Raw genomic sequence first — 71,435 nt, 5'->3', positions numbered from 1 at the left:
GTGAGGACACAATGAGAAGGTGGCTGTCTGCAAGCCAGGAAGAAGGTTCTCATCAGGAATTAAATCAGTCAGCGCCTTGATCTTGGACTTCCCAGCCTCCAGAACTGAGACATAAATGTCTGTGGTTTAAGCCACCCAGTCTATAGTATTTTGTTATAGCAGTCTAAGCTAACTAAAACAACCACCTAGTCCAAATAACTATTCTCTTTTTAAAACTCTAGTTGTAGAGATTTGTTGGTTGCAGAGTGGAACACTTCCTAGAGTTGACTTCATGTCTATAATTGCATTCTTATAATGTGACAAAGATAAAAATTACATCTCTACCTTCCATTGCAGCTTCTTTCTTGACTGGATGGCACCTGATAAGTATTCAAATAACTGAAAGAAAAAAGCTAAATACTGCTGTAGAAGCAGTCATCTTTCTCATTATCATTTAATACATAAATTATTAAGACTAAAGCAATATACTTGTTTCTTTTTTCCCACTAAACTCCCATTTTCCAAGTCCTTGTCAATTTTGCATATGAGAAGGGGAAAAAAGCAGATCTTAAGGAAACAAGCTTAAACTAAAGTTAGCTATACCCTTTATATATCCCATGCTACCCACTAGAACAGAGATAAAAGATTATTTTCTCTGCAGAGTCTGACATTTAAATGCAGGAATTTAATTCCTAAGGGAATTACCTCTATAAATGAAATAAAATAAAGGATAAATCCCCAAAGATTAATTTTGTGACAGGATTTGGTATGAGTGTAGGGAATATTTTGCCACAAATGAACTATCACCTTGGATTTGAAACTTGCTTTTGTTACAGTATCATTGTGATGATGAATTTTCAATGTGATGTTAATATAACAAGTATTGTGTTTGTTCATGAGTAAGAGGAGGATAAAACTATAAATCTGAAGACCAAAAAATTGATGGAAAACCCTTACCTATAAAATAAAAAGCTCAATGTTTGTGTGCTTTAAAGTATGAGTGAATATGCAAAGGTATTCATTCATATGTGTCTTAACAGATACCAAAGCCTCCTGGTTACATGTGGCAGGCAGGAGTAAATGTGTACAGTGGCATTCATGGGCAGCTAACTAATGTCTCTGTGCGTCCCACCGACATTATGCATAATTAATGAGATAATTGTCCAGCATATTCTCTTCACTTGTTATTCTAATTCCCTAAAGTCATTGCAAATCCCTTGTGAAAGAAAATGGAAAACTAATCAGAAAGCATTTAAATTGTTCTCTGTTCCTCTTATTTTGTTCCCAGAAAGCTTGTTATTTAGTGTTTTTGTTTGGTTGCTTGGTTGGTTTGGTTTTCTCTGAGCTAGAGCTTGATCTGATACGTAGATGCTAAAGAAAAAGACCATAACTTGTTCCAGTGATCATTTCCTGAGTGATCATTTGCCACAAGCCTCCTTCGTGTATTAATGCTTTGAGATAATCTGCCATTTCGTCTGGCAGTGGCCATTACACAGAACATATTTTCAAATTCAGTGAACTTGATTTGACCCCTCTCCTCCCTCTGTAAACTTCTCACCTGCGGAAGAATAGAAGCTCAAAAAAAGGGCAGTGATGTGTGTTATTTCACAGTAATTTCGTGGTAGGACGTGTACTAGAACCCAAGGCTGAAAACATGTCTGGAGGTTAAATAAAAACACACTGAGCTAGGGTGGCCGGATGGCTCAGTTGGTTAGAGCGCGAGCTCTGAACAACAGGGTTGCCCATTGGATTCCCACATGGACCAGTGAGCTGCACCCTCCACAACTAGATTGAAGACAAGGAGCGGCAGCTGAGCTTCCAGAGGGGGCAGCCGGATGGCTCAGTTGGTTAGAGTGCAAGCTCTCAACAACAAGGTTGCAGGTTCAATTCCCATGGGATGGTGGGCTGCGCCCCCTCAGCTAAAAATTGAAAACAGTGACTGGACTTGGAGCTGAGCTGCGCTCTCCACAACTAGATTGAAAGACAATGACTTGGAGCTGATGGGCCCTGGAGAAACACACTGCTCCCCAATATTCCCCAGTAAATTTTTTTTTAATTAATTTTAAAAAACATACGCTGAGCACATTACTTGAAAATGTAACATGATATTTAAAAATAAGTTTTTCCTATTTCCAGACTTTTCAGCTATCCTTTAGCAAGTAAACATGCAGATGCATTAAGAGATTGCAAAAGAAAATTTGACAGGCTAAAATTACTAGTTTCTTTCATATTGATAAGAATTTTCCTTATAATTTTGTGTGTGTGCACAATATTAAAAATAAATAAGCCTTGCTCTATAAACCAGAGCACTCTTGCAAAAAGATAGTGAAAAACTGTTCATCAACAGATAAATGGATAAACAAAATGTTATATATCCATATAACGGAATATTATTCAGCCACAAAAAGGAATGAAATTCTGATACATGCTATAGCACTAATGAACTTTGAAGACATGCTAAGTGAAGTAAGCCAGATACAAAAGGATATAATAGGCAAACTCAGAGAGACAAAATGTAGAATACTTGTCACCAGGGATTGGGGAAGGAGGAAATGGGGAGCTATTGTTCAGTGGGTACAGAGTTACTGTTTAGAATGATAAAAATATTTTGGAGATAAATAGTGGTGACGGTTGGACAACAAAGTGAACATACTTAATGCCACTTAATTGTACACTTGAAAATGACTAAATGCTAAATTTTATGTTATGCATATTTTACCACATTTTTTTTAAGTTAAAAAAAAAGATAGTGAGAGATATCCTAACCTACCTACCACACCTACGCTTGGTGTGAAGTTCATACCCGTTGCTTGATCTATTTATGAAGAAAAGGGTGACAAAAGACACACACATTACCAGACTATGAATACCTCCAAAGTAAAACATTTCTCCCACCATCTGCCCTGTGTTTCTAGCCATTTCTTTCAATCTTCTGACATATTTCAGATTTCCTCATAAGGGAAATGTTCAATTCAACAAGTCATAATTTACTTTGTAATACGTACTTTACTGAAATTTCATGTATTGGGATACAGGAGAAAAAAATCAAAAGTTCTTTTGACTCTAGGCTTTATTTTGAGAGACAAGGAAAATTAGTCAAAGTGGAAAAGAAGAAAAATTAAAATTAAGTGATTCCCACTATGTTAAAGAAGTTTTCACATAGATTTTCTCACTTAATATTCATAACAATTCTGGAATCTTTTTTTCTCCACTGGTACATTCCCATGGGATGTTGAAATTGAGAGTCAGAGAGGTTCAGAAAATTGCTGAAGGTCACATAGTAAGTAATGCAGTAAAAACAAACTCAAAACTGTCTGAAAGAAACTAAGCTCTTTCCATTACCTGATTCTACTTTAAAATATGGAGCAAAGTGACCAAATTGTGTTTGTATTGTGACCATAGTGTTTGTATTGCAGTCTCCAAAGAAGGAAACTTTGCATATAGTGATGTAAACCCTAAATACAAGAAAAGCCAATATTGAAAGTTCAGGGAGAAGAAAGGGAAAATCCCAAAGTCATAAATTCTATTAAGGAAGATGGTTAAATGAGAGGTTGAATGGGAGGTTGTTAAAACAATAAAGTCTGATGATATAATCTCCAGTTATGATAATGAGGAAGGAAGATATTATGAGGTGAGGAGCATCAGGATAAATTTAAAGAAACCAAAATACTTCCACAGGAAACTCTCTAGCAAGTGTGTACTTTAAAATAATACAGCAACAACTCTAAGAAACAAATGCTAATATTCTAAATGAACTGAGCCTTGTGTGGGGAAAAAATGACAACAAAAATTAAGAATTTGAATATATCTAAAGTTCTAAATTCAAAGAGCAAAACAACAAAAGCCAGATACCATTATGTAAACAAAACACTGAGGAAATAGCAGAGGAATTTCACTTCAATTTTGGTTTTTTCCTCAAAAACGAAAAATAATCTTGAAGTCCAAGATAGAAAAAATAGATGAGCATCTCACTATTCTAAATATATTTCAAATATATTTAAATACCAATGTACATTTCAGGCTTCAAATTCAAATAATTTTTTAAACATGTATAGGAAAGAAAAAGCACCAAAAGATAAATAATGGGAAAAGTTCTCTTGTTTCTAAGCACACAAGATAGATTATGGAAGCTGTCAAATACTATATCTCTATAAGTGACTTTAAAAGGTAGGTTAATATGGAGTTTAAACTCTGTCTCTGCAAAAATTAAAAGAGAGTGGGGGAGAGTGAGGGGGAAGAAGGAGAAGAAGGAAAAGGAGAAGGAGGGGGAGGAGGAGAAGAAGGAAGAGAAGAAAAAACTGGCTCTGCCAGATTTGCAGTTTTGGACTTGTTAATGAACTCTTCCAAATATTATTCACATATCAATGAAATGGAGGTGTTGAATTGTGCTATGTCTGCTATGCTGTGAAGATTAATATACATAAAATAATAGTGCTACTATTATTCACTCTGCTATAACTGGTTTAAGATAAGATGGACTATATACAGAGGGTGCCAAAAAATGCATACACATTTTAAGAAAGAAAAACTGTATTAAAATTGTAATCCTCAATATATACTGATAACAAAAGATAAATACAAGTCATGTTTGACTTCTGCAATTACAAGAGGTGCTCAAAGTGGTTACCATCAGCATCCAGACACTTCTGATTACGGCAAACTACGGCTTGAGCAACGTTGACTAAAGTGTCCACTTGTATACATTTTTTGGGACCTCCGGTATATGTACATTACTGAAAGATGACTAACAACATGAGATGGAGGTAGCCTCTAGCATATAGCAACCTAATTCCCTAGCACTATTCTTTTGCTGTTCAGGTAGGAGTTCCGACCTAAATATGATACTAGGAATACCAAGTATACCTTAACATAGTATGTAAATCTTGCCCTGATGAGCAAAGGCTCATCAGGTCAAATATAAGTCAAGTTGGTTGTACAGAACCTGACAAAATCCGAGGACAAGGAAAAGAACTAGGCCAGAGAACCACAGGAATATCAGAAGCAAAACTTATCTGTGGTTGTGATTAAATCTATCAGGGATATTCTACCCTCTCTAGTACTGACTTGAACCAAGGGGCCTTAAAAGAAAATAAACCAGTTTTAGAAATGCAGCCAATCTAACTCTGTTGAGCTTACACAATCACAGAGGCAAGATTCAGGGAAAGTGAAGAAAGAAAGGAAAGACAAAATTCCTGAAATAACTATTGTGTTCCTCTGGGGGACCTCAGAGACATAGAAATAGCCCCAATTCCCAGAGACTGTGCCTTAGCCCTTTTCTTCCTCCTATTATCACACTGTATAATCTATAGTAGCTGCTACCCCACAATTCTCTGTGGCAGTGTCTTGCATTATGACTCACTAGTCTCTTTATCAGTATTTGCCCAGCAATGTTTCAAGTTCTTTGCTCATTTCTGCTATTGACTTCAGTTAGCTCAAGTCCTCAGGAGCAGCTATATCAGAGTGAGAATAGGAGTGGCTGCAAAAAGGTCCCGAAAGTCAGGTTATTATTACTGGGTGCCATAAAATAAAGATTTCATGTGTCTAATGAATAGACCCCAAAGCACTTGGCAACCTAGTTTAGGAAAGGCATAAAGAAGAAGTAAGTCACAGAGACGCACTAATTTGGAGTTGGATTCTATGCAAACTTTCAAAGGAATGAGTATTTCTTTGACAGAAAACAGGAATCTAGATGCTTTAATCTTTTCTTAAATTGGAAATTATAACATTTAGGAACTATATGTTCTCCCCAGTTGCTTTAGAGTAATTATCTCTCTGAATTTCCCCAGAGGATGTTAATATACTTGAATTTTTAATAAACTATTCTCTGTGACTTGATTCTACCCAGAAAGCAATATCAATACACACAATCAGCATGAAATTAGCACTAAAAACCTAACTAGGGTTTCTTATTTTCTTTATATATGTTATTTACATTGATAAGTTAGAATCTGATTGATTTTTGTACCAGGTTACATCAGGATGCCCACTCCTTGAGTAAACTTGAGATGCTCCAGGATTAATAAAGAGCTCTCTCTCCTCCAGGAGATTGCTGGGTGGACAGAAAGGATCTGAGAGCCCTGGAGGAAGTGGAGCCCACCAGCTTAACTCTGAGAGGAGCTTAAGATCTCACACACACACACACACACACACACACACACACACACACGCCTATGAGAAAATCTTAGTTTCTATAACAGAGGGTTGTTTGGTCAGGCGTGGAAAGGGGAAGAGTGAGGAAGAAGAGGGAAGAAGGCAGGCGTAGAGGAGGAGGAAAGAAGGGAGGAAGTAGCAGAGAAAAGGAGAGGGAAAAAGAAAGATGTTCCTTTTTTCCTCCTAAGAGGATACATGATACCTTTGAACAGCATTCACCAACAAAACAACCTACATTTGCTAAATGTTTGCATTTACCATTTCCTGGTTGCCTGTAAGCACAAGGAGATGTGAGTCTTTGGCTAAGCAGAATTCCAGACTAGAATTCCAGTCCTTTTTCTCCATTGAGAAGTAATAACAATGGTCACCAGAGCCCATCCAGAGGTCTGGGCAGTTAGGACAGCTGGTACCTAGAAAAGAAGAGGACCTGGTTCACATCTTTATGGACCATTCTGTCTTGGAAACGAAATGGGAGATAAAATGGAATATGGCACTCCCGATGTCTTCCTGCCCCTCCACCCCTCACAGTAATGTTTAGAGAAATGCACAATAATGCATGGCCTCAAATTAAATATCTCACAATATCCAGCTCCATTACTACTACAGTACATGCCACTAAGCAAGGGTGTGACTACAGCTGTAGGAGCAGGAAAGGAAATGGGAACAATCTGGCTGAGGACTGGGGAGAGAGTACATTACTTGTGCTAGAGATCTTTATGCACATGTGATAAATGCACACCAGATAACATAACTGCATTTGCATGATATGTGTCAGTGTACTGCCTATATAGGCTCAATGTGTACATTGTGTAACTATATAACGCACATTGTTTAAATCAGGCAGAATCTTTCAGAATGCCCAACCTCAACTTGACACCCCATAATAGTACGTAAGAAAAGGACAGAATTTGAGGGTATCTACCAAAAAAAAATCTAAAAACATTTATCTGTAAAGATGCATGTACCCCTACCCTATGTTCATTGCAGCATTGGTCATGGTGGCTAAGCAAGAAATGTCCTTCAATAGATGATCGGATAAAGAAAATGTGTTATATAAATATAACGGAATATTACTCTGCCATAAGAAAAGATGAAAGACTGCCATTTGTGACAACATGGATGGATCTTGAGATTATCATGCTAAGCAAAAGAAGTCAGAAAGTTAAGAACCATATGATTTCTCTCATATGGGGAATATAAAACTGACAGCAACAAATGAACAAGACAAACAAAAACTCATAGACACAGACAACAGTTTAGTGGTTACCAGAGGTAAGCAGGGGAGAGGAGAGGTAGAAGAGGGTAAATGTGGTTAAATATATGGTGATGGTAGGAGAATTGATTTTAGGTGGTGAACACACAATGCAATATATAGATGATGTATTATAGAATTGTACACTTGAAAGCTATATAATTTTATTAACTAATGTCACCCCAACAAACTTAACAGAAATTTTTTAAGTAATGAAAAAAAGCCACAAAAAAAGAGAGAAAAAAGAACAGAAACTAGAAAGAGCAAACTTAACTATAATGAAATGTTGTTGTTGTTTTAAATCACAAACGCAATTGTCTGTCGTCATTGGAAATTAGATAAAAGACTTATATTTCAGCAAAAAGAATTTACTTTAGATATTTTTTAAAAATTTCTGACAGAGAAGGGTATCAGACACTAAAATGAAAAGTGAGACAATTCTCCTCATTGAGCCCTTTAAAATACAGAATAGTCTCATTCCTTTAAAGTGGTTGGATTATAGTTCTGTGAAAATGAAAGGGAACTGAATAAACTTTCAAGGTAATGTTAACCAAGATTCCATAATTTTTTTATTTTCTACTTCCATGAAACATTTGTATAAACTCACCATAAGCGTAATTCCACAGTGAGCAAGTATAAACTATTATATCACGTGAGTACATGTATAGATATATAATTGGAAACTTGATTATGTATTGTGGACAAAAAAGGGGTTCTACAGAAAGTAACCTCACAGGGTGATTTAATCATAAATTCTTAACTGGGCAGGTCATAGTGGGTAGTCACACTCCAGGCCTACACCTTCTTTAGTGAGAGGTTTTATGGCAGCCCTGTCCATTGTTCTTGCGTATATAGGTTAACACATCTTTGAAATGCTAAAAACAGTATCACTCAAAGGTGTAACTACCCTCAAGAGAGCACATAATCTTAACTACCCTATAATCCCATCCCTTCCTTGCTTTCTCCCACCTTCAAGTATTCTTCCTTACACTCCCTCCTTAATATCAAATGCATAAAATAAATTGCTAATTGTCACTCTGTGGAGCATTTGAAATTTTGCTTCCTGGCAATTGTCATCAATTTTATCAAATAAACTCATAAAAATTATCTACAGATTTGGATGTTTCTTATGTCAACAGTATCTATTTCAGATCTGGGAATTTAAAATCTGGGGGAAGTAGTCCTTTTTAATGTAAAGATTAGACAACTTTTCTATGGGAAGCCCTGCCATAGGACAAATACAGGGTTCTAGAGAACGAGCTTAAAGTTAGCACTTTATAGATTTGTGTTTTTTTCCATACGACTGTAACATTACCCAGCCTGAATGAGAAATCTCCAACTTCCCTAGGAGTCTCTTTTTATCAAAAGTAGTACTTGGGTCTGAGGTAGAAGTACTAGGGCTGAAACCTTAGAATCCTAGTGAATACTCTCTATAACCTGTCACTGACAATCATCCCCAGATAACATAAATCTAAATTAGGACCCTAGATTGTGAAACAATAAACCAAGGGCCCTCCAGATTATCATATTTAAGGACCTAGAAGAATTAAATCTAGAAAAGTTCATTTTAAAAAATATAAAAGCTCTATAATTGGAAAACTAATCAAAATATGCTTAATTAAATTATGATATATCTTATTATGTGAAAAGTTAAACACAATATTATAATTTGATTGCCATGATAAATATAATAGGTAGGAAAATGTTTATGACACAATATAGAATTAAAAAGCAATATACAAAATTATAAGCATACTATGATTAGAACTACACCCACTCTTACTTTAAAAAAACAAAGGTGGGGAGATTTTAGAGGACTAGATTGAAATTCTGTTAAGAGAATAAATACTTACACAAATGCATATAGTCAAAGACTTGGAGGTTATACCCAGGAAATGTTGTGTACAAGTGGTGATTTATACTGTTGGGATTATTATTTTTTCAAATTTTCTGTTATATTGCGTTCATAGCACAAAATGGATATGAATTGTGATTGAAAGATACGGTGAATGTTTAAATAAAAAAAATTATTACAGTAAAAGACATATTGCCATTAATCCCCATTAAAGTATTCCCCTTCACTTCAAATACACTTATCCCATCGTTCTTGCCATTTTCTGAACCAGTTTTAGAAGTCCTCTTTTGTGAGTGTCTTTATTTCACCGTCTATCATGACAACGTTGCATATCACACATCATTTCTGATATACGGCAATTTCTGTCAAATAAAAACATTACAGTGTGTCCTCATCCACCTTATTCACTGGATCTGGCACCATATGACTTCTGGGCTCTTCCCCAAAGTCAAAATGATTCAGGACATCGAGGCAGCCACCTGAGCACAACTGAAGACACTCACAAAAGAGGACTTCTAGAACTGCTTCAGAAAGTGGCAAAAACAATGGGATAGTGTGTTTGAAGTGAGGAGGGGGTACTTTGAGGGGGATTAATGGCTATGTGTCTTTTACTGTAATACATTTTTTTAATTTAAACACTCACGGTATTTTTTGATCACACCTCATACATGAAAGATTATTTTTGGTTTAAGTTAGCACTTACCCTGGCACAGAATCCATTTGAATAGCAGCAAACTCACAAGAACGGCACTCACAAGGCCCAAAACTATTGCCACACGGCAAGAGAGCGACCACCTGGAAGAAGAAGCTACAAAAACAGAATCCAAAGCAAGATCCTGAGTCAGAATAAAAGTTGAAGGAAAAGAAAAGGGAAGGAAAGGATTTCTGGGATCTTGAAGTGATGTGGGCTAGTGGGAACTGAGACCGAGGCCTTAAAGATTCCTTTCCTAGATCTGTCAGGGACTTGCTCTAAAGTCTAGAGAAACCACCCACATCTTTAGCAAGGAATGTACTATATTTATCAACTAATAATACTTTTTTTCCTTTGAAATTGTGGCTTACACAATCTCATGTGTTAGTGGTGATATATAAATTGGTACAACCTCTATGGAGGACAATTTGGCAATGTCTACCCAAATTCCAAAGGCAATTACTCTTTGACTCAGCAATCTCTCTTTGAGAAAAATGTTATAATTTGCTCAATCAATCTAGTATACATGGACATTTAGATTTCTTTCCATTACCATAAATTATACAGCACTGGACATTTCTAAGAACATTAAAAGTGTAATAATAAGAATATACAGTAAGAAAGGGGAAAGCTTATGGAATTACCCTTAAAAAACAGACCTATGGGAGTTTACTGCCTAAGATATAAAATCAAATATTAACTTTGGTGCTTACACTATTATCTGCCTGTCTCGGAAAGTGTTTTCTCAGGGCTCAGTGTAAAGGTGGTTTATTTCATCCTCAAATCTCCAAAGAGTCACAGGGACTAGTTATCTATGGTGTTCTTGATACCCCGTCACCATTCAGGTACAACACTGTTGGGGGAAAAAACCCAGGAATGTGAATCAATTTCTCTTCTGATAAACCCTCACTATTACCTATTAGTAAAATTACCGGTGTCTCTCTTCTCATTTCTTAGTTGTAAAAACAGATACCTAGAATTTAAACAGCTGGTTTACAACAAACTTTACTAAAGAGATAAAGTTCTCCCAAGAAAGTTCTTGCTTTCGTATAGGAGCAATAAAGAATAACAGAATTGCCCTAGCTGGGGTTTTGTAGATAAGATCATAGATGTGAATGGTTAGAAAAGAATTTACCTGAGACCTAAGATCAGACCTGGACCATATACCAAATTTCCATATCCAACTCTGGACTTCAAACTGAAACTAAAGTATTTCCTCAAATGACCCTCAATTTTTCTGCATCCTCTACTCCAAACTTAATTCTGCCTCCCTTTCATCCCTTAGTCTATGGTAACTAAGCAGAATTTTCCATACTAACTTGGTTAACTCACCTTTTTGCTGCAGTCTGTCATCATTCTGGGCTTGGGGTAAAGCAGACAATTCTAATGCAGAATAAATGGCATTGTCAATCATCTCCATCTCTTTCAGTTTCAGCTGAGAGAGTAAAATTATAGAAGTGTGAGGAGATACGTGCCAGTAAGGAAACAGCCCAATCTATAAACTGCTAACAGGAAACTTGAAAGCTTTTTTTTTTTTTAATGGCCCAGCATGACAAAAACAAGTAATTTATCAGAAAATGATCAAATTCTAGGGCTGCCTATAGAAATTAATTAGAATATAAACTGCCTCACCATACTGTCTAAATGCTCATTAAATATGTCTAAATTGACACCCCATTTCATCTAATTCTATTGAGCAAGGAAAAGTTGCTCTTCAATCAGTAAATTCGATTATGGAAACTGGAATAAAAATGAGAGTAGTTCCTAGGTATGAATTTATCTCAGATTTTGTTTTTACTTTGTCTCCTTTTGAGAAAATAGATGCATGCAAAATGGGATGAGTTTCACTGTTTCTTGGACCTTTGGGGTAGTGCTACATGGTAGAGAAATGGTCTGTTGGCTACATCTGCCTGGAACCATGAGAGAAATAGACTATTGCCCAGTCTACGTTTTGTGAATATTCTGTGCCCCTGTGTTCCCTAAAACATGCTCCCAATTGTGCTCTAATCTTTACCCTTCACCGTGTCAGGAATTCCATTAAATTTCTCTCCTGTTCTCTTATTTTTATATGCAAAGACAACTATGAAAGGGAACACATTAAATAAATACATACCAAAGTGTAATTTATTTCTAACGGATGAATGGTTAATAAAAAAGTTAAAGAAAAACAGAAATGAAATTGAAACTCTAAGAACAGATAAAATCACCAAGACAGAATGTATAAGACAGAAAAGAGGAGAAATAGGAAGGGCATATTAATAAAAACTAATACAGTTCTGTTTCCAGCCCTAACAGAGCATTACTGAACGTGATCTCTAGCCAAAAAACTATACATGATGAAATATGCGCGTATGAGGCAACTGTTTCCAGGTTCAGAACACAGGAAGCTCTGTGCTCCTTGAGAAAACAGAACACACAAAGGTGAGCCCTATGATCACCCTGTCATTCTACCAAGGCCACTTTCTGGCACAAAGCAGGAAAATGAATCCTAAACAGAGCAGCAGTCTCACTAAGCTGGAGACAGAGATCCAAGTTTTGAGCTGTTTATGTGGCTGGAATTTGAAGGGCAGAGTAACTGACAACATGGAGCTGCATGGACAGAGATGTCCCGAAGACTGCATGGGAATTCACTGTAGGCCCTTGGCTAAGAGCGAGACTACACAGACAGAGGACGTGATTCTGCAAGTCCTAGCTGAGATGGCCTCCTGCAGAGCCAACCGCTGAATAAGTGAGACAAAGTGGTACAGTGCTAACCAGAATGAGCAAAACAAAGCCTGACAGAATCCAAAAGATCTACCCGTAATTTAGCTTCCCGTGAGAACAAATTTTGATGCCCTTAAAAGGAAGACAACATAAACAAAATGTGGTCTATGCATACAATGGAATATTTATTATTCAGCCTTAAAAAGGAAGGAAATCCTGTCACATCCTACAAAAATGGATGAACCTTGAAGATATGCTAAATGAAATATGCCAATCACAAAAAAGCAAATGTTCTCTGAGTCCACCTATATGAGGTATCTAAAGCAGTCAAATTCATAGAAACAGAAAATAGAATGGTGGCTGCCAGGGGCTGGAGAGGAGAAATGGGGAGTTGTTTAATGGCTATAGAGTTTCAGTTTTGCAAGATGGAAAAACTTCTGGAAATCCGGTGTACAACAATGTGAATATACTTGTATTAGTCTGCTTCGGCTGCCATAACAAAACACCATAGCCTGGATGGCTTAAACAATATTTATTTTCTCACAGTCTGGGCCTGGAAATTCAAGATTAAGGTGCCTGCAGCAGCCACCTTCTGGTGTCTGGTGAGAACTCCTTCCTGCAGCAGCCACCTTCTCACTGTGGTCTCACATGCTTTTCCTCAGTGCCTGTGTACAGGAAGAGAGAGACGGAGCTCTCTGGTGTCTCCTTTTAAAAGGACACCAATCCTATCAGACCAGGATCCATCATGATGAGCTCACTGAATTACATCCTTAGAGGCCCCGTCTCTAAACACAGCCACACTGGAGGTTAGGGCTTCAACATACAAATTTGGGGGTTGAAGGTGACACAAATTCCATAGCAATACTTAACACTACTGAACCTACACTTAAAACCAGTTAAGATGTTTTTAAAAGGAAGGCAACACAGGAACCAGAGCTCCTTGAAGAAATGACTAAGTCTAGCCCCAGGAGGAAAAATACAAAATGAGCCCAGAGCATCTTTTAGTCTTTTAAGGCTACAAAATAAAGAGGTACTCAAAAGCAAAAAAAAAAAAAAAAAATGAGGGCATGTCAGAAGGACATGGAACTAACTGAAAAAGCTCTCAATGGCCAAATATGAAACAATTAGAGAAACAAAATAAACAACAGTATTGGATTATAAACCAGGAATAAAAATATCTGATTCCATACTGACTTATATTTATTTATTTTTGAGGCATAAAACTGTACAGATGGTCCCTAACTTATGATGGTTCAACTTACAATTTTTCAACTTTACAATGGTGCAAAAGCAATAAGTTCTGACAATTAAGTTCTAGAACCTGTTGCAATGATGTTTGCTAAACTTCTTTTGCTATCAGAGGGATTGTTGACTATGAATTTGTACCAACTGGACAAACAGTTAACCAGGTTTACTATTTGGAAGTGCTGAAAAGGCTGCGTGAAAAAGACCTGAACTTTTCACCAACAATTCATGGCTCTTGCATCACGACAATGCACCAGCTCACACGGCACTGTCTGTGAGGGAGTTTTTAGCCAGTAAACAAATAACTATATTGGAACACCCTCCCTACCTGATCTGGCCCCCAATGACTTCTTTATTTACCCGAAGATAAACAAAATATTGAAAGGAAGACATTTTGATGACATTAAGGACATCAAGGGTAATACGACGACAGCTCTGATGGCCATTCCAGAAAGAGCTCCAAAATTGCTTTGAAGGGTGGACTAGGCACTGGTGTTGGTGCATAGCTTCCCAAGGGGAGTACCATAGTGATATTCAGCAATGAGGTATGTAGCACTTTTTCTAGCACGAGTTCGTGAACTTAATTGTCAGAATTTCGTACATTGCAAAATGATTACCACATTCAGACTATAATCATGTCCATTACCTCCAATAGTTACTATTTTTGTTTGTGTGTGGTGTGGTGAGAACAGTTGAAATCTACTTTTAGCAAATTTCAAGTATACAATACATTATTATTAACTATAGACACCATGCTGTACATTAGGTCTCCAGAACTTATTCATGTCATAACTGAAAGTTTATACCCTTTGATCACTATTTCCTCTTTCCCCCAACCCTTAGCCTCTGGTAACAACCTTTCTATGTTTTTGTTTTATGGGTTTTTTTTACATTTCACATGGTAAGACAAAGCAAAATTTGTTCTTGTGTTTGGCTTATTTCACTTAGATAATGTCCTCCAGTTTCATCTATGTTGTTGCAAATGGCAGGATTTCCCTTTTTTAAGGCTGAATAATTTTCTCTTCTCTATATATGTACATATATATGTCATTTTCTTGAACCATTCATCTGGCAACAGACATTAAGGTTATTTCCATATCATGGTTACTATGAATAAAGCTGCAAAGAACACGGCAGTGTAGATATCTCCTTAAAATAGTGATTTTATTTCCTTTGGATATATACCCACAAATGAGATTGCTGGATCATGGTAGCTCTATTTTTAATATTTTGAGGAACATCCATACTGTTTTCTATAGTGGCTGCAAGCAATTTACATTGACATTCATTTTATTGATTGTTTCCTTCGCTGCGCAGAAACAATTTATTGTAGCCCCACAGCTTTATTTTTGCTTTGGTTGCCCATGCTTTTGGTGTACATTCCAAAAACTGATTGCCAAAACCAATGTCAAGTTTTCCTGCCATATTTTCTACTAGGACTTTTATGCTTTTAGGTCTTGCTTTTAAGTCTTTAATTTATTTTGAGCTATTTTTCTGCATGGTTCATGAAAAGGGTGCAATTTCATTATTTTGCATGTGGATACATTGTTTTCCCAATATCATTTATTTAAGAGATTATCCTTTCTCTATTGTATATTCTTGATGCCTCTGTCAGAAATTCATTGACTGTACATACATGGGAAGTGGGATGGTGCCAGCAAAAATGAAACTGTTCGTCCTACCTTTATGTGGTTAGTCTCAAGTTTTTTGTTCCACTGTGTTGCTGATGTGTCTTAAGTGGACTGCTGAGAGACCTCCCAGAGCTATTTTCATTAGTGGATAGCTGTCTAATCATTGTTCTTTGTGGGGGAACAGAGGCTTCAGTCTCTTACTCCGCCAACATGGTGATGTCACTCCTCTGAATCCATTCTGATTTAAATAAATGATTAAATAAATAAATAAGTGGGAGAGAAGTTATAAATCTTCCTTACAGAGACTCCAAATAATATATTCAGATACTCACCAGTCATAGTGTGCAAATTAATTCTCTTCCCCTTTAATGCCAGCAAAACTTAGCAACTCACTTTCAAAGAATAATGTATGGATAGGAAAAACAGCAACTTCACAGCAGAGAAACCTGGCAAACACAACCTCAACCACATAAACAGGGTTAACCATGTGAAACCACCAATGATAAGTCTTGCTGATATCATGTACCTCCAATATTATGCCATGAGAAAGGCAACTGACCACTATGGTATATTTTGCCAAACCCTCAGTCTAAACGTGAAAAAAATAAAATCAGATAACTTCAAATTGAGAAGTATTCTACTAATATCTGACCAGTATCCTTCAAATACATCAAGGTCATGAAAAATAAGGAAATACTGAGAAATTATTATAGACCAGAGAAGACTAATATGAAAACTAAAATGCAAAGTGATATCCTGGATTACATCCTGGAACAGAAAAAAAGACAAGTGGAAAACTGGTGAAATCAGAGAAAACCTGGAGTTAGTTAATAATAATGTAGCAGTGTTTATTTCTTAGTTCTGACTAATGTATCATGATTATTTAAGATGTTAATATAGGGGAAATGGGGCAAAGGTTATAAAGGAATGCTCCAACCTATCTTTAAAACTTGTCTGTAAATCTAAAATTATTCCAAAATAAAAATTTTACTTAAAAAAGAGAGACAACATAATGCAGACTCCCTATAATGTAACATATTTAATGTCCAGCATAAAATTAAAAATTATTACAATGCTAAGAAATAAGAAAATGTGGACCATACTCCAGAGAAAAATCAGTAACTGAAAAAGAAATTTAAGATGACACAGATGTTGGAATTAGGAAACAAGGACTTTAATAGCTGTATAAATATGTCCGAAGACAGAGGAAAATATGATCACAATGAAATAAAAAGTGAAGAATTTCAGCAGAAAAACAAAAACTTTGAAAAAAAAAAAAAAACCTGAATATTCTAAAACAGAAATGAACAATATTCATAATGTTTAAAAACATTATGAATTAACAGCAAACTGAATGGAATTAACAGCAAATTGGAGCAGAAAGAAGAAAAGGTAGGTGAATGTGAGGATAGATTGCTAGAAATTATCCAATATGAAGAACAGAAAAAAAATGAAAATGAACAGAGCCTCAGTGACCTATACAACAACATCAAGAAATATAACGTAAGTGTTATTGAAGTACCAGAAATACAGGAGAAATACAATGAAGCAGAAAAATAATTTGAAGAATTAATAGTCAAATATTTCCCAAATTTTGTGTAAAATTTACAGATATAAAAATAAACAAATTGGACTACATCAAGCTAAAAAGCTTTTGCATAGCAAATGAAACCATCAACACAATAAACAGGCAACCTACCTAATGGGAGAAGATATTTGTAAATGATATATATGATAAGGGGCTAAGCTCCAGAATACATAAAGAAGCCAATCAACTCAACACACACACACAAAAAAAAAAAAAATTCAATTTTTTAAAAAAGGCAGAGGTTCTTCCTCCGTGCTGCCTGTGGAGGTGGCACCGATATCCTACTCGGTTTCATGGCTGCCCTCAGACCACTTGTGAAGCCCAACACCATCAAAAAGAGGACCATGAAAAAGAATATATATTCTATATTCTACATAGTCTTTCCATTTGCAACAGCATGGATGGATTTTATGCTAAGTGCAAATCAAAGATAAATGCCATACGATTTCACTTATATGAATCTTTTAAAAATGTGAGTAAACATATTTTGTATGCCAGTATATATTTCCTCTGGCTGCTTTTTTGTTTTTTAATTTTTTTATTGGGGAATATTGGGGAACAGTGTGTTTCTCCAGGGCCCATCAGCTCTAAGTCGTTATCCTTCAATTTAGTTGTGGAGGGCACAGCTCAGCTCCAAGTCCAGTCGCTGTTTTCAGTCTTTAGTTGCAGGAGACGCAGCCACCATCCCATGCAGGAATTGAACTGGCAACCTTGTTGTTGAGAGCCCGTGCTCTAACCAACTGAGCCATCTGGCCACCCCACTTTAGGTGCTTTTAAGATGTTCTCTTTATCACTTCTTTTCAGGAGCTTGATGATAATGTATTTTGGTGTACTTTTCTTCATGTTTCTCCTGGTTAATATTCATTGAGCAGGGGCCAACCTGGTGGGTCAGGTGGTTAGCGCTCCATGCTCCTAACTCCAAAGGCTGCCGGTTCGATTCCCACATGAGCCAGTGGGCTCTCAACCACAAGGTTGCCTGTTGGATTCCTGCAAGGGATGGTGGGCTGCACCCCCTGCAACTAGCAACGGCAACTAGACCTGGAGCAGAGCTGAGCCCTCCACAACTAAGACTGAAAGGACAACAACTTGAAGCTGAACAGAACCCTTCCACAACTAAGATTGAAAGGACAACAACTTGACTTGGGAAAAAACATTCCTGGAAGTACACACTGTTCCCCAATAAAGTGCTTTTCCCCTTCCCCAATAAAATCTTTTTAAAAAAATTCATTGAGCATCTTTGATCTGTGATTTATATTTTATCAAATTTTTTTAAATTTTGGCCAATATATTTCCTGTCCTCTTTCTGCAACTTTAATTATAAATATGTTAGATTGCTTGGTGCTCTGGGGTTTTGAGGGGGACAAAGAGGGTTTTCTTTCTCCATGTGTTAATTTTGGATATTTTCTAATGAAATGTCTTCAAGTTAACTAATGTAGCTTAGTTTCTCATCTACTGTAAGTCCATCCAGTATATTTTCACTGTATTATTTCAGATATTGTATTTCTTATACCTAGAAGCAGGATTTCAGTTATATTTTAAAAACGTGCATTTCTCTCTTCATTATGTTCAATTTCCCTCTATCTTCTGAATATATGAAGTGTATTTATAATAGCTGTTTTAACATCCTTTCTGTGAATTTTCTCATCTTTGTTATTTCTGGGTCATTTGTAAAATACATTTTTCACAATAATTTCATTTATAAAAGCATTAAAAATATATAAGTACTTGTGAATAAATGCAACAAATAATATGTAAGACCTCTACACTGAAAACTAAAACATTGCTGAAATAAATTAGATAAGATCTAAATAGAGGGTTATATTCAATCCATGGACTATAGAAATCAACATTGTTAAAAACATCAATTTTTCATAAATTTATCTTTAGATTCACATTAATCCCAATTATAATTGCAGCGAGATTTTTTAATAGAAATTGACAGGTTGATTCTAAAATATATACGGAAATGCAAAGGACCTAGAATAGCCAAAACAATCTTGAAAAAGACAAGAAAGACTTATACTACCTTAGATCAAGACTTACTATAAAACTAGAGGAATCAAGACAGTGTGTTGTTGGCATAACAATTAACAGGGAGTTCAATGAACAGAATTAAGTCCAGAAATAGAACCACATTTATACAGTCAATTAATTGTCAACAAAGCTCCAAACAATTTAAAGGAGGAAGAAGTCAACAAATGTTATTGGGAGAACTACATATCCATGTGGGGGGGAAAAATGACCTCTACCATACCTCAATCATATACAAAAATCAATTCAATATTGACTACAGATATAAACACAAAAGCTGAGACTAGAAATCTTCTTAGAAGAAAGCAGAAATACAATTTAAATGCCCATCAAAAGATGCACAGATAAACAAATTGTAAACTATTCATATGATATAATACTATTCAGCCAAAAAGAAACCTGCTATTGATATAAGCAACAGAATCTCAGACATTACGTTGAGTGAAACAAACCAAGCATAGTATATGATTCAATTTTATATAAAATTTCAGAATAGGCAAAACTAATTTATGGTGAAATTTTTCAGAGCAATAGTTGCCTCTAGGATTAGGAGAAATGACTGGAAAGAGGCATGAGGAAATTTTCTTGGGTGATAAAATCTACTAAATCTTGATTGTAGGGTAGTTACAATTATTAGGCATTTGTCAAGATTAATTTAATTGAATACTTAAGAGTTGTGCATTTCATGATTTATAAATTTTACCTCAATAAAATAAATGAAACTTTAAACAAATATTAAACTCTAATTAGTAGGCTTTCTTTACATAATGATATGGTTTATCAATTATAAAACTACTTCTTTTGTTTTCTTATGTGTGAGCAAATGTATAAATATTTTGGGTATAATGAGAGCTTAGTTTCTCACTCTTAGATATATAGATTTCCTGACTCTGCAGATAGGGACTAAAGCAATGACACAGAAGTAGCAATAAACACAACTTGTAATCAGATCTTGGTTTCTCAATACCATTCTTCACTAGAAGGAACCAGACCCCGTTGGAGAAATGACTAATTCTCGGGTAAGAAAAGTACAAGATAAACATGAAACATCCATGTTCCCAAAAGTAAAGAATTATCAAAAAAAAAAAATGATGGGGACATGTCTAAAAGGACAAAGGAGCCATCACTGTCAGTTCAACAGTGACCCACACCCTCCAGCAATTTTTCTGTTACTTCATCAGTGGGCTGCATGTTCCTGTAGCAGGAACCACACCCTTTCTTCAGAGGTTTGAATCTTTACCTTGTGGTTGAGAAAGTAAATTTTTAAGTTATTTTCTTGTTAAGCTTCTTCAACCATAGTGGTACTAGCTGCGTTTTGTGGTTGCTACTTCTATATAACTTCTGTAGGACTTAGAGTTCTCTTATACCCCTTTCAGTAATTGATTATTTTTTACTAGAACACAATTCTTTATGTAAAATTTTCCTTAAAATCACTGGTGTGGTATCTATTTTCTGATTGGATTCTGACTGATACAGGATGCATCACTTTTCTCTTTGTCCTATCAAAAAATGCATACCTATATATACACAGTGGAATACTATTCGGCGGTAAGAAAAGATGAAATAGGACCATTTGTGACAATATGGATGGAGCTTGAGATTATAATGCTAAGAAAAATAAGTCAGACAGAAAGAAGCAGAGAACCATAAGATTTCACTGATATGTGTTATATAAACCAAAAACAACAAAAGAACAAGACAAACAAATGAGAAACAAAAACTCATAGACACAGACAATAGTTTAGTGGTTACCAGAGGGTAAGGGTGGGGGTGGATGAGGGTAAAGGGGATCCAATATATGGTGACGGATGGAGAATTGACTTTGGGTGGTGAACACACAATGTGATTTATAGATGATGTAATACAGAATTGTACACCTGAAATCTATGTAACTTTACTAACAATTGTCACCCCAATAAATTTTAATTTAAAAAATGCATACCTAAATATAATCATGATGAAACATCAGACAAACCCCAAATAAAAGACATTCTACAAAATAAGTGACCTGCAATTTTCAAAATTTCAAGGTCAAATAAGAAAAAGAAAAATGACAACAAATTGTAATGTGTGACTCTGGCTTAGCTTCTGTGGTTGGGGAAATAGGAAATAATTATAAAAATTATTTACTGGGAGAGTAAACACTGTGCCTGCTTCCTTCCATGAACACTTTAAAATTACAACTAAATCATAGAACAATCAACCTAGAAAACCATCTGAAGTCTGGCTGAACAGAAGTTTTATAACTAAGGAGATAAAGAAGAAGCCACATTGAGACTGGTAGAGGGTTAGAGATGAGAAATGGTCTGGCTGCAAACCTCCATGTGGCGGTTGAGACCCAGGAGGGATATGTCGGCCACAAAAGTTACTCCCAGAGGAGCCAGAGACCCCAGCCCTGCACCAGCCTCCCCAGCACAGAGTACTAGTGCCAGGAAAGGAGCCCCACAACATCTGGTTGTGAAAAACAATGGGGATTCCTACTATACCGGTAAAACCAAGGGCTGCGGGGAAACCCAGACATCCTCTTAAACACAAAGAATCTCTCGCTCGTAGGCACTGACTTTGGGCTCCGGCAGAGGGACACTAACTCGGGGGGCATCGTAGGCATATAGGGGACAAACTGATGTATGCGGCTTCGAAGCAAAGGCTGGAGGACAGTCGCCATTTTCTTTCCTCCCATGCAACCTGCAGGCAGGCACCATCTTTCCTGTGTTGAGCCCTCCCCCACAGGTCAAATCTAAATCTAATTGGACTGCTCCACCCTGCTGACTCACTGAGACCCTGCCCCACCCAATTTACCCAATACCACAGGCACTTTCTCCGAGAGCAGCCGGTCCTGCCCATATTACACTCTTTCTTGAAAAACTATTGCAGTCCGCAGGACCCAGGTGGGCAGCAGCTGGCCTCGGTGTGCTCTGAGACTATGGCTGGGTAGCTCCAGGCTTAGCACCGGCATCAAACCAGAGTCTACATTAACCTGTTGACCACAGCTCTTCCTACTCTAGTGACTCCCTAAGACCCTGCCACATCCAACTCGTGTACCCCACAAGGCTTTATCAGGGATTAAAACTTAAGGAAGCCAGCAGGTGGCAGCAGACCTCGGAGTGTCCTGCCTTTTGTGGAGCTACCCCAGGCCCATCCTCAGTGCACAGCAGGGCTTCTCCCACACGCCTCCAGGGCTAGCACAGGCAGCAAACAACTGCAGATCACGTCTTTCTTACCTAAAGACAAAGGAAATATTGAAAGGAAGACATTTTGATGACATTCAGGACATCAAGCATAATACGACGCTAGCTCTAATAGCCATTCCAGAAAAAGAATTCCAAAATTGCTTTGAAGGGTGGACTAGGCGCTGGCGTCGGTGCATAGCTACCCAAGGGGAGTACTTCGTGACCATAGTGATATTTAGCAATGAGTTATTGTGGGGACAGAGCGAGGAGTGTAGTTTCCAGGCTCTCAGCCTCATATGGAAAGGTGCTAGCTCAGGTAGTAAATGGCCATCAACTGTGATCAAATGACCATCAGCTGTGGCTAGTTGGCCGTCAGCTATAACCAGTGAGCCATTGGCCACTAATATAACTGCCGTGGCCATGCTAGCAGAAGATGGGGGCTACCAAGAAGATGGTGGCTGAGTTACATGGTGCAGTTAGCACGGCGGATTGCAGCTAGCAAGTGAGGTTGGTTGGCAGAGAGAAGTGGACGGCAGGTTGTGGATAGTGTGGCTCCTGCTTCCTGTGTCTCCAACCCAGCCACCAGTGAGAATATAGTGACTCCCCTATCTATGGCTCTGTTGTTGTTCCTTTTTGGCCTCACCATATCCTGTGTTCTTATGCGGGGAGCGGGACTAGAGACCCCGCATGCCACCCTGCATGACACAAGGCACAGCGAGCAGGGTACAGTGCCAGCCAAAGCTCTCCGAAGGGCAGTGGAGCAGTTTGTGCATATGAAAACTCAGTCTCAGGAAGACCCGGAGGAGCAGCTGCCGGAGAGCTGGACCCCTGTGGAAGGGTGGGAAGACGTGGACAGTTTCCCAACCAGCATAGGGCAGAGAAAGTGCCGGTGGTTGCCATCCTGTGGGCTGGGAAGTTCTTGCTGAGGCAGCCCGGATGCAGGACTTGTAGTCCCAGGAGGAAACGCTTGCTGAGTCCTCCATGGGAGATGAGGGTGAGGTCAAGATCATCCCTCACCCCCAGGACAGTCCTGGCGAATGACTATGGACTATGGAGAATTGCCTTCCATCCCTAATTTAATGGACCGCTTGACTGTTTGCTTATGAACGTGCCACCATGTAGTGGAACTGGCAGATGTTTGCTTTTGTGTCTTGACCAACCGCCATCAAGAATACGTAAGCACCTTGACTATGAGCCGCTATTGTTCTAGCATGGTACCCTGAGAGGCCCAGAGAGAGTGGCAGTGCCCTGAGACCCCTGGCTGAGTCCAGGAAGTCTGGCTGTGCCCAGAGAGGGACAGTGGCAGTGCCCTGAGAGGCCCTGGCTGAGTCCAGGAAGTCTTGCTGAGCCCAGAGAGAGTCTTGCTGAGCCCAGAGAACTTGCTGGCAGTTCCCTGAGAGGCCCTGGCTGTGCCCAGTGAGACTGGTGGTACCCTAAGAAGCCCAGGAAGTCTGGCTGTGCCCAGAAGGTCTGGTGGTGCCCTGAGAAACCCTAGCTGTGTCCAGAGAGACTGGCTGTGTCCAGGATATTGCATTCACCTCCAGGCTCCTCGCACAGGGCCCCTCACAGAAGACGTTTGTCACGTAGATTGTGAGGCAAGACGCTGTAGGGGTGGAGTGTGGGGACAGAGCCAGGAGTGCAGTTTCCAGGCTCTCAGCCTCATATGGAAAGGTGCTGGTTCAGGTAGTAAATGGCCATCAACTGTGATCGAATGGCCATCAGCTGTGGCTAGTTGGCCGTCAGCTATAACCAGTGAGCCATTGGCCACTAATATAACTGCCGTGGCCATGCTAGCAGAAGATGGGGGCTACCAAGAAGATGGTGGCTGAGTTATCAAGAGCGGATTGCAGATAGCATGGCGGATTGCAGCTAGTAAGTGAGGTTGGTTGGCAGAGAGGTGGATGGTAGGTTGTGGATAGTGTGGCTCCTGCTTCCTGTGTCTCCATCGCAGCCACCAGTGAGAATATAGTGACTGCCCTATCTATGGCTCCGTGGGTGTTCCTTTTTAGCCTCACCATATCCTGCGTTCTTATGTGGGGAGTGGGACTAGAGACCCCGCATGCCGCCCTTCATGACAGGTGTGTACTGTGTTTCCTCAAAATAAGAGCTAGCCAGACAATCAGCTCTAATGCATCTTTTGGAGCAAAAATTAGTATAAGACCTGGTACTATACTATACTATACTATACTATACTATACTATACTATACTATACTATACTATACTATACCCAGTCTTATATTGTATTAAAATAATACTGGGTCTTATATTAATTTTTGCTCCAAAAGATGCATTAAGCTGATTGTCCGGCAAGGTCTTATTTTTGGGGAAACACAGTAGCACTTCTTCTAGGATGAATTCATGAACTTAATCATCAGACCTCGTATGTTAAACATGATCACCTTATTTTAACATAATCATTTTTTAAAAAGATTTTATTGGGGAAGGGGAACAGGACTTTATTGGGGAACAGTATGTACTTCCAGGACTTTTTTCCAAGTCAAGTTGTTGTCCTTTCAATCTTAGTTGTGGAGGGTGCCGTTCAGCTTCAAGTTGTCCTTTCAGTCTTAGTTGTGGAGGGCGCAGCTCAGCTCCAGGTCCAGCTGCTGTTGCTAGTTGCAGGGGGCACAGCCCACCATCCCTTGCGGGCGCTCCAACCGACTGAGCCATCTGGGAGCTCAGTGGCAGCTCAGCTCAAGGTGCCGTGTTCAATCTTAGTTGCAGGGGGTGCTGCCCACCATCCCTTGTGGGACTCAAGGAATTGAACTGGCAACCTTGTGGTTGAGAGACTACTGGCCCATGTGGGAATCGAACCGGCAGCCTTCCAAGTTAGGAGCATGGAGCTCTAACTGCCTGAGCCACCGGGCCGGCCCCAACATAATCATTTTAAAAGGAAGGTACCAATAAAAGTTCAAACTTGAAATCTGCTTCAAGATGTCAAACTGAATACATAACAAGACTGAAAAAACTACTGTAGGAGAGAATCAAATTTTCCTTCAACCCTTCTAGGTTCTTTAACTGGTCTGATAATTAAATTGACATAAGACAGATTAACAGGAAAAAAACAATATTTTTATTCTTCAATATAATATTCCATTTTATTCAAATGTTTAAAAATATAATTTGCATAAGTCTTTGTAGATTTACATCCCTTTCAATATTAAAAGTTAAATAACTGTTACTTACTGTTACAGTTAAATAACTGTACTACAAAGACTGTTAATGGCACCCTAAGGCAGGAACCCAGAAATAAGTCTTAGATAATTCATTTCTGTTTTCGTTGTTAAATTTTATTAAATTTATTGGGGTGACTTGGTTAATAAAATTATATAGGAGAGAAAGACAAATTTAATTTTGTACATGGAGGAGGCCCAATAAAAAGATGAGATGCAAAGGCAGTCAGGCAACTGAGGCTTATACGCCATCCTGAACTAAGGCACAGGAATGGGGTCCTGAAGCTTCAAAGGGGAGGAGGCCAATTCACAGGAAGATAAAAGCAGATGTTTAGTCACCAGATGTTTGCCCTGCCATGTAGGTAAATCTTCCAGATAAGAAAGTTATCTCTGGTAATACCTCTTTTTGGGCCAGGCCCCCTATCTAAATTCTTTTAGCCAGTTAAGGGAGAAGTAAAAGTTTTTTTGAGTCTGCTGGGTCTTGATTGCCTTCAGCTCAAAATAATCCACATGTCAAAGTGGCATATTTTGGGGTGACACATTCTGCTCCCCTTCACCACCAAACAAATTTCAAGAAATCCCTGAGGAGATCAGAAATTGTGAGCAAACAGGATGTATTTGACATGAGACAAGAGCAAAACCTGTAACAAAACTCACGCAAAAGCTGTTGAGAGGTTAAAACAGCCATTCCCAATAAAGTTTCCATCTCAGAGTCAACCAAAAACATGTCTGGGACAATTATCAAAGCAATGAAGTGAAGAAAGAACTCAGAATACCTAGATCTTTCAAGTACCTTCCCCTCTTCTGCTTATACTAAACAGGAGGCATCCTCAGCATTTGATTTTAGGACGAAATTCCTAGAACTACTTTCTAAACAAAGTGAATAATTTATGGTATGTGGGGGAAGAGGGTGTGAATGTAGGTATAGGGTGCGGGGTGTCCTTGTTAATGATGAGGCTAGAGAGAGGCAAAGCAGATACCCAAAAAAGAACCGCTCATTTCAACTTTTGCCACTGGCAAGAACCTTGAGATCAGTTCTAATACAGATAGCTCCCAGAATGGGGACTGATACCTGAGGAGCAGGAAGGTGACCAAGGTTATTTGCACCAGAATGGAAAGAGAAGCTCCCACTCACACAGAAGACAGGTTATTCAACCTATTCAATTTCTGGACCTTTCCCCACTTACGATATGCACACTTCCTGCCCTCCATATTCTATGCAATGACAAAGATGCAAGATTTCTGAAATCAAAATAATTCAATTCAACAAATAAACATCAATTCTAGGATGAAAGCTCATTGCAAAAGGGTTGTCTTTTTTCTCTGCGGTATCCTAATAACGATGTAATTGCACAGTAAACATCTGTTAAATGAATGATAAAAGCAAGACATGGAAATAACTTAAATGCCCAACACTGATGGAATTGCTTAAGTAGCAATCCATACAGCTAAATGTTATGCAACCATTAAAACATTTATTTGTAGTTATTGAAATAGAGATAATATTTGATATTAATTTTTTTAAAGGAAGGAATAACATGTTCATGAAGGATATATGCAACTTCTTGGTGGGTTTATGGATTTTTGTTTTGTTGTTCTTTGTGTTTCGTGATTACTTTTATTATTACTAAAATGACTTTTATTATTAGAAACTCATCTTTTAATTTTCTTATTTTTTTCTTGAGTATACATCCAAATCCAACCCAGATATGATTACCACCTAGCCTGAAATGAATGTACCAATTAATAAATAAATGCGGGATCCTATACAGTCACTGTAATATAGTGCTTGAGAGCATGGACTCTGGAGACTACATGCCTATATAACTAACACCTAAATTATGGAGCCTAAATACTGACTCTGTAACTTAATAGCCGTGGGACCCAGGGTAAGTTACTCTATCGGCTTTAATTTACTCATCTGTAAAATTGGGATAAGATACTTCTTCATTAATGTTAGTGTGAAGATTAAGTAAATTCTCTTCAAAAGCTTTTACAACCGTGGCAAGTCACCACAGAGCTATGCAAGTGTTAGCTTCTATTACCGGATTTAAGACACTGTACTAGCTCTGGTGAGAATGACGAACCAAAATCCATCCCCTATTCGCAAAGAGAGAACAAAAAGCAACATCCTACTCAAAGCCGAATGAAATCAGGCTAGAGTCAGGTACAAGCAACAAGCGGGCATTCAGAAATGATTAATTCTGAAGACAGTGAATCCGGGAAGTTACAGGAGGGACAGCATTTGAACTGAGTTCTAAGAATGAGTGGGAAGACATGCGGGAAACTACAAAGGATCTTAGCAAAGGCACAAAATCTAAAATCGAGTGGCTCGTTCTCCAGGACACCAGTAATGCTGACAATATGGAGTGAGCAGGGGATGAAGAAACCTGGAGAACAAAAGTGGTTGCAGTGTTTATCACGCAAAATGCCACGAGCCGGGAGGAGAATGATAAAGATAATAATAGTGACAATAACAACACACCCCAACGTACTCAACTGCAGAAAAGGAAAGTGCAAAGGTGTCGCTAAGAAAGCCAAGTCGACCCAGACCCAATCGCTCTCTACTGTCCTCTAGGCGCCAACATTGGAGACAGCCAGACTCGCGGCGGCAGACGGCGAAACAGCGCCTCTCGCAGGCGGCGAACCATCTGGAGAAGACCTGGCGTGAGAACTACAACTCCTACTAAGGCCGGGAGCACAGGCGCCTTTCCGTGTTTCCGCTTCCGCCGCCTTCCCCACCGTGCCCTCTTCTATCGGACCCACCCGGGAGCGGGCCTGGCGCGTGACCGCGCGTGACCCCTCGTGACGGGCGCCCCCGCGCCGGGAGGCCCCCGAGGCCGTACTCTGGTACCCATTGGTAGAAAGGCAAACCGAAAAGGTGGACCTGAACTTGAAAATCTCGACAATGATTGGAATTGATAGAACAAGGGCGGAGCCACACGTCCGCGATAGTGGCCAATCAGTGTCCAGGATGATCTGGGAACCGGGAAGGGGAACGAGGCGAGATGGTCTGTGGTCACATGCCGCGGGGTTTAGTGGGAGGAGCAGTTGCCCAGCGGCCGCCTGGCGCTTCCTGTTTCCGGTTCCCGGAGTGGAGCACCGCGAGGTGACGGGGGGAACGCTGGCTGTGACACGAGCTCTGGGACCGGGGTCTGCGGCTAGCCCTTTGCTGGCCCTGTCTCCCAACCCCAGACAGGTACTCACCCGGGGAGTCTGAGCTTTAGCTGCTCCCTTTGCCCGTGACACGTGAGTATAAGGGGCTGATGAGCGTTCAAACCTTGGCGTCTGTGACACGGACCGAGATCGTTAAGTCTCCCTTGTCCGGGGTTCTAGCCAAAAATCCAGCTGAGGATCCTTATAGCAGAATGGGGGCGAAGGCGTAAGGGCGAGGAGTCCCAGAGTCCCAACGGTAGTGCAGGAGAAAGGACCTCCAAGACTAGAGAGGGGATTTATGTGTATTTGGAAGGCAGGGAAAGGATGGTCCCTAGGTATGGAGTGCGTTTGAGGTGTCACTGGATACCTTAGAAGGAATTTTGGACTGCATCGTGGAGAGAGGTAAAGTAGCATTATTTGGAGAGGGTATGGGCCTAAGCAGTTGGAAAGTTAGGAGACTAGAATTTCTAGAACCCTGGAAGAAGTTTAAGGGGGATGAGTGTGTGGTATGGAGAATAGCTAGCCAATAGAAGGATTACTGCTGTGTTCCTCTGTAGGGAGCTTCTGCCCTTGGGACACAGAACTGCTCTGAGGGTTTTCAGCACTGGGCCTTTTAGCTAATCAGGACTGCTCTTCTAAATGTGTAGGTTGCCAAAGATAAGAGCGAAGGGCTGCTACATCACAGAAATGAGTCACAGAGATGAGAGTGGAAATGTCATTGAAAAATGGAAAATGCTCGTGGCTATTCTTGAAGGATGGGGAAGTGAGTGGTACAGAGACCCAGTGATATAAACTGCTTCCCAATTCCTGGTTTAGTCATTGGTCATCCCACTGAATGAGAATTTTTTAGCTTTACCAATTAGGTCTATCATAGAACAAAAAAATTGAAGGGGGAGCGGCTCAAAATCTTATGATCCTGCCCCTTGTTTCCAAAGTATCTAGACAAACTCTTGCCTCTTAAGAATCTCGCTGTAGCACGTTAAAAGGGACTACCCAACCCTTGGACTTCATACTCTTCCTAATACATTTTTGCACCCCTGTATTTATCAGAAAATTTTCAGCAAATATCTTTATGCCATGAATTGTCCAGGTTGCCCCACTAACTTCATACATGTTTAATACTTGTATAATCTAGGGCAAGTAACTTAACCTCTGTAAGCATCAGTTTCCTCATGTATAAAATGGGAGAAATACCTACTTTTCTGGGTTGTGTAGATTAAGGAACATAATAATCTAGATAAAGCACTCAGAGCACATGCCACTAAATCGAAGAGAAGCAGCCAGAGCATATATGCAGACCCTAATCTGGAAAGAGAAGAATATAAATTGATTCTCATCCTAACTTTTTGAACCAATAAGCAAACGAAAACTATCTCAATTCAACAATGCAGACTGCAGGGCATTTAACCCTTCATCCTTTCCCAATTCTGTGAAATTCTTTTATCTAATTTTGGGGGGAAGATCATCAACTGTTAACACATAAGGAATAACTTTGAGATCAAAAAACACAGCCTTCTGTGTGAGCATCCGTCCAGAAAAACTGGCCCTGGGAAAGAAAAAAAAAAACTTAAAAGCCCAGAATGTTGAAATTTTAAATTAGATCCAAAGAGAACATAAGGAAAATGGCATGCTAAATCAATCTAATAGAAGGAGTCTCATTTCTTTTTTGTAACTAATCTGGTGAAGTTGTGTGTTGAGCAGTGAGTTAATTTAGGGAAGGTAGGAGTTTGAGGTCTGATTTCTTCATTCCATCTCTTACTCACTGAACTGTGTGAGGCACTTCCCCTTCTTGTTCCGTCAAAAAGAAATCAAAGCTTTGGCTGCATACTCTGATTCCACAAAAAAATAGATGTGAAAGGAGACAGATACACGTGGAGTGAAGTATAGACCATGGGCTCTGAAGCCAGACTGTCTGGTTCACTCTATTAGTTCTGTCTCAGTTTTATCATCTTAAAATAGGGACAGTAATTGTATTTACTGCATGTGTTGTTGTAAGGATTAATTAGTTAATGTATGTAAAGTGCTTCAAACTACCTGGCAGAAGGTAAGCAAAGTGTTTCCTATTGGTGCCTTAAATGTGTTTATGGGGGCCACAGACTTTATGGCTGGCTGCAAGTATTCTGTGGAAACACCTTATTAATACTGTTAGGTTATTGCAAAAGTAATTGCGGATTTTGCAATTGCTTTTAACCTTTTAAACCACAAATAACTTTTGTACCAACCTAATACTATAGTGAATTGATGTTCGGAGTCCACAAAGTCAGGCAGACAACTTCCCAAGCACTTGTTGTCCTAGTGGAGTGTGGAAAACAGAAGGTCAAATTTAAGATTTAAGATTCTTAAATTTAAGAAGGGGAGTGGAGAAAATTCATTTGGGCTCAGAGCTTCCATTTTCCTATCTTTAAACTTATGGGTACCCATTAAATTCTGCCTGTTTCAAGTTTTACATTCTAAAAATGCAATGGAGTCAGTGGACAAGCATGGGAAAGAATTAGAGGACTTTAAAGAGAATTGGAACCAAAGTCCAGACTTGTAGTATGAAAGCATTTTATTACAAAGGAGAAAAGTTTGAAAAAATGAATCTTTGTGTCAGAAAAATTAGTGATAGTGGTATGAAATTAACAAGTAGCCGAGGCTTAAGGGTCATTAATGATACCAGAGTGAAACCTTTTGCAAGGGTATTCGGTGTGCCCTGAGTAGGAGGATGGATTAGAGAAAAGGAAATGAGTTTGGGAAACAGAGCCATGTGTTTCCATTCCTAGAGCAGTACAAGCAGCAGGTCAGCTGAAATTACTAAATTGTAAAGTGACTTGGTGAGTGCCAAGGGTTGTCGGCAATTTGGAGCGTAGAAAGACAACTATACTTAACTGGAAATCTCGGAGCTCTTGAGATCTGTGGCTTGGAGAGCCTGAGGCGAGTTTTGGAATACTTCTTCAAATGACTCATCTTGACCTAGTGAATTTTCTTCTTCCTGTAACATAAATGATTGAATTATTTTTCAGAGACGAAACATTAAAGTAGATAACGTCAAGTTTTAGGTGTGGTGGCTGCGTTCATCTCTGTTCATCATTCTTATGGTGAATGTGAACGAAGACTTTTGGGTGTTCCTGTGTATTGGTTTGAGAGGTCAGGGCCCGCGGTATTCAAGTCTTTCTCTGTTGTTACATTTTCTTAATAACTTGCAAATAGACCCTGTTACATCTTAAGTTGTAATTTATGTCTTATCTTAGGAAGGGCCACTGGTCTAAGCAGTATTTATGAACTCAGGCCCCAGCACAAACTTCTCAGCTGTTCACTTCCTGTTTATGGCAAGTTCCAGGCAGAGCTCCCATCCCTCTGGCCTCAGCTTCTTCCCTTTATATACGTGGCCTGCAAAGTAAGGAAGACAAACAAGCAGACAAACAAAATCTGGTTGATCCCGCCAGTAGCATATGCCTGTCTCAGAGATTAAGCCACGCATGTCTAAGGATGCACGACTGGTACAGTGAAACTGCACAAAGTTTAAAGTATTAAACTTTAAATAATGAGATAATTGCAATCTAACTTTTCATCAAACAATAAAGAGGCAAGGGTGTCTCCACTCAGGCTGTCATAATTAAATAATTCTTTTTTGTTCTTTCCCTCTTCTCGTCTCCATAATGTGCTCTGAAGGACTCACCTATGAATTAGACTGAAGGTTATATGTATATGAGCTTCCTGATACACGTGCTCTTGGCACAGAGATGTTAAAGTGTACTATTTGCTGTATATGCCAAAGAATCTTATACTTTCTGCATAATCAAAATACCATTCATTGGTGGCACCTAAGTATTCCCTAGGCCATTGGTTGGTCCTTCTGACAGTTTCTAGAACAAAAAATGAGTCTCTCCTCATAGAGCTGAGGAGTTGGTAAACTGCCTTGGAAGTCAAGCTGTTCTTGTTTTATGCACACTTTGCAAAAATCATCAACAGCTATAGACACTAACTCTTCACCAAGGCCAGTGCCATCCTTTTTGTTGAATGCACATTGTGCCTCTGTCCTGAAGCAGCACAGGAAGGACAGGAGATAGTGATGGTGTCAGGCAATGGAATCAGCTAGGAAGAGGCTGTCAAAATAAGTTGTAAATAGAAAAAGAGAAACCTAGAGACTTAAGAATCCAATTCAGAATATTAAAGGACAGGAAAAAATAACTTAGGTAAGAACTGAAAGCTTGAAATGGACAGACACAAGAAAATAAAACCCAACTTCATAATAAAGAAGAAAACTGGCTAGTGTAAAATAGGAGGTGATGGGTGGAAAATAAAAAGATTTTTAAAAATACCTTTCATTTATTACACACTCTTATGCTTTACTCTTTCCTTTCTCTCCTGTTCCTCCCCCCTTCCCCTTTCCCAACACACCCACTCTCCCAAAAGGATGCTCCCCTCCTACAGCTGCTGGAGGACTGGATTACTGCTGCTGCTACTCCTGGCTGTGATAGTAGAAGAAGCCTGGCAGGCGGAAGAAAAAACCTGTGACCTGGTAGGAGAACCGGGTAGAGAGTCAGAGAAAGAGTTGGCTCTACTGAAGAGGTTGAAACCACTCTTTGGCAAAAGGTAAATGAGAAGAACCTTAAAGGGCTTGAGAAAATCACTTTATTAAAGAATCTTTCCCTCCTCTTATTGATTTTATTTTGGTATTACTATTAAACATGGAGGTAATACACGTATAATAACCTCCTCTTTATCTAAGATAACTGGTGCTGTCTTGCTTTCTTTTATGATACAGAGCAAATTCTCAGCCCAGTTTTTAGTAGCAATGTGCAGTTCTCTTATGTAGAACAGTAGCTGTTTCCAAGACTGGATCCAAGAGACCAACTTGTAGGAATTTTTTTAAAAAGCATCATTTGATGCCTCCATATAAATAGGACTTTAGAAGTATCAGATGAGCATACGTAGACCTATCCATGTTATCAGAAGTGTCAGGAATCTTCAGGTGTATAGATCTGCTGATGTTCCTTGAGAAACAAGGGAGTAGCCCATGAACAGAGACCCTCATTCACAGGGAAATAGTAGCTAACACTTTAGCATAGTCTAGAGCAGGTACTCTAGGAATGTCTAGACTATCTGTCTGGGGAGGTGTATTTTAATCAGTCTTCATCAACAGTTAGGATGGGCTGTTAGGGTCATGGATGTCTCATGATTCAACAAATACTTTTCACTATTTTTAGCTGTGATATCAGATAAATAAATTGACTACATCTTTGGGGGGCGGGGCGGGCAGGGGAGTAAAAGGAAGAGAGGCTGCTCTTCCTCAGGCTGTCAGCCAGTAACTCTCCTCTTCCTTCTTACTCCTCACTTCTCCTTACAGCTTTGAGAGCACTGAGGGCCAGGGCCCAGAAACGTATCTGTACTTATTCAGGGTGTGCGGGGAAGCTGGCAACCTCTCCTCTGGGGCAGGCCTGGTGCAGATCAACAAAAGTAATGGGAAGGAAACGGTGGTGGGGAGACTCAACGAGACTCACATCTTCAATGGAAGTAAGACTCTCCCTTTTGACTGATTAATTGATCCCAAGTCAGTCCCTCTGACAATCCTGTCTGTCTTTCCCAGTCTCTTCAGAATATCACATGGTATGTGTGGTGCAGCACACTTGAGACCATAAACCACAGGATACCTAGTTCCACAGCTCCTCTGGAGTCAAGGCTCAGGACATTTATGTGTTTGTTTTAAAGTTCATGAAAAGCTTGTGCAAAAAAGAAGACTCTAGCTGGAATTGTATAGTCTGGAGTCCCTTTAATACTTAATGAGTTTTTCATACTACACTTCAAAATATCAATCGCCACCAATTAATTAATCAAACTGCAAAAGATCAGGTTTTGCTAACCAGTCAGTCTACAAAAACTTCCCTACCAACTTGTAATAAAGATGGTGACAATATTTCTCAAAAGTCACAATTTTAACTGCTAGAAAGGACTGTGAGCACCTAGAGTCCTAGAGTCTAATTCCTTTCCTTAAGCAGATAAGAAACTAGAGTATCACCCCAGTGCAGATATTTGCTCCTACAAATAGTGTGAGAAAAAGTAACATGAAGGATTTGGGACTCTGGGTCAGAAGACTGGATTTTTGACCCAGATCATCATTTACTTGTCCTGTGACTTTGAAAAATCATTTCACCTTTTTGACTTTGTTTCCACATATGCAAAATTGGAAGCAGAATCCTTACCTCATTCACCTCACATGGCTGTTGAATCAAGTATTTTGCAAAAAAAAAAAAAATTGAACACAGTAAATACTAAAGGAAAAAGAAATGCCCCCCAATCTTAAAAAATCGACTTTTAATTTCTCTGTGGCTAATTTAAATCTTAGGCTTTCCCCTGCCACCCAGTAGTTGTATGGAACCTCTTCTTTTGATGTTAGCAGGTGTTTAGCAAATGTGAATCATTGTTAAGGTGTGGAGCATCATTGTTCTTGCACTATCAGTTGCCCACCTTTAATATAGAAAATTAAGATTCTTATATGACTATCTGAATCTTAATTGTCTTATCAAGGGAACAAAGAGCCGTTGTAAAGAAGCAAATTTAGTTAGTTATTTCTGGTGTACAGAGCCCATACTGATGATGGTTATTTTCATTAAAACCCATTTCACTGAATTCCCCAATTCCACTTTCCCATAGTAGTCAGTTCTGCCTCTGCTGTTCTCCCACCCCAAAGCTCCATTTTTCTTGTCCCTCCTCAGGTAATTGGATCATGCTGATCTATAAAGGGGGTGATGAATATGAGCGTCACTGTGGCAAGGAGCAGCGTCGGGCAGTGGTGATGATTTCCTGCAATCGACACACCCTAGCGGTGAGGCACCCTGGGACATAGGAGCCTAGAGAGATGGAAGGACTAACCTGAGGTCGGAGAGACTCTCCAGAGGGGACAAGATACGTTGGGATGGACAAGAAAAAAACAGAAGTTCAATTTTTCCCTATGTTGTAGACACCCATCTCTCAACATACATGAAAATAGGTTATTGAACTAAGAGAAAGCAAATGTTTCTTGGGTTTTGTGGGGTTTTTTTCTTTTTTTAAATGGAATCAAAAGAAAACACTTTAGTACATAAATGTTGTGTTCTGTCCTTTCATCAGGACAATTTTAACCCTGTGTTTGAGGAGCGAGGCAAAGTCCAAGATTGTTTCTACCTCTTTGAGATGGATAGTAGCCTGGCCTGTTCTCCAGAGATCTCCCACCTCAGTGTGGGTTCTATCTTACTGGTCACGTGAGTATTTTTTCCCTTATTGGTCCAAGCCTTTTTTTTTTTAACTCTTAATTTCTTGGTTGTATATGGGCACAAATTGGATATGTGTTTATGTGTTATAATTTTAGTGGGAAGAACTTTGTGTGACAATCCTCTTTAAACTCTGACTATACAAGTTTTAAAAAATGAGATTTAATGTTTTTTCCCCCTTAAATATTCACATTGGAGGTCCTTTTTTTTTCCCTACTGGAGAGATGGATAGTTGTTAATATTATCCCATTAGATTATTAGAATATTTTAACAGAATCATGTGATCTAATGATGACTATTCTTGGCAGAAGTCAGTCTTATTTTTTTCTGAACATGTTTTCTCAGACTGACAGTGCTCTAATTGGTTGTCTTAGGAAGCTGCCAGCCCTTTTTCATTTAACATCACTACCCGTTTTTCCCATTTTATAGAACACAGCTTAGGAAATAGCTAATGATGACTATAGAGATTATCCTTAGTATCTGAGTTTTACTATTTCTTGGTTTTTAAGTATAGGTCTTTTTTTCTCGATAGGTTTGCATCACTGGTTGCTGTTTATATCATCGGGGGGTTCCTATACCAGCGACTGGTGGTGGGAGCCAAGGGAATGGAGCAGTTTCCCCACTTAGCCTTCTGGCAGGATCTTGGCAACCTGGTAGCAGTAAGTAACAGGGCAGCTGGCTGAGTCTGTAGCCTGCATATAGGGTTGAGTGACCAACCATCCTGGTTTGCGCAGACTAAGAGGTTCCCTGAGACACAGGACTTGGATGCTAAAGCCACAAAAGGCCCAGCAAACAAGACAGTTGATGGCCCCAAGAACTCAGGAGCTTAGCATCTTAGCTTCTGGCCTTGCTAAGACTTGGCTGGAAGAGCAACGCTGTTGCTTAGATTTGGGAATCTGATCTAGCTGTTCAGGGCCCTAGTTGGAAAGTAGGTGAGGCCTCATTAGAATTTTTGTCCTGTTGACTTCAAATTCAATTAAGGGTGATCCTTGGAACTTGGTGTTTTCTCTTCATTATCCCTGGAGAAAACTCGTTCTTGCCATTTTTAGACCATAAATATACTTTGTTTTACCTTCAAGTTGGTTATTCCATATTATCATTTCCTTCCTTTGCTTTTCTCCCTACAGGATGGTTGTGACTTTGTGTGCCGTTCTAAACCCCGAAACGTGCCTGCTGCATATCGTGGTGTGGGGGATGACCAGCTGGGGGAGGAGTCAGAAGAAAGGGATGATCATTTATTACCAATGTGATTGCACTTTAAATGCCCAGCTTCTTCTTCAGTCCCCCAAGCCAAAGCTTACTCAGCCAGCTTTCTTAGGCAGTCTCTACTTCAGTCGCTCACCTCACCCTTAATGTTGCTCTTGCTTTCCAGTTTGCTTTTGGTTTGCATCCTCTTCTCACTAGAGACACTTTCCCTTTTTCCCTATTTTCGGTTTTCCCTCTGGAGGTGGAGTTGTAGGCCAAAGGTAATAGGCCCAGAGACAAGAGGCTGTTGCGCTCTCTTGGTGTAGAAAGTACAGGAAGGTACAAGTACGATAGTTTTAATGAGCAAAAGCATGTGGCAGGCTTGCTGGCCCTTTCTTTTTTAAACACATTTTCACAAGTTTTTGAGACACTGGATTTCTTTAATTAAAAAAGCAAAGAACTATTATTTATACAAAGTTTGATTGCTTTCATGCTCTTACTCTATACCCTACAGTAGTCTCCATGAGAATCTGGATGTAATTTCTTGCTGCTTGGAACTACTTTGCAGTGATTACTTGGTTGCAATCCAAGTACTACCATTTCGTCTGAGCCTGGAGATGAAGACCTGCTTCTCCCACCTCTGGGGTTAGGATGGGAAAAATGTGAAATTTCCCAATTAGAGGATTATAAGGTACCATCACATCATTCGTTGGCATTGGAGTGACTTTATAGTTGGAATTGGGCCCTGGATTGTGGGGTCTTTGGGTATTTGTCTATATGTGGCCAAAATGCCTAATCCAGAAGTCCTGTCGGTGAGAAATCGAGTGTCCCCTCTATGCTACAGGAGTTCCAGAAAAGGGGTTTGTTTACCTTGTATTGGGATCTCCTTGATGGCTTTTTCCTCCCACTCGGAGTAAAAACAGGCAAAGCTTTTCTTACTCCTGAGATGTTTCCCTCCACCAGTGTTTCTAAACATGTTGTACTTTCTTCACAGGCATGTCGTTTTGACTTTTTTATTTTCAATCTTCTGGAAAGGGAATGGAGGCAGAAGTGGGACCTCTAGGGCTCTGTCATCCTCTGCTCTGGGTGTGGGATGCCGCTGCACCTGTCCCTTCTGACTCAGGGAAGTATCTTCTTGCCCACATTTCTGTGGAGAGGTTTTTAATCCTCTGAGGTTCCCACCTTTATATTTAGGCCGTGTACCCAGAAACCTGGCCTGATCTTTAATAGTGAACCTGTGCCATTGAAGAGTAACATGGCTCCGCTGGACACAAGAGGATGGAATGAATCAATAGGCAGGGACCTTTTATAGCCTTAGAGAAGAAAATGAAATTATTTCATCCTTGGACTTTTAAATACTATTGGGATGATTTTTTTTCTTTCTAAACAGGGAAAATAATGTTGTAAAAGCATCTTTTTTGTTACTTGTTTGCATCCCTCCCCCACACGTTTTAAAAATGCAAAAAAAAAAAAAACCCACCATTTTTTGTACAAAAACACTTGAAAGATTAAAAAAAAAAAAAAAACCCACGTTGGCCTAGTCATTTGTGTGAAAGACACTGGATTGGAGTAAGCGACAACCGAGACCAATTTTTATCCTTTTACTGAGGAAGAAAAAAATATTTAATATTTTTGTTGTATAAGGAATAGCACCTAAGGCAGGTTATTTATACTCCTGACCTCAGCCCCATGCACTCCTGGTTTATAAAGCTATAGGACAGAGCAGAGTTGGAATTGAAAGGGAAGGGTAGAAGACAACAGATGGATTGGAAGGGAGCAGGGGATGCAGAAAGAATGACAACAGCCACATGTGTGCCAAACACTTTTAGTCCCTGCAGCAAGTCAGAATGATGCCAACCAAGTCTCTACACTGGCTGGTGAACCTGCCATGGATGCAGGAGAAAATGTTCAATGGTATAGGAGTGACTGACAACAAAAAAACTGGTCCACAGCTACAGTCAGATAATCCAGAGGAAGTACCAGATTTTGCTACTTGTGTCACACAAGCTAGAAGAACCCTACCTCTCTCACTGGGGAGGCACAACTACGTTTCACCCATTTCCTTGCCTTATAATGCATATTTCTCCTCTTAGAGAACTGAGACCCTGGCTCCACTCCACTCCAGGATAAGGCTAGCATTCCTAGTTCTCTAGACATCCTCTTTTATAAAGGTTGGACTGGGGAGGTGAGAATTGTAAAGATTTTTAAAAATAAAGTAGAACCCAGAGAAAATGTCAAAGCTCTGCCATGTAGCACCAGCAACCAATTCACACACCTTCCTTCCCTGTCTCAGAAATGCCCTCCACAGATTTACATAATTGGAACAGTTCTTTATTCCCTGTAAAGTCTGCTGGTACCAGGTTACAACCTGGACAGTGGGGAATGTCTGCCTTAGGCTGCTTTGTGCAAGAGGGCCACCTTAGGTCTCCTTGAGGACATTTATCTTGGCGCAGATCTTGAGGGCAGGGCCCAGCTTGATGTTCATGGCACTCATAAGATGTTCCTCTTTAAGTAACAAAAGGGCCTGTCCATCAATCTCCTGGGAACGGAACTCCTCCGCAATCTCTTGGCAGCCTAGAAGGAAATGGAAGGAATATGAGCAAGTACATGATAGCACCAGAGGAAAGGGGAAAGCTAAAGATGAAAAAAACAGACCTAGGAGTAGTTAATCCCAAAGTACACATCCCAGATTCAATAATATAAAGATCTGAGATGGCAAGTTTGGGAAGCAAAAGGAAATCAGAGCAACTGGCTGTTTTAAAAGAGCGTTCCAGGATAAAGGAAGAACAACCAAGTCGTTCAACCACAGAAATAACTCATTTGAATAGCTTGGTAAAAAGGGTGAGAGCAAAGATACATACGTTTTCTTTTACACTTGCAAGAAGAGTTAAAACTCCTTGTGACACTTGTTTAAGGGCACAGAATTCAGACAAATACCAAGTGTATGGTGATTTTCTTTTCTGGAGAAAACCATCCCTTTGTCAAGAATTGTTTATAAATAATCCTGCTTTGTAGAGCATAGGACAACAATGGCCCCTGACTTTCTAATCCCCTTATCCATTGAAAAATATTTGATCCATAGTGGGTATCACAATCACACATAAAAAATATACTTTATCTAAAAATTATTGGTAAGAAATATCGTTGAATCATAAGAGATGAAAATCAAACACTGAAATTGCTGACATAGCAGAGGACAGTCAACCCTAAAGGAAATTAGAAAACCAGGCTGTAGGCAAGTAACTTGAATAAATACCAAGAGTAGAGCGTTCATTGTACCATACTCAAGCCCCTACTTGCTTAAAAGTCAGTCATGTTCCGTTACCAAGGCCCATGTGGGGTGACCTAAGGAAAACTAAGCACGTAGGTGACCTGGGTTGGTTGGATAAACCCTCAATACCTTGTAGAGAGGCGATAAACTCATACACCTCCTCTACACTCCAACGGCTAGGATTACTGGACAGGAACACAGGGTTGATGCCATGTAATTCGGGTGTGGGCGGAGCTGTATTGGGGTTCCCCAGGTCTCGTTCTCCATGCCCAGCTCTCACTGATAAAGGCCCAGGAGATGTTGGAGAGAGTGCTTCATCATAACTGGAATTATCTGAACCCCGGCTAGAGTCCTCTTGACCCTATAAAGAAAACCAAAAAACAGGTAATTAAGTTTCCTCTCCCCTCCCCAACCACCCTGAGTTTGGGTTAAATATTGGGCATAGAGGAAAAACTGACCTTAACCACAGGTAAAAGAATTTGTACTTCCTTTGCAAATGCCTGAATTATTTGTACTCCATTTGCAAACGCCCGAAGTCACCGGTCTACTCTCAAGTGCCTTTCAAGTATAAAGTATCTCTTTCTTGATTTTCCCCTTCTACCAACGATTGCCCTAGATGCTCTCTACTCAAATATAGTAGAAGGATTAATGGATACATGAACCAGTAATCAGGTGAGAGGAGACAAAACAGGTCAGGATCTTGGAATTTACAGTAATGCAATTCATGTGAAACCAGAGTTCTGGCCTCATACTCTGTAGGCCCATTTTAAAGGCAGGCGGTGCTACGATGCCAGCTCACCCGATGGCGCTTGCCCTGGATCTTGGCGCGGGCGATATCAGAGGAGCTGCGACGGGGCCCACGCCGACGAACACGAGCATAGCTGGCTTCTTGGAACTCTTTCATTTTTTTTCTCTTCAGCCGGAACTGGTGGCTACAGCTCACATTATACCTATAGGTTGGACACATATAGGATGTCAAAGGTGCTACAGAAGACTGCCTTGCTACCCTGTGCTAAAGGTGAATTGGTATTTTAAGTGCTGATTTGGAGAAGACAATGAGAGCAAAAGGAGGAGATATGAAATATTAGCTGTGAGATGATCCTAGGGAAGGGATGTGACATCAGATGGAGGAATCGCTGCTGACGGTGAGGAGGGAGTGCCTGCAGTACCTCTTAGCACAAGTCATGGAGCAGAACCTCTTGGAGCCACGGAACTGCTCTGCAGGGGCATACTTCCCACAGTACTCGCACTTCAGGAGGTTTGCCTTCTTGTCTAGCTCTGAAAAACACAGCATCACATGACAGCCACCATCAGTTTCTGCTGCCACTCAAGCCATCATTAGGCCACACGCTGCACTCAATTACTCTCAGGATTTGTCCCCAAAGACCTACACCACGTAACTGAGAATTCAAATTCCAAAACCATAAAGGCATGTCCCTCAAGAACATCACAGTCTTCCTCATCTTAAGCCAGACTATTTCCATTTTGATGACGAATTTTAGCTTAATTCATACTCTCAGATTTCAGACAAGACTGCATTTCTGAACAGGAGAGAACTAATTACTAACGCTTACAAAGATACCCCTCTCCCACAAAGTTTCTGAAAGGAGGAGGGGGAAATATAAGTAAGAGTCTTTAATATTGATTATAAAATCTAGAATAAGGAGAACTGGAAATTTTTTTTTAAATCCTATTTTAGATCATCTTTTGAAAAATATATCCTCATAGTAAATAATTATACAGGTTACTTTAGCTTGATAAAATTCCCTCCAATCCTATGGAATTCCTTTTGTTTGAGTACATATTCTGATACATGCTATGGTTTTTGTCTCTGGATGGACATCATATAATTCCTACTTTAAATAGAAAATTACTATTCTACAGAGTTCTCAAACACAACTCCACGAGCCTCCTTCCCCAGATGGGTCTCCAAATAAATACTTACCACCAGATGGGCTGTCCCCTCCCAAGGGGCCACCTGACTGATTCTCATTCAGCCCTGTCGGGAGGCCAGTCTGCAGTGGCTTCTCGGAGTCTTTTAGTAACTGAGAACAACCCACCTGTCCCAGAAAAAGTTTACAGTTAAGTTAGCCTAATTCCTGTCTGCTTCTCTACAGATTTCCCCAGCATTTCTCACCATCATGTCTTTGCCTGGATCTCTGAGTTAATGGCCAAGCTTGGTTCAGAGAGAATCACTGTTGATATGGCAGTCAAGAGTCTCTAACTGGCTTTTTTCAGATAAGCCATTGGAGAACAGCTTCCTACCCTGGCTCCCTGTTTTGTCCTTTTTCTTCCTAAGTTGAGGGAATGCACTAGGAGTCAAGATAGCTACAACTCATGGCACCTAGAAAAGTCCATTAACTTCTCTACCACAATTTTCTTCATTATAAAACCCAGTTTGTCTAACTAAACATTACAGCTTCAAGTCACTTTCTTCCTTTTCTCCTCTTCCCAACATTTTCATTTTCTAGTCCTTTTCTTTCTTTACAACTCACCAAACAAACAGCAGAATTGAACCATTCTCTAATAATTAAATAGTTCTGAGCCTTTTGATTTTAGTGGAGACAACAGTCAGACCAAGTCCCCACTTGAAAATCCCACCTTATGGCCTGCCCTCACCGGGAAAGGTTCTGCTCCTTCCTGGATAACGAAGCCTTCAATGATGTGGGTGAGAATCTGGGGCTTCACAATGGCCTGTGGGGGTTTTGAATCACCCATCTGTCTGGACACCATGGCTAGTGTAGGAGGCGGTGCTGACGGGGCAGGAGCCAAGGATACTAGTTCACTACTTGGGGTATTAGCATTCACATTGGTCACTGGATCAGCTTTCTCTGGAAAACAAACACAAATTCAGGAACAGATACGGAATAATTGACCCATCTATTAGCCAAGTCAGCCTGATCTTCCACAATAATACATATCCACCTTTGATCACTCACCCTGCATTCCCTCTTTTTTGAATCTACTCATTTGTCCACCAAGTTCAGACCTATATGCTACTGAAGCAGATTTATGTTTTAGCTCACTCACTGAGAACATTTCTCTAATCTCTGCACTCCAACAGTACTGCAGAAGTCAGTCTCTCACCTCCAAGATTGCTCTTCTCCTCCACGGCCTTTGGGCTCTCTGCTACTGGAGAAGCCTTGGCAGGAAGCACTGAACCCACTGTGGAGACGTCATCTCTCTCCTCCTCACACTCAGCCTTGCGTTTGACGCCCAACGTCTGGGCTTTGCCCTATAAAGTGAAGAATAGGAAAGAAATCAAGATTTGTGAGTGAAGGATAATAAAGAACCAAAATACCCCCATATTGCAGAGAAAATTTTCTTAGTTCCAGATTCCCCAATTTTGTGTACTTCCCACAGTACATGAAAACTCCTAGTCATTCCCAAGAAGCGTAACTTCCACATCAGGACAAAAGAAAACTGCAACATTACTTAGTCCTGACCTAGACCTTGAGACCCTGGATTCATTATGGCCCAACCAAGAACTGTTGTTATTTTAATGATTGCATAGGTAGTTAAAGCAACCTTGATGTAACTTAGTACAGTTCGAAAAACCCAGAATGACTTCAGGAGCAGATTTAGGAGTATGAAGTTCAGGCGTCATACACATTAACATCTCTCTCTTACAAAAGGAGCCAATAAATACCTTCTCAACTCTTCAATCCCCTACTAAGTTAAGCTCTATTTCTACTCAGCCCCAAGTTCACCCTCAAGAGTGACAGTGCCCTCAAAACCATCAGACATCACTCACCGGCAGGTGCACAGATTGCATGTAGAAGGCAGCAGGGACCTGGGCTACAACAGGTGAGGAGGTGGTAGCCCCACCCTTTACCACATGTGCCGTCCCCTGCACCGGAGCAAGGGTCATCCCAGAGGCCAATGTGGGAGAGCACTCGGGCAGCGTACCAGGAGCCTGGGATGAAGGTGGCGAGGAGGCCAAATGGGCCTGACCAGGCTGCATTGTACCTGGCATCCCCCGGGAAGTAGGCACAGCAGCTGCCAGCTGTGCCAACCCCAAAGCCTGTGCCTGGGCTGTGCCTGGCTGTCGGGTGCCCACAACTTGCACAGGGATATGGGGTGGTGGTTGCTGGGTAGCTGACATCTTAGCAGCCCCTAACTGTGGAGGCTTGATCGGTGCTAAAGGTGGTTTGGACTGGATGGGAATAGGTGGCTTGGGAGTGGGGTCGGGTGGGAGGGACAAGGGTGAAGACTGAAGCATGGGCTGAACAACCAGGGTTTGCGCTTGCTGCTGGGACTGGGAAGGTGGGACCTGCTGAGTAGGTGGGACCTGTGGTGGCTGAGGGACAGAGAGAGCTGTGGCCTGCTGCTGCTGCTGCTGCTGCTGCTGTTGCTGTTGCTGCTGCTGCTGCTGCTGTTGCTGCTGCTGTTGCTGCTGCTGCTGCTGCTGGGCCAGCTGGAGGTGTGTGGCTGTGTGGAGCAGCTGAGACTGACGGTGCTGGAACTGCTGCTGGTGGTGGATGGCAATCTGCTGCTGGATGACCACCTGCTTCTGCTGGAGGTGGATCTGCTGCTGCTGCTGGATCAGGGAGTGGGGCTGGATCTGTGTGTAGGTGGCTGCAGGAACCAGTCCAGACAGAACAGAGAGGAAGAGCAGAAAATCATCATCATTATCAATTAAAGGTAAAATCAGCTTGCCAAGGTGTATCTAGTTTTGGAATCACACAGTGAATGGAAATCTAACCTGGAAAGACCTGAGAGATCACCGCACTTGTACTCTCCTCTACGAGACACTACCAACTGTCTCTCGTCTTAAAGATCTCAAGGAAAGAACTCCCTCACTCAATCATTTAACAATCCCCAGTAATTTCTTACATTTATCTAACTTTTCTTTTCCTTGCTATACTTATATCCTGTTACTTTTGCACTCAGCAAAGTGAGCTGGCCAATCCTCTCTATGATTGGACTCTGAGTTCCTCAAGGCTGAGTCCATGTTTTATTCATGTTTACATCCCTAGAACCCAGCCCAGCACAATAGAAACACTTAACAGTCATTCACTGAAAGAATAAATGTCCACAAAGGTAAAAATACCGACATCTTCCCATGAATGTCATGGTTTTTAAGATTCGTCAGTTTAGGTCCCTACCAACAAGAAGCCTCAGGAGTCAGCAGCTACAGTCTCTGACTTTACCCAGTTTCCTCTGCTGTAAACCAGAGCTGACCATCTCCCCCCTCCATACTGGCCAGAATACATAGGTGATATGAAAGCACTTCAGAAACAGAAGTGCTATAGTAAGTAAATACTAAGTTATGAGCAATATAACTGATAATTCACTCTTACTTTTCGTGAGTGCATTATCCAAAGGCAGCAACAACTAATGTGTTAGAAACAAGGAAGGCAAAAATAAACATTGCTAAGTAAGGTACACACATCCAATTGTATCTAACCACAGACTGAAAGCAAGTATAAACTATTTGGGGTTATGATAGTACTTATTCTTTTTTATCCTTACTGACACAGGTTGACACAAGTTGACTGTATTAAACCATGGCTCTATTTGCTAGTCTTAGTGCTCTAAGGCACTTAAACCATCTCTGCTCTACTCTGTGCCACCTAGCCACCACTAAACACACAGTGAGGACAGAATTCATCCCTCACGCTAGACTGTAAGCTCCATGAGGACAGGGAATCTGTTTGCAAAGACGTATCCCTACCACCTCCTAGAACACCGTGGGCGATCCAATAAGAACTGGGTGAATGAATGGGTAGTGTGAGTAATCTGAAGAACTCAGGACCGAAGAAAGACAAGGCAACTTGTACAGTGATTGCTGCCTGGTGGAAAGAGACAAGATCTGTTATCTGTCCTCCTGTCTCCCTGCACTAATGGGATCAAGGCTGATGTGACTCTTTCACTACTTCAGGACAAAGAGAAAAGGAAAAAAGGCAAAGAAATATACTCTGAAGGTTTCAAACAAGTTCAGAAAGAATAATGACATTATGAGAAGTGACCACTTACCTGAGCTAATCAGGGTCTGGCTGGGAGCAGGTGTAGCTGTCCGTGTCAGGTTCATGCCCACGTTCTGCTGACCAGTCCCATCTGCTTCTGCCTTCTTGGCTGCCGCACTTTCTGCTTCTGTCTGGCTGCCCTGACTCACAGTCACTGTTTGGGCTGCAGGCAAGGGCTGCACCACTCCTGTGCCCTTCCTGGGACAGCTCCCACCACCACCCATTCCTGAGGAAGGCAACTGACCCAAGCCCCCAGGTGCCTGGCCACTTCCACCTGGACCCATGGACCCTGGGATGCTATTCCCACTGCCTCCACCAGCTTGACTAAGGTTGAGGGACTGGCCTGAGGCCCCAGAGGAAGCCTGAGCCACAGCGAGGGCCTGGCTAGAGGCCTGGGAGAGGCTAGAGACAGGGGAGGCTCCAGGAGGAATGGCCTTCTGAGTAGAGCCTTGCATTTGAGGTCCTTGGGCTGAGGCCTGTTGGTTCCTCACAGCCAAGTTCTGCACCTGAAAGATGAGAAGAAAAAGGCAGATTGAGAAAAGGGGAATAAGAGGCAGTAAGGTCAAAGATTTCCGTGACCAATTCAGAAGCAGTGAAGACAGCTACAGATATTCCACAACCCACCTCAAGTCATACCATCACCTTTACAATTATATACAGAGGGCACCCAAAAAATGGATACACATTTTAAGAAAGGAAAAAACTATTAAAAGTTTAATACTCAATATATGCCACTAACAAAAGATGAATACAAGTCACGTTTGACTTCTGCAATTACAAGAGGTGCTCAAAGTGGTTACTATCAGCGTCCAGGCACTTCTGATTACGGCTTGAGCAACGTTGACCAAAGTGTCCACTTGTATACATTTTTTTGGCACCCCCGGTACATTAAAGACCTTTCAGGGAAGAACTCTTAAATCAAATTTTAATTTTCAGTCTCCTTCATTCACTATCAAATCTATCATTAAGTTTGGTCATTTATTCCTTCAAAATGTCTCAGATTTTCCCTTTACTCTCCATTCATTCGCTCAACATCTACCAAATACCTACTAAGCCTCAGGTACTACATTGGATACTGGGAATGCAGGGATGAAAGACATTCCCACTCTTGATGAGTATGTTCTACTAGGGAAGAAAGACAAGAAAATCACCAATAACAGTATTATAGTACACACAGATATGCACAAAGTGCCATGGGAGCACAGAGGAAGAAGATTACAGACTAAGGAGATTAGGGAAGACTTCCTAAAACAGGTGATGTTTGGCCTGAGGCCCAGTAGGTAATAGTGAAGGGAAGGGTTTAAAGACACAGGTAACATTTGCAAGACCACTGAGTTAATAAAAAAATAGCATTTTTGGAAATTATAAATATTTCATTATGTTTGGGGTGAGTTAGAGGGAGTGGTAAGAAATGAAACTAGGAAGGTAAGCTGAAGCTAGGGAGGTAGAAAGGTGCCAGATCATGAAGAACCTGGTGTTTTAAAATAAGGAGAGTCTGAACTTCAGTTTGGAAACAGAGAGTGTATCTGTCTTCTTCATTGTTAAATTCCCAGCACCTAGCACAGCACCTGACACATAGTAAGTACTCCAAAATCTGAACAGAGAGAAAGAATGAGCACATAATTGAATATTAAAAATATTAATCAGAATAAACATGATCAAATCTACAGTTGAAACTATTCTTTTAATCACTGCTGATGGAAATGTAATCAGTACAACCACTTTGGCATCATATCCTAAGTTGGATGGACATTTGCACACCCTCTAATTCAGGAATTCCACAAAAGAAACTCTTGCTATGTATAACTGGAGGCATGTATAGGAATGTTCACAGCAGCACTATTCATAGTAACAAAAGCCTGGGAACAACCCAAATGGCCATTATCAGAAGACAAGATGAATGAACTATAGTATATTCATAAAATGGAATATTACACAGAAATCAAAAATAAAATACAATGACATGCAACAATATAGATGGATCTTGACAATAGGCTATTAAGAAAGCATTCCCAGATTACATACAGCACAAGTACCTTATAAATATAAAAACAAAATATATATTTTTATATATTATATAAGATGTGATCAAAAATACAGTGAATGTTTAAAAAAATGTGTTACAGTAAAAGACACGTTGCCATTAATCCATCTCTGAATACTCCCCCTTGTTTTGAACACACTTATCCCATCATTCTTGCCACTTTCTAAAGTTTTGGATGTCCTCTTTCGTGAGTTTCTTTAGTTGTGCTGTCGTGGCTGCCTCAATGTCCTAAATTGATTCAAAACATTTACCTTTCACAGTCATTTTGACTTTGGGGAAGAGCTAGAAGTCATTGTGCCAGATTCGGTGAATAAGGTGCTTGAGGACACACCGTAATGTTTGTATTTGACAGAAATTGCCATATAACAGAAGCAATGTGTGACACAGAACCTTTCCATCGTGATTGAAAAATACAGTGAATGCTGCAGCTAAGTGCCATCCAATGGAAAGGCAGGGATTTTCAATACAGGAACTGCACGTCAAACCTTGGTAACAGTGTGTGACAAGTTTCAACTTGTTTGACGTAGTCAGTTGGGTGTGAGCTACGATTGAGAGGTGTGTTTTAAAGTGTGCCGTAAATCGTCCTCCATCATAACGTTCCGTGTCACACACTGTTTCTTCCCCAACGTCAAAATGATTCAGGACATTGAGGCAGCCACAACAGCGCAACTAAAGACACTCACGAAAGAGGACTTCCAGAACTGCTTCAGAAAGTGGCAAGAACGATGGGATAAGTGTTAGAAGCGAGGGGGAGTATTTTGAGGGGAATTAATGGCAATGTGTCTTTTACTATAATAAATTTGTTTATTTAAATAGTCACCATATGGTTTGATCACACCATATATTACATAATACATATATAATATATATTTTACACACACACAGACACACACACACACATATACAAATAATGATGTGGTGTCTGGAATTTGCTTCTAAATAATCCACAAGTGGAGGGAAGGGCCTGGATAGACTGGCCATGTGTTGATAAATACTGAAGCTAGATAGTAAGTGCACAGAGATTCATTTTTTTCTTTTTTATATGTTTAAATTTTTCCATAATAAAAAGTACTTTATTATATGTAAATGCAATAAAACTCTATAAAAAATGATACCAAGGTACCCTCTCTGATTATCAAGGAAGGAATCAGAATGTTCTTACCATGAGTAGGGGCAGGCAGTAGATGGACCTGGGACTGCTTATTATATTATTGAAACTTACTGAGTAAATGAATAAAAGTGGGCTATAAATGGACCATTGATGAGAGTATCATGAGCCAAGGATTGTGATTTAGCAAATTCTGTATAGCAGAGATACAATTAAAAATAATGTTAGTAACAACATATATTTTCATATTAAGAAACACTTATTCTGATAGTAATGTGGAATAGGATTAGAAGCAGATAAGGTTCAAGAGACCAGTGAGAAAAGTAGTACAGTAATTCAAGTTAAAAATAAAAAGAACCTGAATTCAAGCAACAGCGGTAAAGAAGTGATAGCTTTTGAGAAAGATTTACAAGAATCATTAGGATTAGGGGTTGGGGCATTTAATATTATCTGGCAATTATACAGTTTTTTTCTACTCAGCTTCCTTTCCATAATGGCTACTTAAAACTTCCTAGTCTCCCTGTACCTCAGAACCATGTCCTCTTTCCCGTCACTCATCCCTGCAGACAATGAAACCTTTATGAGCGTAATACTCCATCACTTCCACCACACATTCACCTGCATAAGCACCCATCACTTACTTCTCCCTTATCTCCCTTCTCTCCTTCCTCCTTCTCAAGAAGCTTATGTTATCAACTCTCTCCTGTCTCTTCAACCTCTCCTCTACTGGCTCCCTCCCTCCCAAAAACCATCCCTGAACCTCACTTCCCCTCCCCCAATTTCATCCTCCTTTCCTGTTACTGCTAAACTCTTACTGTTTCCATTCACTTAATCTGTTCCCACTATCCAGTCATTCCTCACCCCCATGATTCCACTGAACAGCTCTCCATCCACATCAGTAACTCCATCTTTCTTGCCCTCTTTAGTGCGTTTGATGGAGGACCGTTTGACAGGGGACCCTTGCCAATTCTTGTTTTATTCTGCTCTCTTGCCTCTCTGTCACTCTTTCCTACTCACCTTCATCAGCCCATCACTCCCTACTTGACCTTGAACTGCTGTATTTTCTAAGGGTTCATCCTACTCCTCACGGCTCCATCTTAAAGGCTTTCCTCTTTTCAATCCCCACCATCTCTCTAAGGAATTTCAAACATTCCCTTGACTTCAATTATCTACATGCCTACTACTCTTGAATGTTTATATCCAACTCAGAGAGCTCTCCTCTGAGCTCGAGCACCACATAAATTAAAACTGCTGATCTAATATCTCCTCCTGCATGGCTGGCATATCCAAAAGTGAACTTCACCCTAAATCCAATTCTCCAACATTCTTTATCTAATAATTATCACTACCAGCCACCTCACTGCTGTATCAGATCTCATCTCTGGCATCTCCCTCAATTCCCCATCTACTGACTCTGTTCTCCTTCTTCACTGACCTTCTAAGTTTTTCTCAAATCTATTCATTTCTATCCATCTCCATTGCTACCACCTAATCCAAACACCGTCTTTCCCCTAAAATGTTATGATGGTGTTGTTCTCCCTGTGTTCACACTCACACCATTTCCATTTATTCTCCACAGAGGAGCCAACAATCTTTAAAATTAAGAAGGGAAAGAAAAACCCTCAAATCTCTCCATGTCAATTCCATGTTTGAAATCCTTCCATTGTGCTCGCTTCGGCAGCACATATACTAAAATTGAAATCCTTCCATAGCTTCCCATCGCCCTTCACATAAAGCCCAAATCCTGAACACAGCACCCAAGATCCTGCAAGATGGGGTTTCACCTACCTCTCCAGCACCATCTCTATCTTCCTTTGCTAAACTCCAGGAACACAGGTCTTCTTTCAATTCCTCACATATATAGTTCCTTCCCTCCTCGGATCTCTGGACGTAAGATTCCCCTGCCATCACTACTCTCCTTCCATGTCTTCACCTGACTAATTTCTACAGGCTGAGGTTCAACTGTCACCTCCGCAGGGAGGCCTTCTACCCCCATCCCAAGGCTAAATTGAGTCCCTGTCTATGTTTTCACAGCACTCTATACTTTCTAATGAAGCAATTATTAAACCATTCAGGTGATTATTTGTTTAGTGTCTGATGCTTCAATGATTTGTAATTTCCATGAGTCTACTGATTATAACTTTCTTGTGCATTCAAAGTTAAGGAATGTCTGGTATATCATAATGACAGTTAACACTCTTAAACACTCATTTTGTCCAGCTACTATTCAAGCACTCATACATATCAACTCATTTAATCCTCACAACACACCCTGAGGTAGGTATTTTATAAAAGGTATTTTATATATGAAGAAACTGTGGCAGAAAGATATTAGATCATTTGCCTAGATCACACAGTAAGTTGTAGAGTTGGTATCTGTTCCAAATATCAGATTCACATTTTCAACCGCTACTCTGTCCCTCCACATGTTCACGCTCAACAAACAGACAGATAAATGAAAGAACTGGATATGAAAGCAGCCTCAACCTCATCCTCTGATCCTACCACTATTACCACAGTCGAAAGCAAAGGTCTTACCTTGTAACTAAAATGACCCCAAGAGTTTCTTAGTAAGTTCCCTAATTTCTCTTTCGTCTCCAGACAATGTTCCTAGGTGATTCTTTCTAAAGTACTTGCCTTATCCTATTAATCTGCTGTTCTGTAGCCAGCAATGACTCCTGCTACCTATGAAGTTACTTGGCTTTCAGATTTTTCCCAAACAATGACCTTTTCCACCATCAGGCCTGTTGTCTCCACTTTATCCACTCACCCCCAACTCACAGTCACATATATAAATTATGCCTCTACACATAGTGTTCTCTCTCCAGTTTTCTTCTTACTCCAAATCAAATCATACCCATCCTCCAAGAATTTGCTCAAGTATCCCAAAAAATCAGAGAACTAGTGCAACCAATTCTTGTCTAAAATTGTGTCAAAGTTAGTGCCATTTACTTTTGTACTTCTTTGTTCTCTAAGTTCTTTTTTATGAAGACTTGACTCATATTTCTTTTCAATCCCCCAAAGTTTCTAATATACATCTGAGCACATCAATAGAAAGCTCAATATTTATTTGCTAACTGATAAGCTAAAAGAATAAAATAAGTATTATGAGATCCCAGTTTATATCCCATTCATAAGAAGATAAAAAATTCAGGAGATGTGTGTGTGTGTGTGTGTGTGTGTGTGTGTGTGTGTGTGTGTCTATATACTAACACTTTTATATATATTGTGAGGATAAGGCATGGGAAGCAATTGTGAAGATTGCACTGGAAATACAGTGAACAGAAACAGACTGCTCAAAGTTGAGAGCTACAGGAACTCATAAAGAGAAGGAATCAAACATTCTTCTAGCAACTTAGCCAGGTCAGCTCCATCTATATAACAGTAGAATTCCCTCAACCATTCCCCATCTTCCAGAGACAGTACTGCAAGGAGAATGAAGACTTCCTGAATAAACTGAGCCATGGAGGGCTAAAAGAATGGTAAGGAAATCTGCCCTTGTTAACAATAAGGCTTCCCAAATGCAAAGGGCTGTTTTCAGTCAAATCTACTTCCCTTCCTAATTCAACTCAAAAGTTGTAAGGGATCCAAGTTCTATAGAAATTAAGAAAAGGGCAAAAAAATAAAAAATTTTAAAAAAATAAGCATTCTGAAAAGAGGTAATGGAGTAGAAGGGTGGCCTTACTCTATGGTCATTCCCTTCATCCTCCCCAGTGCCCATCCGCAGGTCAATGGTTGCCACTGACCTGATCTGCATCTGCATGAACTCCGGGAGACTGAGCAGAGGGCACCTCCTGCTGGACTGCAGCCACTGCGCCGTTAGGCATCAGGATCAGTTGGGAGGCTAGAGGCACATTCCGGCCCAGGGTCCGGTTTACCTGCAATAGGTTTCCCAGCTGTGGCTGGCAAGGAGAGGAGGAAGAAGAAGAGCAAAGGAAAGAGAACAAGAGGAAAAGAAGACAGAAGAAATGGAAGGGAAGGACCACAAGACAAAATAAACAGAAGATACGAAACAGCTAAGCCCTGCCCCTTTCCACACCAACCCAGGAGACCCTTATTCTCCATAAGTGAAGAATCATCCAGAAGAAAACCTAGAATATGTATAAAACTATAGATTGATAACAAAGAGTCAAACATCAAAGAAGCTGAGACAGTGAGGATTTTAGGACAAGTATTTATGCACAGTATAGACAGGCTAAGAGATAACACTTAGAATTTGTGTACTTGAGCCATAGGTTTAAAGATTAGACTAACTGACGCTAATTTAGTCAAATGTTAAGGTGAACATCTTCTAACTTAGTATCTCAATGCAACTTGCAGGCTACCTGTGAATACTGAGTGGTACTTCTAGAGGTAAGTAAGGTACAGGAAGTAGACCAGCATTTCTTAAAACAGCTGGGTAACTGTGGTTAAATAAAATAGTTTTCACTCAAGTCCTAGCCAGGAGTCAGAACAATTACGCCCCTGGGACAATGGCCGTTGTGTCTGTGGCTTACCCGTAGATACATCTGGGCCTGGGACTGGTTGAGGGGTGGGGAGGTGGTATTCCCCAGTAGCACAGATTGGGTCAAAGTGGTAGCACTGGGAGAGCTCACACTCTGGGATCGGCTGATGAGCTGGGCGGCCGACGTGGTGGCCAGATTGATCTGTGTGGTATAGAAAGGAACCAGGACTAAGGCTTTGGGAGACGTAAAAGGAAATGTAAATGACTGACATATTCAGAGTCACACGGTCAGAACAGAATATCCCACTTTTCACAGAGTCAGGGGGAAATGAATAATATCTTTCTATCCATAACTGTCATCCTGGCTACTGGGGGGTATCACCAAAGTAAAAAAACCAGTCCCTAATCACTAGTGTAACAGCTGAGAAGGCAAAGGAACGAAATGGAACAGATTTTACTTCTCATTGAAAGGTCCAGAGATTAGTCCCTTTTCTTTATTATCTCCTCTTCTTCCCAAGATTTTCTTCCTCCTTTCTTAGACCTCCTCACTAAGACTTCTCTATAGATCCAAGCTGGTTACCTTTCCTTTCACTAACATTCTCTGTGTAAGAGCAGTTAATACCGTTGATGGAGGCTCAATAAACACACTGAGATCAGCTGCACAACGTTGAGCACAGAGACACAGACGCAGAGAGAGAAACCTCTCAGCAGGGCGAAGCAGTACTCACTGAGGCCTGAGTGGTGGCAGTCTGCTGCTGCGCGGTGCTGCTGTTTGGGGAGCTAGCCTGCCGACTGGCAGCAATTGTGGCCTGTCAGAGAAGAAAAGAAGTAAGAAAGAGCGGAGACGATGAAGGAAAAGGATCTGAATCTTCCAGCAATAAATCAGAGGTGCAAAACGTAATACACATTCCCAGTAAGAACCGAGAGGCTCTATTATAGAGCAAGGAAAAGTATATTCACTAGGCAATAATCTCATCTTACCACATATGCTAACCCAGCACCTCCCAGATAACCCTCCCGGGCCAGGCAGGCAGGCAACTTGTCCTCCTCCTCCCACTTTCTTTGAAGTGGAAGAACCTTTGCTCAGGTCACATCACTGATAAGTCTAACCCAGAGCTGTCCAATACAAATATAATGGAAGCCACATGTATAATTTTCGAATATGTACATTTTTTAAAAGGGAAAAAATACAGAAGTACGTTTTAATAATTTATTTTATTTAAGCAAATGTATCCCTCATTTCAACATGTAACTAACATAAACAAACTACTGAGATATTTTCCCTTTTTTCTTACTAAGTCTTTGAAATCTAAAATCTTACTGCACACCTCAATTTGGAATGGCCATATTTTAAGCACTGGATAGCTTAAATGTCGAGTGTAACATGTGGATACCATGTTACACAGTGCAGCACCTGACCTCTAAAAGGAAGTTCTCCCACAATTCTTACTGCAATCCCAGAAGCTAAGATCCTACAGGAGGACAGGAGGCAGAGAAGAATGTGTCCAGCCTGGCTTAGTGGACAATGCAGTATGCCCCCACCCACCTGTAGCACCTATCCCTTCCCTCTTGGGCCAGCTGGCTGCTGACCTCTCACCTGCTGGACTGCAGCCAGGCTATGCAACTGGGCATTGCTGAGCTGTTGCTGGAGCATGAACTGGTGGAAATACTGAGCCGCGTTGGGCTGACGCTGCAGTGCCTGCAGAGCCTAAGAGGAAAAGGAGAGGATCAACCCACTTGGAATGAATCACTCCTAACTTCTATACTACGCAAATCACTGTGATCCTGTGAAAGGGACACATGGCAAGGAGAGAAACAAAGGAAGATGGGAGTCTAGCTAAATCATCAACTTCTGATTTGTCCAATTTGTTTATATGAGAACCAGTAAGTTCACATAGTCCTCAAAAAGTGGAGAAGCAATTAACTGAAGTGGAGAGAAGAAGAAAATAAAAGACCATTATTCTAGGGATAATGTTGCATCCCTAGAATAATGGTCTTTTATTAATTTTCGGGGAAACACAGTATAAGAAGAGAGCATAGCTAAGCTCTATTCTTATACCGTGTTTCCCCGAACATAAGACCTAGCCAGACAATCAGCTCTGATGCGTCTTTTGGAACAAAAATTAATATAAGACCCCGTCTTATTTTACTATAAGAGCGGGTCTTATATTAATTTTTGCTGCAAAAGACACATTAGAGCTGACTGTCCGACTAGGTCTTATTTTTGGGGAAACAGGGTATATAAAGCAAAGCAGTGTAACTCACATAAACGCTTATTTCCCAAAATGGAATCTGCAAGGAAAAGAATTGGGACTAGAAAGGTTGAAAATAAATGAGATGTCCATTAATGTGAAGAGAAGAAAATAAAAGACCGTATTCTAGGGATACAACAGAGGTGATAAAGCTCTAAGGGGTTGAAAATAATAAAAATCTCAGTAAACAGTGGCTTATGAAAGATTCAGGTAAAATTTTCAAATAACTGGCATTTTCAAGCATCTACAGTATAATCCTAATGGATATTTATAATGATACTGGTAACTCAGTTTCAAGTGTTAACTTGAGGATATTACTATACTCTTATTCTTTAATGATTAGTACTATTCTTATGATGTGCAGTTATTCTAGTAGCCAAAATACTTTAAGACCCCATTCTCAAGCATATTTATTAAAAACATGGAAGTTATATTTGTCTAAAAATAAAACTCTAAATTTAGAGCTTTATACTTCCATTACTCAGGGTGATTTAAAAAAAAAAACAAAAAAAAAAAAACCAACGATTAAAAACCTGACAAGCCATGAAGAGAAATGGTTAGAATATAGCTACATGAACTGAATGGTATAAAAAAAAAACCCTCAATTTATAAAGACTGAATCTCATTCTGTTTGCTTGCTCAAACTGTTGTAAACTCCTAAGATTCTCAGAGCTAGAAGGGACCTTAGTCATCACCTAATCCAACTCCCCCAGTTTTCTGGAAAGGAACTAAGGGTGATTATCTTCCAGCATCCTTGCCTACCCCTAGCCAGTACTCACAGATCACAGCCCCTCAGAGCTGAGCCTCACCTGCACTGCTTGCCGTTCATACAGTGACATTTGAGCTATCTGGGGCCGAGAGCTGCCCCCAGAGCTGGAACTCCCATTGGTGGAGTTGGAGTTCTGCTCACTCTCAGTCTCCATGATAGTGGTCCAGGGTCCCCAACGTTGGTGCTCTGACTCAAGACCTAGAGGGAAGTAGCACAGGATTAAAATTTACACCTGATCTCAAACTGTTATTTCATGTCACTATTCAAGTTATCTAAGAATCTTCTTCCATAAATCACAATTTCTCAGGTTTTATAACTACCAAATCTGTGATATACTTTTCCCCATACCATCTTCTGAAGCTATGCAGTGTCTTAAACAACTTTCACATATTCCCTCACAGCTGTCATTAAATATAAAATGGTGAGAATGTAAGACAGTACCTCATAATACTAAGGCCACCTTACATTCCCATAACACTTTTAAACAGTTCTAAATCTTCCTGTTTAAAACTTATTGCTACCTCCTTTATATCTGCATCTGCAACATCCTTATCAGTACCGTCTTAACCACTGGTACTATTTACTAAGAAGCCACTAGATGCCTCCTCTCACTGAGCTAAGCTCTTCACCTCCATTATCTCTCACAGTGCTTTAAGATAAATAATACTATCTCCATTATTAGGTTTTCTGAGGTTAAAGAAGCTGTCCTAGTAAGTATCAAGTCTTTACACTAGCACATGCTTCTTCAAAACAGAAAAAATATCTGTGATTAAGGCAGTGTCGCTCAGTTTGAGTACTCACTATCCTAAGATACACATATGTAAAATGCACCATGGAAAGTCACAAAACGAGGAGGTAGAAGAGCTGGCCTATAGCCCAAATAGCTGCCTGGTTCCAGCTCAGGCTATTAATAATAACACATCAGGCATGTCAATTTCCCTTCTTATACCTCAGTTTCCCCATCTGCAAAGATCACTTCACAGCTGAATATATTTTAACAAATGACTCCCAAGTATTAGACATTAAATATACAGCAATGAAAATCTTCAAGAAAGTAAGATTCAATTTTTTAGTCCAGTAAAGTGGTCACAATTTACCCTCTGGAGTCTACACTAAAATTTGCAAAAAGACCTATGAAAACATTGGTAAGAACCAAACAATGAAATAGGAGAGAAGGAGCAAGAAGACAGGTACCTCTAAACCAGCACTAAATGACAATAAGGGTGTTTTTTTTTGTTCATTCTTTTTTTTTTTTCTCTTTTGTTAAACCTAACACTATATTTTGTACTTTTGAGGCATGGGGCCACTAGAAATCTTAGGTCAGCAAAACACTATTTAGGAATGTAAACATCAAACCAGAATTTCTGCTAGAGGCTGTCAACAGTTTTATTATGGTAGATTTATCTTAATGATTGCATCCAAAACAAGCAAAGTAAATAAAATCAAACCACTTGGTGTTAGATATAGAGTTGGGGACATTTCTTGTTATTCCATTTCTAGTATCATCTGATCGCATCATTATCCCCCAAGAACTGCCCATCTCTTCAGTTTCACTTAAGAATAGCAAACGTCACTGCAAACATGGATATAATCCAAGTACACAGGAGAAATCATATCAGCTTCAACTCTAGTCTATCTTGGCCCCACATCTTTTGCCAAAATATCAAAGCACTAAACAGATACAGACCCATGAATCCTCATTATCAGCATGTGAAGAAAAAAAGTGGGTAAGGATTAGAGGCAGCACGCATAGTTGTATAGATCACTGGACTTAGTTCACTGGACTCAGAGACATGAGACCCCCTTTACTAGCTAGAGCGGACATTAATTCCTACATTCATAGGTGAAAATGATAATAAGTTATATTACCCCCTCATCGCCCCCAAAATGCAAGCCTTAATAATATTTTTTTCAGATTGTGAAATGGATATAGAAATGGAAAAGGACAAGGTTAAAAAAAAAAAAAAATCAAGGGAAATTGTCATCAAAACCAGGATTCGTAGGTCCCCGGCACATAAATGTATTTGTTTGGGATCAGTGTTGAAACTGTAAAATTAAGTACAGAAAATGAAGACAAAAAGTTTAGGAGGCACAGAATTAAGTTTTCAGAATTAAATGGGAAGAAAGAGAAGCTGATCCAGGCAGGTCCCCTTAAGTAGCTAAACCACGCTCATCCTGAAAGGTAGTATTTGGTGTGTACGGGTTGGGTGGGTAGGAGCACAGACCCCTGGAAGGGAGCTAGGAAAGGATATTGAAGTGGAACTGGTACTGGGCCTATTGAGCCAAGAGTTGGAGGAAATCAATTCCCCTAAGCATAAAACTCTGTGTTGTAGAAAGGATGGGGCATGGGGGCGGGAGGCGGGAGAAGGGGGTGGTTCGGGGAAGACTGTGCCAAAGAAATGGAAGTAATCTGGAGTATAGAGAGAGTAGACGCCCAGGAGTCCTTGTTGTATATAGAACCTTTATGAAAATGAGATTCCAAAGGGAGTCAAATACACCGGGGGAAGGGGGCAGACAGAGTGGGGTACCAGGAGTGAAGTAACCCAAGTGAGCAGGGAAATGTGCTTACTGATAGCGGTAAGACAGGCAGAAGACAAACAGAAGTCACGTAATTGGAGGCTGAGGAACTCAGCGGACCATAAAAGCAGGGAGATAACTAGACAGCATGCTTCAATGGGAGAACCAAAGTCAGAGAGGGAAAATGAATGAGAAAATGAGCAGTCAGAAGCAACTAGAGTAACGGACAGACAGCATTAAGCACAGCGACACGAATAGCAAGAAGTCTCGGACAGGCAGAGCCGAAGGACCGCAGAGCGAAGCGCTAGAGGTAGGCAGGGAAAGAAACTGGGGGAGGTACCTGGGGCGTTCCACACACCGAGGTGGCTGGAGAAACCTCCCCGCGCAGCCAAGCCCCTAGAGGTCCTGCCCTCCCCAGCCCGCGGTCTCCGGGTTACCTTCGCGCCTGGCTCTGCACCCAAGTGATCCCGAGGGGCGTCCACCTCATGTGCGGGGGTTCCCGGTCGCCGGGCTGGGCAGGGGGCTCAATCGGCCTCCGCGGCGGGTTCCCCTCGCCTCCTCCCCTTCCCGGAGGGGCGGGGGCGCTGAGGGCGGGGTGGGAGGCACCCGGCGCGGCCGCGGCTCCCCGCCCCTCCCGCCGCTCCGGGTGCGGGACCCGGCCGCGGCTCTGCCAGGCCTCCGGGGCTCGCTCCAGGCCTGTCACTTCCTGCCGGGCCGAGAGGGTGGGGGATGCAGGCTGGGGGCTGCGGGCCGGGCTGGAGGAGGGGGCTAGCGGGGAGGTGCTTCCGGGGCAGCCGGACCCCTCCCCCGGCCCTCCCCCTCCCCTTGGCGCCCTCCTCCCCCTCCCTCCGCGCGTCCCTCGTTTCCTGCCGGCGCCCGTTGCCATGACGACGCCGCTCCCGGGCCTCTGCGCTCTGGGCCCCGGGGTTTTTTCCCCTCTCTCCCTCTTTCTCCTCTTTTTTTCCCTTCTTTCCTCCGAGTTCTGCTCGCCGGTTGGAGCGACGAAACTGAGAAAGTGCTGGCCTCTAGTGGGGAAGTCACCTCTCACAGAGAGGGAGAGGGATATGGGAGAAGGGAGGGAAGTGACGTGAAAAGGGGGGAAAAGAAGGTATTTTCTGGAGCTTTTGGGAATAAGGGATAGAAAAAAAGGATCAAAGGGACCAACAGGAAGAGAGGGAGAAAGCAGAGCTACGACCCCAGAGAAAGAATCAACTGGGAAAGGAAATAAAGCCGAAGAAAGCAGAGAACAGGAAAAAAAGATTGAGAAAAAGGAGTATGTAGATTGTTTAATCTCTCACCTCAACTCCAAGAAGGCGGGAAAGAATGCTGCACAGAAACAGTGAACCCATTAAGAGTTGACATTCATCTAAAAGCAGCAACCTGATATAACTTGCTTTGAATAACATGTTTAAGTCTGTAATTTCAGGGATTTCGTGTGCTGTGTCTTCTTAGGTTTAAATATGTATGTAAAAGCGAGAATTAGAACGACAAAAACAAGGGAGAAGGCGGAGGTATAAAGAGAGTAGAACAATGGGGCTGTCTTTGGGAATACTAAACATTTGATAAGGCAGTGGCCTTTGTCATTTATCAGTTTTTAATTCTCTTAGATTTTGAACATTTAGCAAATATTTATAGAGTACCTACTATGTGCCGCTCACTATTTTGGAAGCTTGGATTACACATCAGTGCACAGAACAAAGATAACTGCCCTCATTAACCTTTACAGAATGGGCTAGGGAACGCCTTGTGGATTAATAACTAGAATTGATCCTTTTTCTGTTGTTATAGCCCAGTAACTACTTTTACCTTACGTCTTTTCCTAACCTCTGTTCTATCCAGTTATTTGTCAACCGGCTCTTTATTCTCTACTTTAAAAGCCAATGCATGGTTTGTTTTTACAGGGGGGAAAAAATAGAACTGTTCTCTTAGTTTATAATTAGATCCATTTAGATTTGCATTGAGAGAGGAGTGTTTGGACTCCTGACTTTTAATTATCAGTAGCCAGATTTATATCAGAAAAATCTGCCAGGCTTCTAGGAACCAGTCGGACAAGTATGTGAGGGAAGAAACCGGAGGGCAGCCAAAGGACTGGAAAAACAAAGACACGAGGTGGGAGGAGGTGAAAGGGTATGTTGCCAGGATGGATGATGACAGGCTTTGGCTGAAGATGAATTGAAAACATTCTGGCAGAGAACTAGTGGTAAAAACTAGGTAAAGCATTAGTCATCTAATTCAAACCTAGATTTGTGTCATGTCTAAGTTTAAAGCTTTTGTGCAGAGACTTAGAATGGATATATTGAGGCTAAGATAAATATCCTAGCACCAATGAGAAATTGGTAGATAGATAAATTTTCAGATTATATGATATTCAGGTCAAGAAACATTACTCATGTGCTTCCATAGGTCCCATAGGAGAATTATCACTGTTAAGTGTCTAAAGAAGGCCTGCAATATAGTCCAAGGATAAGCAATCAAATGCCATAGTTGCTTTTGCAAACCTATGGAACTTGCATACCTAATGGGTACCTGGCCATTTCAGCCTCAATAAAAGTGGAGCAGAATCACTACCAATGCATATAGTTACATCCCACCTCTAAAGATTTTTTATATTTCCTGGATCACCAGCCCCTACATCTACTAAAAGTTACACATTTAGATGATGGTAGGGGCTAAGAAAGTGATGGTGTATAATTTTGTTGAATGTCTGATATAAATCCAGCTTAGGAATAGTCTCTCACAGAGCATGCCTTATTGAATATGGGCCAGTAATTTAAACTTCTTTCACAGAAGCTTGTACCCCATGTTTCACAGTAATTCTTTTCAAGTTCATTTCTCTCCATGACACACCAGTCTTCCAGGGTCATAGGTCTAAGGGATTTTTCAAAGAAAATTTCAGGATAAAAATGAACTATATCAACAGTAAAGTGAAATATTAAAAAACCTCCATTCATAAGAAAACAATCGCCGTAGATGAAATCATCTTGATAACTGGTACTGAAGAGCTTAACTCAATCTAAACAGAGCAAAACAATTATGCTTCCTAGAAAATCCACAACTGACTTTTTTTTTTGCTAAACTTTCTCATTTTCATTTAATGATTCCGCTGGAATTAGTCTTTTCTTTTTCAAACCAAACAGTTCTTGTGAATGGAAGCTAAATAATTTCTTTACTCTGCATAACACTGAAAGTCATTAGCCTAAATAGGTGAAAAGGAAATGCATTCCATCTGGTAAGTAGAAATCGAAGCCCTCCCACTGCAAACTTATCTTAATAAGGAAAGATTAGGATTTGAAAGGAAATCCACTGTTTGGAAGCAACAAAAGCAAATAAAATAGAAAGTAGGCTAATATAATTTTGCACATCAACTGACATTCTTCAAACTTCTCTTCCAAGCCCAGCATTGTGCAATGAATTGTGAAGGAAGAGATTGGACCTTACACATAGAGGTGTTAGTGTCGTTGGAATGTGTCTTTTTACAAGTAACTAAGCAAGTAAGCGTATGTGATCACATTTTAATGCAAATATGGGTAGGATGAAGTGGGGGGGAAGAAATCAAAACCTTTAACCACCAGCAATTTCGGATGTGAAATCGGATGCATATGCCACCTCCATCACACCACAATTCTGTATGCCACTTAAGGTCTAGTTGGAACAAAATGAAATGAAGATTAAAAGGATTTATAGATAGATTTTTAAAGCAAAAAAGAACTTTAAAATTATCCAACACCCTCAATTTTAAGTGGAGAAATTGAAGGCTAAAAGATGACTGTAGAAGAGAAGCATTTCATAATACCTGACAAATAGAAGATGTCCAAAAAATATTTGGTAATTAATTGCCTAGATACTTGCCATTCTCTGAACTGGGGGAAAAAAATACAGAAGACAATGAAATTCAAAGATATAAAGATACTTCTCATTCCGCACCATTAATACCCATAATGGAGTTCAGGACACACTCACCCAAAATATAGCACCTTGGCATACTGACCATTTTAAGAAGAAGAAATGTGAGAAAATGGCAGAAACAGGAAAACTGCTCTGATTTCCTCTCCTCTTTCTTCTTTTCCAAAATAGGTCATAAAACCCTCCTGTGAGAAGTGCCCCAGGAAGAAAGGAGCATCCTTATCCCAGAAGACAAAAGGAAACCAAGAAGAGTCCTAACAAACAGGCCTTGCTCAGTTTCCCCCAGTTAACTGCACTTACCTCACATTCCTAAGATATTCCTCCACGACTATCTACACTTAACAAACCTAGCATAAAAATATACCAGTCTATTTCTTTGGCTCTTCACTTCCTTATGAAGGCTCCCACGTCACATAAAACCTAAATAAATTTTGTGGAAATAAATTTCTAGGTCCAAGAAGGAGCCACTCATGCCTGAGGTGCCCCATCAGGCAACTGAAACTTAAGATAACTTTCATGTCCCTGTAAATGCTCCACAATAACAAAGGCATCACCATTTTAGGCAGTTGCCATGTGACCTTCTCTCAGTTTTGGTTTTCTTTCTATAAAATGGGAATAACACCTAGTAGTTGTTGGAAATAACTGAGATGTTTATAAAGTATTTCATACAGTATCTGACACACAATACAAGCTATTATTTTTAGTTTCCTTTAGTAACCCAATATAGTTTTGTCATCACCAAATGTATCTAAACCACTCTTTATTTTTTACTTAGCCGATATCACAACTTTTTTAACTCACAATTTAGTTAATGAGTTTATGAGTTAATTAATTTATTGTTGAGGAGGAAAAACTTTTCCTCTATTCACTTAGATTCAATTAATGGGGGCATATGAATTAAACTAACAAAAGACAACAGGAGAAAAGGCACAATTTTTATTAATACTTATTTGTATGGGAGTTCACAGAAAAGAATTAAAACTCAAAGAAGTGGTTAAACTCAGGAGTTTATATATCCTTCTTAACAAATGAAAGAGGCTTTGGGCTTCCAGGGACATAAACTGCTAAACTATAGGGGAACAGTGCTCTCTTTTCTTCCTAGGTACGGGTTGGAGGGCTGGAGATGACCTTCCTCAAAGGGAAATTTATTAAGCAAAGAATTCTTCCTGCATCTGTTAATTCTCAATTGCCTTTAGCGCAAAATAATACTTATGTCAAAGTAGTATATTTGGGGGCAGCATATTCTTTTATTTTCATTTTTTTAACACTTTTTTTATTATTAGTTTCAGGTGCACAAAACAATGTAATAGTTAGACATTTATCATTTATATCCCTCACACAGTGACAACCCCCCTCCGCCATCCACTATCCCCTCTGACATCGCACACAGCTATTACAATTCCACTGTCTCTATTCCTAATGCTGTACTCTGCTTTTTGTAACCATACACACACACACACACACACACACACACGTAATTTTTGTTGACATTATTATTCATCTTCAGCTTCAGATGTACACTGCAGTGATCAGGCATCTACATCATCCCTGAGGTGGTCTCCCTAATGAGACAAGTGTCCATCGGATACCCTACAAAATCTTTACATTATTGATTACATTCCCCAAATTGACTTTCATATCCCCATGACAATCTTGTGGTTACCTACTGTGCTTTCTAATCCCCTCACCTTCCCCCTTATCCCCATCTCCCCTCCCATTTAGCAACCTTCAGTTTTTCCTCTATGTCTCTGAGACTGTTTCTGATTAGTTCATTCATTTATTCTTTTCTTTAGACTCCACATATAAGTGAGATCATATGGTATTTGTCTTTCTCTTTCTGACTTATTTCACTTAACATAATGTTCTCTAGGTCCATCCACATTGTTGCAAATGGTAAGATTTCATTCTTCTTTATGGCTGCGTAATACTCCATTGTATAAATGTACCACAGTTTCTTAATCCAGTCATCTACCAATGGGCATTTTGGTTGTTTCCATGTCTTGGCTATTATGTATAGTGCTGCAAAAAACATAGAGATGCATAAATTTTTTTGAATTAGAGTTCTGGATTTCTCCGGATAGATACCTAGGAGTGGAATTGCTGGGTCACAAGGTAGTTCCATTTTCAGATTTTTGAGATACCTCCATATCATTTTCCATAGTGGCTGCACCAATCTGCAATCCCACCAACAGTACACGAGGGTTCCCTTTTCTCCACATCCTAGCCAGTACTTGTTGTTTGTTGATTTATTGATGATAGCCGTTTTGACTGGGGTGAGGTGGTATCTCGTTGTGGCTTTTATTTGCATTTCTCTAATGATTAGTGAAGTTGAGCATTTTTTCATATGTCTGTTTGCCATCTGTATGTCCTCTTTAAAAAAATGTCTCTTCATGTCCTCTGGGGGGCGGCATATTCTGATCCCCTTCATTACTATAATTTTATATGAAAAGAGTATTCCATTTCCTATGTACAAACTTTACATCTTTTGGCATTCAAGTGTGTCTTCTGGTCTACTTTTCCAGGATTTGGGTACAAATCCATGTTGAGAGGAAGCACTAAATGTATATCCTCTGGGGTTATATGCTCTTTGCCAAGAGAGCTAAGCCCCTGGGAAGAAGTCTAAAGGGAAAAAAAGATTCAAAATATACTTAAAGCCTCTGTTGGTGGCTTCGTATACGTTATTGTGTTCAACCCTCTCAATAACCTTTTCTATTTGCTATTATTAATTCTTAACTTACAGGTGAGGAAATTAAAGCTCAGGAAAGTTAGGTAAATTGTTCAAAGTTCGTGGGAGTAGTAAGTAATACGGTCAATTTTAAATTCAGGTCTGTCTGACTCCAAAGCTCTAACTACATCGCATCTTCCACAGTGTGAAAATAGAGTAATGCAGACCTATTTAAAATGCTTAGCACACACATAAATGTTTGCACAAAGATGCTTGGCATTTGCCATTGTAAATACATGCAACGGAAGGCCCACTCTGCCTTTGTTAACATGGGAAATAACTCTGGTTATCAGACCACAAAGATATGGGGGAGATGTCTCAGCAAAAAATAAAGAAGATGTAGATATTATTTCCCTAAATTCTGTTTTTTCCTTTGTCTGTTTATAAACTAAGGTAAGCAGATAATAGCCCCAAAGATGTCCCATCCATGAAACCTATGACTGTGCTATGCTAAGGCAAAGAGAAATTAAAGTTGCAGATGGAATTAAGGTTCCAAACAGCTGACCTGAAAATAGGGAGATTATATTAGATTATCTGGATGAGCCCAGTGTAATCACAAAGGTCCTTAAAGGTATAAGTCAGGGAGAAGAGACAGGTCGAGTCAGGCAATGTGAGGACTCACCCTGCCATTGCTGGCTTTGAAGATGGAAGGGGGCCATGAGCTGAGCATTGCAGGAAGCCTCCAGAAGCTGGGAGGCGGGGGAATAAAAGGAAATAGATTCTTCCCTAGAGCCTCCAGAAAAGAGCACAGCTCTAATGACAGCTTGATTTTCACCCAGTGAAATCCATGTCAGACTTCTGATCTATAGAACTGTAAGGCCATAAATTTGTGTTGTTTTAAAGCACTAAGTTTGTGAAAAATTACTATAGCAGCAATAGAAAAAAACTAACATATGAACTAATCAGTATATCAAAAAGCAGCACCTAATCTTAGACCTTTTCTGCTGCCTAAAGTCCAGCTAATCGTCAACTTCATTACTCCATTGTTTGCTAACAAGAGTAAAATTTATGTATCACATGCTTGGACTGATCGAAGAGTAAGTGGTCAAAATCGTTCTGAAGGGCAGTTTTTCAGTTCTGTGAAAACCATATGAAAGTATGATTTTCAAAAAGGTAGAATCATAACTCTCATGCAAATATAAAATGAATATGGGTCAAAGATTTTACATAACTCATTAATTCATGAAAGAATCAGTGAGATATTAAAATCAGTTCAAAGTGCATTTGAGAAACTGGGTGTTTACAGGCAATTTAATAAAAGAATGTTAGCTGGGTTGGATACAAAATTGGTTAATGTCCTATTGGACATGAACTGTAACCTTAAAGATTAATTTTCCCACTACTGCACATTAACTATTTGCCATTTATGAGTTACTCTCTGTTTCTTCAGAGTTGCAGAGTGACCCAGTCAATAGGAAATCAATCAAGATGCAAGCCCAGTACTAAACTGAAAGAACACCTAGTAACCTTTTCCTTCTATTTCTAACTTTCTAATAGGTTGGGGGTTTTTTTTGTTTGTTTGGTTAGTTGTTTTTTTTTGACAACTATAAATCTGAGTAAAGAAACAAGAATTGCCACAGTCAGGGAGAATAGATGACCCATCAGAGCCTGTTCCTGAGTTTTCCTTCCAGAATGCATTCTAGATATGTGGATGGGAGACCACCAACAGTTTGCAGCAAACATGCTCCTCCTTCAGACTTCCCCAGCTTAGAAAAAGGGCTATCCCAGTTGTCCAAGCCAAAAAAACTTGCATTCATCCTTGACTCTTCCCTTTAGTTCATACCCTATATCTAATTCATCCATTTATTCAACCACTATAGTTTGAGGGCCTACTGTAAGACAGTCATTTTTTTCTGTCATGGGTAGCCTTCAGTAAATAAAGTGGACAAAATTCTTACCTTCATGGAGCTTTCATTTTAGTGAGGGAGAAAAACAATAAACAAATAAGTAAAATCTAAAATCTCTACAATGTTAGATAATGACAAGTGCAATAGAGGAAAATTTTTAAATGAAAAGATGAGGGATGAGGCTTAGAATTTATTTAGGGTAGACCTCACAAAGAAGATGGTATTTAAGAAGAGATCTGAAGGGAGGGACAGAGAGAGGCAGCCATGTATATACTTGCTCCAGGCAGAAGGATCATGTACCAGTGTGATTTCTCTACCAGTGTAGAGAAATGATTGGGTTCTGGACACACCAAAATATGACTCCTTGGCGTATTGAATATTTTAAGCTGAAGGAGTTTGAGAAAACAGCAAAAAGAGAAAAGTCAGAGTGATCTTCTCCCCAACATTCTTCCTTGAAACAGGTCATGAACCCTCATGTGAGAGGTGCCCTTACTATACCTGGTGGAGAAGAGCATCTGATGCTGAGAAGAATCTGAACAAACAGGCCTGGCTCAGTTTCCCCCAGTTTATCACACTTAACCTCATACTCTCTGGCCTATCATATTTGTCCTCTATTGTCTGCTCTTCATCAAACCTAGCATAAAACTACTCAGGTTTAACCGTTTCTTCAGATCTTCATTTCCTTATGGAGGCTCCCTTGTCATGTCAAAATTATATTAAATTTGTATGCTTTTCTCCTGTTAATCTGTCTGTGTCAGTTTAATTTTCAGACCCAGCCAGGAATTCTAAGAGGGTCAAGGAAAAATGTTTCCTCACCTAAAGGAACAGCAAGCACAGTATGTCTGGACCAGAGTGAGCTAGGAGGAGAGGAGTTAGAAATGAGGTCAAAATTGCAAAGGAGTGTGGGAATGCCAGCGAGGAGAGGAGGAGGGAAGGAGAAAGCAAATAGTGATCATTAAAAACAAACAAACAAACAAAATCTGACTTTGGCTTTTACTCTGAGAAATAGTGGAAGAATTTGATTAGAGGAGTAATGTGATCTGATTTACGTTTTTTCACAGGATCCCTCTGGCTGCTGTGTTGAGAACAAGCATGAGAGACAAGGACGAAAGTTGGTAGACTACAAAGACGGCATTTGCAATAGACCGGAGTGGTAACGGTGGAAATGGTGAGAAGTAGTCACCAGTACTGGATCTATTTTGAAGCTAGAGCCAACAGGATTTTCTGACACAATGTGTATGGGATGTGAGAAAAAGAAAGAAAACAAAGGTACCACCAAGGTTTTTAGCCTAAGGTATTTAGACCTTAGGTATTATTCTACAAGGGAACATGTAGAGCAGTTATATTCTTTTTTTAAGAATTCCATAGTATTCCGTGATGCATTGAATGGAAATTTTTGTCATTATATAGTATAGATATTTTTATGGACATTTTTGTTATTTGTAGTATTTTATAATCACTATATTCTTAAACATGTATCAATAAACATAGATGCAAGCACAACTGTAAAATAAGTTCCCTGAAGTGTAACTGTTAGGTCAAATATATGTATGTTTTATATTTCAGTAACTATTGCAAAATTGCTATCCATAGAGGTTCACCCATTTAAGAAATTAGAGAAGTACAATATTTTCTTAAGTGGGTGAATTAATGCTGGCAGCCAGAATTAGACACAATCCTTCTCCCGTTATAGACATGAGTTAGAATAGGGATGGCATGTGAAATTATCTCTCAAACATGCTATGGTAGCTAAATAGTTTTTTTAAAAACCCTCTGTTTTAGATGACTTCTTGTCTATGCCTTGTAGTTTTTATACTGGTTGTTTTCTATCTTTTAAATTTGTTTCTATTCCTTCCTGCCTTTCTAACCCTCCATACACACACCTATCAATCTACTCACATGCACACACACAAGAAAACATATCTCCTATGGATACTTGTTAGAGGAAGAAAGATGATGTATTATTAATAAAATACATACTTTTGATGGTTTTGTTTGTAGTCATAAATTTATGCTGAGATTTTTGTTTTTCTTGGAGCAACATGATATGTTTACAAGATGCTGGTTAGGGTGACAAGTACAGTATATTATTTGATCATGAGTGAGTTTTCTACACATAAACATACACATAAACCAAGCTTACTAAATGAAAAAGCAAGCCCAAATGAATTCTGGGATAAAGAGTATTAGTGGAAAATTTGGGAGTATTGCCCCCGGGATATATCTAGGTATGCTCAGCTTTAGTAATTCTGCACTTTACAACAGGTTCAACCATTTCCCCAATACATTCAAACTTGACATACATATGAAGACAAGTTTAGCTTTTTGAAGCAATGACTGTAATATGACTGTAATATCACATGAATGGTCACTGTGTCTCTCATGTTTGTATTAGAAATAACATATACTGACAACTCAAGTAGAGAGAACAACAAACATTGATCCTAGGCAGGACATGGCTTCTGTAGCCTAATGGCTCAGTAGTCCTGCTAAAGGTGACTATTTTACTGTCTGAGTGTCACAGAAGTAGTCTGATTTCTTAACTCTGAATATGTAGGGGATGAAAAAATTTATTTTCTCTACCTTCTTACGTTCTGCAGCGAGGGCCTGCAAATTAGGCTGACACAAGACAGATTAATAGGAGAAAAGTTTTACTTTGTATGCACTTGCAGTAAGGGGGCTGATAGAAAAATAAAAATAGAAAATCCCCAAAAGTGGTTAGGTGTGGGGCCTTTATTACCATTTTAACAAAGGGCTGTAAATTTGTGGAGAAGTTTAAGACAAACTGTAAGACAAAGAAAAAGGGATTCAGGCTTCTAGGGGCAGTAAATTGTGAGAAGGTAAATATTGGGGGGAAACGAATGGAACATAAGGATTATTTTAGTAAGGTTTGTTTGTGCAGACCCATCTAAGTGCCATCTTCCTCTTACCGTCTCCAGTGATTCAATTGTTCTCTTCTTCCTGGTATGGCAGAGGGAAGGGAGAGACAAAAGGAATTTTTTTTTTTTCCCCCCACAAAGGGAAATCAATGCCTTGATTTTAGGCAGATAGGGGGAGATAGAGAGCTTTCCTTGCATCTGCTGTTTCTCAATTGCCTTCAACTCAACACACTCTCTCTACCAAGGTGACATGTTTTGGGGTGGCATATTCTGACACTCTTCAAATGCATCACTCATAAAACCTGAATTCATATACCTGAATCTATAATTCTTTGCACAAACATAAACCCTTCAGCGAGTTAGTAAATATTTCCCATGATTTAATTATTTACTTTGTTCAAGGTATTGTGCTAGGCATTATGGACATACTAAGATAAACAAAAATATTCACTATTTTCAAACAACTTAACATAATTAGGAAACAAAGTTATATATATATATAATGTATATATTTTACATATATATTATATATATGATATATATATATATATATATATATATATATATATATAATTTTTTTTTTTTTTAATGTGGTTAAGAGCATGAACTTTGAGATCTATGTTTGGATTCTGACTCTGCTACTTATTAACTCTGCCACTTACATGGTCCTG

The 71,435-nt window shown here is 40.0% G+C and overlaps 3 protein-coding genes and 1 long non-coding RNA gene across 18 annotated transcripts in view; 2 read left to right on the top strand and 2 right to left on the bottom strand.

The window, feature by feature from the left end:
• KLRG1 (killer cell lectin like receptor G1) overlaps window positions 1-15,665 on the bottom strand; it is a 16,861-nt gene extending 1,196 nt beyond the window's left edge. Inside the window, exons 1-4 of one of the 2 annotated variants that reach the window (XM_074326048.2) lie at window positions 15,558-15,665; window positions 11,260-11,362; window positions 9,940-10,044; window positions 6,388-6,539 (exon numbers count right to left, since the gene is read on the bottom strand). In XM_074326048.2, coding sequence (XP_074182149.1) covers window positions 6,388-6,539; window positions 9,940-10,044; window positions 11,260-11,347 — 345 coding nt within the window. In that variant the 5' untranslated portion in view covers window positions 11,348-11,362; window positions 15,558-15,665. Of the gene's footprint in view, window positions 1-6,387; window positions 6,540-9,939; window positions 10,045-11,259; window positions 11,391-15,557 lie in introns of those variants that run through there. The other variant, XM_074326047.2, reaches the window with a different exon arrangement.
• Window positions 15,666-27,834: 12,169 nt separating this feature from the next.
• Window positions 27,835-38,029, top strand: M6PR (mannose-6-phosphate receptor, cation dependent). 2 transcript variants are annotated; one of them, XM_019713499.3, is made up of 7 exons: window positions 27,835-28,715; window positions 33,018-33,197; window positions 33,952-34,118; window positions 35,318-35,427; window positions 35,712-35,842; window positions 36,384-36,510; window positions 36,979-38,029. In XM_019713499.3, the coding sequence occupies exons 2-7, from the start codon at window positions 33,019-33,021 to the stop codon at window positions 37,099-37,101; spliced, it is 837 nt and encodes a 278-aa protein (XP_019569058.1). In that variant the 5' UTR covers window positions 27,835-28,715; window position 33,018; the 3' UTR covers window positions 37,102-38,029. The 2 variants fall into 2 exon arrangements, with proteins under 2 accessions (XP_019569058.1, XP_074182157.1); XM_074326056.2 differs by having other exon boundaries at window positions 28,505-28,665.
• A 1,322-nt stretch (window positions 38,030-39,351) lies between these two features.
• PHC1 (polyhomeotic homolog 1) lies at window positions 39,352-60,454 on the bottom strand. Of its 13 annotated transcripts, none has more exons than XM_074326052.2 (15): window positions 59,848-60,454; window positions 56,934-57,091; window positions 55,470-55,580; window positions 54,601-54,681; window positions 53,925-54,074; window positions 53,175-53,330; window positions 46,287-46,782; window positions 44,062-44,885; window positions 43,395-43,542; window positions 42,909-43,138; window positions 42,253-42,367; window positions 41,477-41,585; window positions 41,107-41,257; window positions 40,437-40,668; window positions 39,352-39,610 (listed from the first exon to the last, which is right to left on the bottom strand). In XM_074326052.2, the coding sequence occupies exons 2-15, from the start codon at window positions 57,045-57,047 to the stop codon at window positions 39,456-39,458; spliced, it is 3,072 nt and encodes a 1,023-aa protein (XP_074182153.1). In that variant the 5' UTR covers window positions 57,048-57,091; window positions 59,848-60,454; the 3' UTR covers window positions 39,352-39,455. The 13 variants fall into 13 exon arrangements, with proteins under 13 accessions (XP_074182153.1, XP_019569055.2, XP_074182154.1 ...); XM_019713496.3 differs by having other exon boundaries at window positions 42,927-43,138; window positions 59,848-60,452; XM_074326053.2 differs by having other exon boundaries at window positions 42,927-43,138; window positions 53,175-53,306; window positions 59,848-60,452.
• LOC148759026 (uncharacterized) lies at window positions 59,583-69,871 on the top strand. Its single transcript, XR_016021112.1, has 3 exons — window positions 59,583-59,720; window positions 63,485-65,206; window positions 68,947-69,871. It is a non-coding gene; the product is annotated as an uncharacterized LOC148759026 (long non-coding RNA).
• Window positions 69,872-71,435: the final 1,564 nt, after the last annotated feature.

This window comes from Rhinolophus sinicus, chromosome 1, assembly GCF_057876585.1.
Source record: "Rhinolophus sinicus isolate RSI-liver-muscle chromosome 1, RSI-T2T, whole genome shotgun sequence".
NCBI classification, from domain to species: domain Eukaryota; kingdom Metazoa; phylum Chordata; class Mammalia; order Chiroptera; family Rhinolophidae; genus Rhinolophus; species Rhinolophus sinicus.
The sequence above is the reverse complement of the archived record's forward strand: the minus strand, read 5'-3'. Positions and strand labels throughout refer to the sequence as shown.

What these genes read in the sequence shown, in the direction of transcription:
- M6PR (XM_019713499.3), top strand. Translation starts at nt 33,019, where the DNA reads ATGCTCCCCTCCTACAGCTGCTGGAGGACTGGATTACTGCTGCTGCTA. An exon ending in GACTCACATCTTCAATGGAA is followed by an intron (nt 34,119 to 35,317) that starts GTAAGACTCTCC and finishes GTCCCTCCTCAG; the next exon opens with GTAATTGGATCATGCTGATC. An exon ending in GCAATCGACACACCCTAGCG is followed by an intron (nt 35,428 to 35,711) that starts GTGAGGCACCCT and finishes TCCTTTCATCAG; the next exon opens with GACAATTTTAACCCTGTGTT.
- PHC1 (XM_074326050.2), bottom strand. An exon ending in TTCATGCAGATGCAGATCAG is followed by an intron (nt 46,783 to 53,174) that starts GTCAGTGGCAAC and finishes CTCATCTTTCAG; the next exon opens with GTGCAGAACTTGGCTGTGAG. An exon ending in GGAGAAGAGCAATCTTGGAG is followed by an intron (nt 43,139 to 43,394) that starts GTGAGAGACTGA and finishes TTTGTTTTCCAG; the next exon opens with AGAAAGCTGATCCAGTGACC.